Source organism: Maniola jurtina, chromosome 20, assembly GCF_905333055.1.
Source record: "Maniola jurtina chromosome 20, ilManJurt1.1, whole genome shotgun sequence".
Classification (NCBI taxonomy): Eukaryota; Metazoa; Arthropoda; class Insecta; order Lepidoptera; family Nymphalidae; genus Maniola; species Maniola jurtina.
In genome coordinates, this window is record NC_060048.1 from 1,771,288 (window position 1) to 1,825,894 (window position 54,607).

Sequence of the window (54,607 nt, forward strand, 5' to 3'; positions counted from 1 at the left end):
TCGTTGTAACTTGCAACTTCGAGTTTTATTTGTTCTTATTAACACAAAATTATGCGAAAGTATGAAAAATAGCCAAATTCTGCCTATAATCATGCAATATGATATGATATAACAACTTGGTTTGGCCATAGTCTACCACGCTGGCCAAGTGTGGATTGGCAGATTTCACACGCCTTTCAGATTTAGGAGAACTCACAGGCTTACAGATTTCTTCACGATATTTTTGACGTGACAACGTCTTATAATTCGATAGAGCCGGCTGCACGCACAAAAAAACATGACTCATGCGGCGTTACCTCGCTCTGAGGCGTTCCATGTAAGGTTTGAAGTGCAAGCGAGAGCGCGGAACGAGCGACAAAGAAGCACAATCAGCCTTTGTTGTCACGTTCAACTATCGTCAGTAAACCTTTAAACTTTACAGACAATCAATTTTTTTTCACTGTTGTGTGTAGTGATGTTTAATTGATTAAAACGAACATAACTCCAAAACGTTAGGTGTGCGTGCGCGGAATCGAACCGGGACCTCCCGACTGGAAGGTAACCACTAACCACTAGGTTATATCACCGCTTTTTATAAATACAACTTCAATAATTGTGATTAAATCCGATGTATTACAATCTAGGTTAGTGGTTACTAGCATTGACCTGAATTACATGAGGGTGAAACTGCGGGTTAAACTTCTTGACCAACCCATCGCCGGCTCACTACTGAACACGGTTCTTTTCTCAAAATGAGAAGAAGTTAGGCCATAGTCTACCACGCTGGTTAAGTGCAATTTGATAACGAAATACGGGGTATTTTTTTATTCAGATACAAGATTCCCTTGACTACAATTTTACCTGGTGGTAAGTGATGGTGCAGTCTAAGATGGAAGCGGGGTAACCTGGAATAGCTAAAGCCATACCTACCCCGTAAGTATGGCAGTTTTTATTAACCCCATACCCCTTTGGTTTCTACACGGAATCGTACCGTAACGCAAATCGCTCGGCGGTAAGGCTTTGCCGGTAAGTGGTAACTATTATACAGCTAGTCACGGCCGAAGCTTGTCACCAGACCAGAGATTTAGAAATTATAAAATTCCAAATTCCTGCCGGGAATCGAACCCGGGACCTCCCACTAATAAGACAGCGCTAACCACTGCGCCAGGTAGGCTCGATCGTAGTTTTAGTACAGTACTGCTATCATTACCTGGCTACATCATTATTTGAAAAAATATCGACCAAGTGTGAGTCAGACTCGCGCACTGAGGGTTCCGTACTCGGGTATTTTTCCAACATTTTGCACGATAAATCAAAAACTATTATTATACATACAAATAAATAAAAATCTGTTTCAGAATGTACAGGCAAAGCCCTTTCTTATGATACCCCACTTGCTATAGTTATCTTACTTTGAAAATTGAAACACACTTTAATTATTTTTCCGTGATGTAACCACAAATTCACGGGTCTCGGATTTATTCCTTTACTTGTGCTATAAGACCTACCTACCTGCCAGATTTCACAATTCTAGGTCAACGGGAAGTACCCTATAGGTTTCTTGACAGACACGACGGACGGACGGACGGACGGACAGACAGACAGACAAAGTGATCCTATAAGGGTTCCGTATCCTTTTGAGGTACGGAACTCTAAAAAAATTGAAAATTGGCGTTCGTCCCTTTGCTAATCGCCGATACAGATTCTAAGGAAGAGTATAACCTTACTATCATCGAGATGCACTACATCGCAACGTGTGGCCGTGATACCTTTTTCAGCACGGCGTTCTAAGGCAAGATGTTCGGTATAAAACCATCAGATCATCTTTACCGAGCACAGTCCAACGCTACTTGCCAGACGCATCAGTTTGGAAAACTATTATTTATTTTTTAATATAATTATTTAATACAAATATGAAACTGGTGAGTGGAATTTGTGGTTTCATATCTATAAATTAGATCACCCGTAATATATTTGGATTTTAAAACAAATCAATCTTTATCGTGAATCCATAGTACATTTTCATCCCTTATGGATAACGGATAAAAATCTGGAATTTTAGCTTATAAGTTCACATTTCAAATAATCAATCCAAACCTATTCAATTTTTTTTATCCTTTAATACAAATATGAAACTGGTGAGTGGAATTTGTGGTTTCATATCTATAAATTAGATCACCCGTAATATATTTGGATTTTACAACAAATCAATCTTTATCGTGAATCCATGGTACATTTTCATCCCTTATGGATAACGGATAAAAATCTGGAATTTTAGCTTATAAGTTCACATTTCAAACAATCAATCCAAACCTATTAAAATTTATTACCATTTAAATATGAAACTTGTAAGTGGAATTTTTGGTTTCATATCTCTTAAGTAGATCACCCGTAAAAATAATAATTAATCAATCTTTATTATCAATCGTATTTAAGTGAATCTATGACACATTTTCATCCCTTAAGGATAACGGATAGAAATCTCGGATAAGTTTAGCATGGGTATAAGTTAGTTCACATTTCGAACGCCAGATCTATCTAAATTCTAAACCTATTACAAATTTATTATCCTTATACAAATACGAAACTTGTGAACGGAGTTTGTGGTTTCATATCTCTAAAGTAGATCGCCCTCAAAATATTTATTGGCTCTTTTATTGTTTATCAATTGAATCGGTGAATCTGACATATTTTCATCCTTTATGGATACTGGATAAAACATCTAGGATAAGTTTAGCATATAAATTATTTTAAATTTTCAATATCTTCTTATCTATATTCTAAATTAAATGAAGCGCGTGATTTCGTCTGCGTGGATTTAGTTTTTTAAATATCCCGTGGGAACTCTTCGGTTTTATGTGATAAAAAGTAGCCTATGTCCGTCTCCGGGTATCAAGCTATTTTTGTACCAGATCAAAATCTACTAAATGGATGGACTGTCAGTCTTCTGACAGACGGGACAGACACACGGACGACAGACAGACAGACGGGATGTAATATAAGTCCTTTTGATGTATCATCTCCTATTATTTTTAGACCTTAAATTTAAATTCGTATTAACCAAGAGGTTCTTAACTAATTACATGTTTACTAAAATAATATTCTATCAGATTTGTAACCCTATTAGATACTAGAACAAAATTCAAAATCGATCTAGATTGATAGATTTATCTAATATTAATCAATGCAAAAAGCTTTGCTTTCTTAAATTTATTACATCAAAATAGATTTATATAACGTTTTAACACCAGTCTGTTATCCATATAACAAATATTAAAAGAACTGATGGTTAAACGCTAAAAAAGTTTATTGAAAAAGTTGGTTCCATAACCAACCGCAATTCTGTCATTCACAATGTAACATTTCAAAAGCACTTGTAAAAGTCCACTTGAATAAATAAAAGACTATTTCTATTCTAGTCTAAGCCTCAATAAATGCCAATTTACACGCAGAAATACGTAATGTATTACTAAATAGAAGTAAAGGTGATCTATAATAACAGTATAATGTAATAGATGTTTTTACCTCCGAGCAATTTTACGAAAGCAATAACAGTTCTGTTCTAATAGCGCTTAGGATTCACTTACTTATTGGCCTTTATGAAGAGCCATGAACTTTGGAAAATGGATTAAGTAGTTTAAATTGTTTCAGAAATATAGAGTGCTACAGTCAGTTAAAGTAAATAGTCTATTGTTCTATTAATTACTTTTTGCATGCTTTACATTATAGACGCAGTAAAAATGAACATTAAAGCTATCTATACTAATAAATAAAATCATAAATAAATATTCCGAACAAAGTTACTTAGTTAAAATCAAGATTATTTATTCAATTGAGGTCTTAATAAGATCGGCTAAAAATATTAGTTTTCTAAGTAAAGTTAATAAAGCAAACAGACGGTATAGGTAGGTATGCAAAAATGCTAAAATTCTGTCGGTGTTAGTTAATAGTCAGCTCCTTTTTTATAGCAAAAGTTAAAATGTAAATCTTAATTATTATAAACATAGCTGTCAAAAGCCCTCAATCAATATTTAACTTTGAGAAGCGAAAACAAAAAATATATCCAGCCAAGTTATTAAAAAGAAGACACGTAAAATTCACACACCCCTTCCGCGTCCATCTTTGACTGCCACATCACTTACCACCAGGTGGGCTAGCACATCACTCACCACTAGTCAAGGGTTAATTTGTAATGGAAAAAATGTACCAAAGCCGGCGAACTATAGCTTTATATCGTTTAAAAAGGCAGCCGGCTAAAGAATGACTCCCTTACTCATTCTATGATTAATGTAAAAGATTATCTATCCTAAAATCTCCTATCTATCTTTCCAGTTCATAGTCGTCGCGGTCATCGGAGTCTGCTCAGCAGCCCGCCTGGATAACGCCTATCTTCCCCCAAGAGGAAGTTCTGGTGCAGGTTACAGCGGCGGTGCTGGTGTGGGTGGCTTTAGCGGCCCTAACTTCGGTAGAGGAGGAGCGGGTGGAGCTGGATTTGGGGGTGGAAGTGCTGGATTCGGGGGTGGTAGTGCTGGATTTGGCGGTGCTGGAGCTGCTGGGGGTGCTGGATATGGCGGTGCTGGGGGTGCTGGGTTTGGAGGCGCTGGAGCGGGAGCAGGTGGCTTCGTAGGCAGAAGCAACCCAGCCGACGTCAACGCTCAAATCCTCCGATACAACAACGAAGTTACCGCTGAAGGGTTCGCTTACGACTTCGAAACCTCAAACGGCATCCGAGCTGATGCATCCGGAGTAGCAACCAATGGAGTTCAGTCTCAAGGAAGCTTTTCGTACAAGGGTGACGATGGACAGGACTACAGCATAACCTATACCGCTGATGAGAACGGTTACCAGCCAAGGGGAGCCCATTTGCCCACACCTCCCCCTATCCCTGAGGAGATCCTGAAGTCTTTGGAGCAGAACGCCCGTGATGAAGCCGCTGGCATCATTGATGATGGTAAGTCATTTCTGTTGAATTAATATCGATGTAAAACTTTTGTTAGCGGTTTTTTATCATGCCTTCTAGTCAATATACCACGAAAAGCTCTCAATTTGCTGACTGATCATTAATATGCTAATCACAGAACTAGATTCTTACATTGTTGATACGACATAGTAGGTAATGATACTTAGTAGATTCAAAAACCTCTATTTAATCTAAATAATATCTCTATTTAAAAATCTGTTAAGAAACTTAGGACATACTTTAGTTTAACTGTGTTTTTTAAGTGATACTAGGTCCAGGTCTTTCTAAAATATCTGTTCGATATTATCTAAACCAACTTTGTCTTTAATTTCACAAAATATTTTCAGTGGAACCTATTTGAAAACAAAAAACATAAAATTATTAAGATAACTACTATAAAAAATACGCATAATTGAAAGCTCGTTTAGTTATACCTAGTAGGCACGGACATACGGACATAAAATTGGACACTAATATTATTATAATAAAATTATGATTATGATTACATAGTAAATGGTAGGTAAACTCGTTTCATAAATCGAACTTTTTGTAAAAGCACCAATAATAATACACCTGCGTAACTTTTTTGTAACTTGCCTACTCGTTAAGTCATTTGATAGGTCAACGCTTCTAAATAGAAAAAAAAACTATAAAGCTTTTTCACTGTACAAACTCGCCAGTTTCTCTGACGATACAAAAAGTTTTATTAGGACAATCATGTTTGTAAACCTTGATGGATTAGAAACATCCAACTTGCATCATTTTTTCAGTTTTTCATGATTGCTGAAATATCTGGTAGCTTTAATAACATCATATTCTGTGAACCTAGTAAGATTTTAAAGGGCCAGTAGACACTTGCCCTTTAGAATTAAAATTCAAAGTCAAAATCGAAACCCAAGTCAAAATCAAAATATAATTTAAATGCTTTCATGAAAACTCAAGCTGATGGTTTAGCATGTCTCTACCACTGCTACGAAAAACCAATTCTACTGAGTAGAGCCAGGAATAAACTCAGAAACTGTAGTTTAATAAGCATATTATTAAAAAAAATCTCAAAGAAATAATAGAAAGAAAAAGTTTTTTTTTCGAAAGCTGTGCCACACGTTACCAGTTACACTTTCAGGTTAAGTTATCCCGGCGCCTCTAATACTTCAGCATTAAAGTCAAAAGACCTCAAGCAGAACGATCGCCGGAATATACTGTGTCATGTAATAGCACATATTATTATTATTATTATTATTTAATACAGACACATTTTATTGAATAAATCATTTATTCACACTTGTACACAGCATTAACTTTGTTAAGGCTAACAAAAAACAGAAGAGTAGAAACAGTAGTTAATATGACAGAAGTAGAAGTTAATTTTGTTTCGCTATGTGAACTAAGATGGTGGCATCGTAGTTAACAAATTTGGACATATCTAAACGATCAAACTGTACATCACAGCTAATGAGTATGAATTCGCAACCCGTGTTTGTAAAGCCTACTTAACCGCTAAGTGTTGCCGACTTAGATCGGGGCAATTTCTAGTAGGTACGGCACATAACCGCGTCTTAACCTTGCTTTGGGCTATTAGGTACCGTTCGTTCATCAGTTGTAGGGTGACCATAAAATTTCTTTATATAGGGACCCATAAATAAACTGAGTCACTTTTTGCACTTCTTTATAATTTCACTATGAGATACAAACATACTTAAACGGCACAAATAATTTTGTAGTAATTCACAAAATTGTAATATTTTTAAAGTGAAGAATATTAACTTTTATTTCATTGTTAAAATGCAGATTAATTTAAGAATCAAAATTTATTTATTTCTACATGAAGTAAATAAATTAACTAGTTTCCTACCGACTACCGCCGCTTCGGAATATAGATTTGAAAAGCATTTTAAAAGATACAAGTATAAAAACTAAATTAATTGATTTAAAAGAGTGAAGCCGCTGCGGAATATAGATATGAAAAGCATTTAAAAAAATACAAGTATGTCAAACTAAATGAATTGATTTAAACGAGTGCAAATTAAAATTAATCACGTCTGAGATGGGTATAGAAAATATAAGAACTTTTTCTAGGCTTAGAATTTAAAACGAAATTGCATAAGGGAGTAAATCTTGAATTTCGAATAAAAAAATCATAAATGCTTAGATTTTAGTTTATTTGTTTTGCTAGCTTAAAATTTGTTTTATACATTTGCCATAAAGTAGTAAGTAGTAGTTGTTCTTAATTATTATGCGCACATGACTGTATTTTTTTTTCTATGACTTTTACTGTTCACTTTAGGGACAAGAAAATTTTTTTTTTCTCTCTCGTCTGGCTTTACAAAGATTAGCCAATGTCAAGTTTGTAGTTATTTGTAACAAGTTAGGGAAACCATATAAGTATGGACTTCGTCTGTGCCGGCGCCCGTCGACACACGCACGGCACCCCTTTACAGCCCTTTCCAGTCAGTTTTAACAAAAAAAAACCCACTCCAAAAAGGCAGAGCACGCGCGCCAGCTAACACCAACACAGACGAAGTCCCGACAAGTATCTTTTGCCATGATCTTTTTCAAGAAAGATTCGTAACAAAAATGTCCTGTAATTATCTTGAATGTGGTCACCCTACCGCCATTACGCTTATGAGTTGTAAGTTTCAGTTGCATCAGATAGTATATAAACCGGGGCACGCAGGGCAAGGGTCAGCGATTTAATTGTTTAGTTATTGCTGCAATTTTCATCACTTTTGATTGGTTTATTTTTTATTAGCGTAGACGATCTCTTTCTCTATCATGCAATAACGTACATGCAGACAGACAGGCGCTACTACAAATATAATAAGCTTATTAACACAGTTTAAGAGTGTTTTACTGAATAGTTTCGAGTCTGGCCCTTTTTTTTTCTCTCTCGTCTGGCTTTACAAAGATTAGCCAATGTCAAGTTTGTAGTTATTTACAAGTTAAGGAAACTATATAAGTATGGACTACGTCTGTGCCAGTGCTTGCTGACACACGCGCGGCATCCAAGTCAGTTCCACCACCAAAAACACCAGTAACAAACAAAACCCGGCCACTTATAACAAAAAAAAAACACTCCAAAAAGACAGAGCACGCGCGCCAGCAAACACCAACACAGACGAAGTCAGTCTGACCCTTTCAATTAGTGGATTAGGGGGTTAAAGGTTAATGTACCTGTCCACGAATACTCAAAGAAGTGTAATGTTTTCAGGGTTCATGACTGTCTTATGTATGTGAGTTTGTTTAGTCCACTATAACTTCTAAATGCCTGAACATATTTGGCTGTTTTAGCCACATATGTTAGAATCCTTACATCATCCCGAGTGACACAGACTATAATTTGAAAAAAATTAATCAATATGCCTGCTGTATGACGCTATTTTCAAATGACGCTATTTTCAATTTCAAACACTATGTGTTTCAAGGTTTTTGACAAAGTAGTCAGGGCTTTATTTTCAAACGTTTTTATTAACTCGCTTTCTTGTCGATCTGTTTGTTTGTCTATCATGCACAAATTTTGTAATCGATTATAAAACTAACTTGCCGATGAGCTAGAGGCTTGAAACTTTAAAGATAGGTTGGAACTGGATGACAATTGAACATTGTCTTGCTTTCTTGTCTTTTGAATCGTCACAAGCCTACCACTGGTTCGGAATGCCTTTCCTACCGAGAAGAACCAGCAAGAAACTCGGCGGTTGCTCTTTTCAAAGATTTGTAATATTATGCCGTGTATAAAAGTAATTGAAGTCCCACGCATTACTGGAGCGCGCTGCAGGACAAATCCACGCTCTTTAATCATTTACATACATCTTCGATTGTAAAATGAGCTAGTAAAATATAAGTCTTTGATGTGCTTTGACAGTGGTAAACTATTTTGACGATGCAAAAGCCCTTGTAAAAGTCTACTAGAATAAAAATCTATTCTATTCTATTCTATGAATCAGATCGATGGAACGTCAATGGTCTTGAGAACCTCGTCTAGGATATAACCTTTTTAAAGGATGTGTTTGGTGCAGTAACGAAATCGTTAGCCACGCCTCGCGCATTGCGAGTGCTCACGACCGACGCCGATATTCCTGCAATCTGTGACCTCATTCACTGACGTAACTTCAATAACCTCTCTCCTATACCATAGGATGCATTTACACACCACTAGTTTATGCCCACGACTTCATCCGCCTAGGCTACATAAATTTAAACCCCAATTTAACCCCATTAAGGGTTCAATTTTCAAACATCCCTTCTGTTTTATTTTTTTTATGTATAGACTAGCGCTTGGCTGCAATCAGACCTGTTAGCAAGTGATGATGCAGCCTAAGATGGAGCGCGCTTGGCTAGAAAAAGCTTCTCAGGGGATAATAGCGTCATAATAACTATTTGCATGCCTCAGCCTGATCCGTCCAGTAGTTTGAGCTATGTCACCTTTCCTTTTCATGTATTTAGACTATCTGATGCCCCCGACTTTGACCGGGTGGATTTAGGTTTTAATAACACCGTGGGAACCCTTGGATATTCCGGGATACAAGTAGCCTATGTCTGTCTACAGGATGCAAGCTATCTCTGTACCTAGTAGATTATGCCTGCGATATCGTACACATGGATTTAGGTTTCTTAAAGGTCCCGTGGAAACTTTTTTTTTCCGGGATAAATGTAGCCTGTGTTCTTCCCCGGGATGCAAGCTAGGTATCTCTACCGAATTTTATAAAAATCGGTTCAATGGATGGGCTGTGAAAAGCGAGCAGACAGCCAGACAGACACACTTTCGCATTTATAATATTAGTATGGCGTATCGTAATTATTATTATACGTAAGTAATTTAAATATTTTTTTGTTTAGAATTAGTCCAGTATGGAATTAATGTACTTAGTGTTTACTAGATGGCACTACGGGTAGTTAACTTTACGCTGCAACTTACGTCAGTTTGGACGGTAAATAGAACTCGAACAGACCGTGCAGGTTGCGAAGTCGGGGTGGTAACAAGTAACTTATAATAAAACTGTAACTGACTGATTTATCAATCAGAATTTTTGGATTAGGTATTCATATTTAATACCTATAGCTATAGAGCATAGTAAATCTAGATTCTAGTATGATATACATAACCATAGCCATTCTCTTAATAAACATTCAGCTTCAGGCCCAAAATGTTGAATTATTATATATTCATTTAACCCAAAAAAAAATCTACCTATGCCAGTCATAGACTTTTGAATTTGAAACCATCCAACTAACTGATGTGCCCCAAACCGGTTTTATTAAAAAGGTAATAATGAGAAGATGGTTTTAGAGTGACGTTTAAAAAAAACTGTGTGTGTGGACACAGTAGCACACGCCGCTCGGGTTATTTAAACGGAGCCGCTAGTTATCTTTACTACTAATAATAAAAAGAGGTGGTAAGTCTGTTTGTAGGAAGTAACCCATGAAACTACTAAACCGATTTCTTTCCCCAGTAAAAAGCTACATTATTCTTGAGTGACATAGGCTAGGTATATTTTATTTTCAAAAAATTAGAGATACCTACGATCTCGATTAAAGCATCTACCACTGGTTTGGAAGGCCTTTCCTACTGAGAAGAACCAGCAAGAAACTCGGCGGCTGGTCTTTTCCAAGATTTAAGGCCGCCAGGTTTAGTCTGCTACGTCTCACATGAACGACGAACTTTACGAATTTGGCTTCACTTTCTGGAATACCTACGAATGTAAGCTTTGCCCATCTGGAGTTTTATTTTTGCCTAAAAAGCACTAAAAATTCCAGGTAATAATCTAAAGTAGGTACCAGGCCACCAGAAGAGGCTAGAAGATAGCCTTTTGCGAAACGCAATGAGTCTCATTTCGCAACATTGCATTTACATGCCTGTGGAGAGTATCTTTAAATGGAAAAATGGATTCCTAACGACCTCGCGTGATGATGCGCTTTGCCATATCAAATTACTGTCTTGTAAATGTAATGCTATTAGATTATACGTGTATTATTAGAGTCTGGTAACACATACTTGTAAATTATTACAAATTACATACGTTTGTAATATTTCCTAACTAGGTAGGATTATGTCCCAGTTTCAATTTCCCATTTTACCACTTCCGTACCTACCTACCTAAATGTTATTCGTTCATTAACCCCCGACCCAAAAAGAGGGGTGTTATAAGTTTGACGTGTGTATCTGTGTATCTGTCTGTGGCATCGTAGCTCCTAAACGAATAAAGCGATTTTAATTTAGTTTTTTTGTTTAAAAGGTGGTTTGATCGAGAGTGTTCTTAGCTATAATCGAAGAAAATCGGTTCAGCCGTTTGAAAGTTATCAGCTCTTTTCTAGTTTTCTTATAGAGGTTTCTGTGTCGGGGGTTTTTAAATTTTGAGTTATTTTCTTTCACTATCCATACAAATGTTATAAATCCAAAAATATGATTTCTGTCTATTACCTTATCACTGTCCAAATCCGAGCCTGAGAATTTCTCAACTTTTCCCCGAACCGGGAGTCGAATCCAAGACCTCGTCATCCGCAATTGAGCATATTAACCACTAGCTTGTGCCCGCGACTTCGTCTGCGTGGACTACACTAACCCCTTTTTTAGAGGTTACCACCTAAGGGGTTGAATGTTCAAAAATCCCTTCTTGGCAGATATCTACCTGATAATACTTACCTATAGCTATTTGCATGTCAAATTTCAGCCCTATCCGTCCAGTAGTTTAAGCTGTAAATTTTTAGAAAAGTTGACATACACTTGCTATTCAAATCCACGACCCTCTGACATTGTTAACGGCCGCTTTATTTCAGTGAATCGTTTTAAGTTTTAACACGTTGTTAAAATTAGCTATACCTCTGCATACAGTATCTACTTATCGTTAAAATATTGTTCTGTTGGATTTCCTAAGTTCACCCGCTACAATGAAGTGCTAATTGGCAGGAACGTTAATTTTAACGTATAGACACAGCATCAGTGTATAGTTTTACTTGTTTAACGGTCTTTAGAGTGTTATGTGATATAATATCTATTACTTTCTTAATACACTCGTTAAAATTATTATCGTAAAAAATATTTAGACAAGACAGGTAATTATTTTTAATTGAAAACTCAATAGCTAACTAAGTAACTGGGTTTTTGTAGTTATGTGACCAGAATTACATCAGAGCATTGTGCAACCGAGTTTTTGGTGGATAAATCTTTTTCTCAAGGAAAAGATAAATCAATAATTCACTAATTTTATTTAAAACACTTAAGTTTTAATCAATCCGTAATAATCCGCCCGCCTTAAAACTAAACTGAACACCCAAGCCCGCTCATAAACAGCTGTGAATATATAAAAAAACACAAGCCAAGTGCGAGTCAGACGTGAAAATAATTAAATTAAATACAAACCTATTTTTAACCCCCGACCCAAAAAGAGGGGTGTTATAAGTTTGACGTGTGTATCCGTGTATCTGTGACGGTTACAGTAACTAGAAAAGAGCTGATTACTTCCAAACGGCTGAACCGATTTTCTTGAATTATAGCTAAGAATAGCCACCTTTCAAACAAAAAAAAAACTAAATTAAAATCGGTTCATTAGTTTAGGAGCTACGATGCCACAGATAGATAGATAGACGCGTTTCACAGATACACACGTCAAACTTATAACACTCCTCTTTTTGGGTCGGGGGTTAAAAATAAATAAACACAAAACGTCAAAATATCACAGTTTACACACACAAAACACCTTTACTCAATAATAAACGATTACTTAGTCAAACAAAGAGATATAATTATTTCGACACGTCCGTTTAGCTCGACACTCGATCGAAATCGCGTGACTCAGATGTTTCCCATAAGTGGGAAAGGTGTGGGAACGCCTAACAATGACAGGTTATCTTGCATGTTGGTTAAATCTTCCATTTAGCACGATTCTCACACTTACCTGGTTTGTCAAATAAGTTATTTGGAAAGATTTCCTGTTTCGTGAACTAATGGACAATTAAGTAGGCAACATTTATTTATTAATTATATTATGTAGCAATTAACATTGCAAAAATATTGAATCTATTAGATATTTTAATTTTTTTCATAAATTGCTTACAAATACAAGGTCCCAGCTTCAATTCCTGGCAGAGTTAAATTGGGAACTTATCTAAATATGATAAGTATAAATTAGAAAATAACACCCCCGACAAGTGAAGGTTACAGTAACTAGAAAAGAGCTGATAACTTTCAAACGGCTGAACCGATTTTTTTGGATTATAGCTAAGAACACTCTCGATCAAGCCACGTTTCAAACAAAAAAACTAAATTAAAATCGGTTCATTAGTTTAGGAGCTATAATGCCACACAGACAGATAGACAGATACACACGTCAAACTTATAACACCCCTCTTTTTAGGTCGGGGGTTAATAATATTATTTGAAAAGAAGAACCATTTCTTGCTGGTTGTTCACAGTAAGTAAATCATAGATATGTAGTAAGTGCATTTCGAACCAGGACAAGCCCCCAGCATATAAACTCACATGGTTTAAGCTGGAGCTAACGATTGTAACTTGTATTTTTTTTAATATAATTTAAGATAATAAAAAAAAACCAGCACCCCTCAGCGAAATTGATTAGGGCTGTGTGTATAGTACCTACGTATAACTAACTGCCCAAGTGAGGTAGTAAAAATTAAACAAAAAAGTTTTAAGGAAACATCAAACAAACAGACACATTGCCAGGTTGTTTTATACTATTTACAGTTTTAATTAACTTTTCGAATCAGGTCCAAGTTCTAGTAATCATCTCAAATGAACATCTCCGATTTGAATTAAAGCATCGCGAGAATTTCTTACGCATTTTCCTAAGTCGGTCAAGTCCTTTTATGTAATCTCTTCTGCGATATTTCAACCTTCCGTTAGTACATAATTAAGATTGTATAAATGCTTCATTGAAATTGTTTTATGATCTTTATGGTACCTACAGTGGATTGGTGCGTCTTGGTTGGTCTTGGGTTCGATTCTCGGTAGATTATTATATTTTTTTTTATAATAGTGAGCACCGAGTTGACATTTGAAAATTATTGAGACACCCCCAGCCCCAGTAACCCCTAGTTACTGGGGCTGGGGGTTGCGTTGCTGTTTTATTGATTAAATATTAATCAATAAAACTGTATAATATTTTCCAAGTTATAAAAGCTCAAAAATTTATATGTACTTACAAACCAAAGAAAGTTGCAAACTAGGGAACCGTAACACACGTCTATGATGTAGCGCAACAAACCTTATAATATATTATGATTATATCTAATATTCCCTGATTTCCATCCAACTCATCATTTTCTAAGTTGACCCAACGGGGAATCGAATGCCGGACCTGCAAGTAAGGAAAGACTATTCACATTACTACGTTAAGAGATCTTAGTGATATTGTTATTCTGTTATGACTTTAAGACATATAGGTACTTATTATAATTTGAACTGATATCATAATTTTATGGACCCTAAAAATAATAGGCTCGCCAAAGTCTCGAAATCCCACTTCGCACAGTAAATTCGGTGTTACAAAACCCCTCCCTTCACTTGACTGACATAAACAAATACGGTACATTTACTTTGTGAAGAAACGAGGAAGATTTTCGCAAAGATGGTATGCTTTTCATTATTTAAATTAGTCTTAATCATTGTGAAAGCGTCGACTCAAGCGATAACTAAAGCAAAGGTGATTTCAAGACATCCAAAAACTTTTTGTACTAGGTTAATAACCATCATCAACCCATCGGCACAGGCTCACTACTGAGCACAGGTCTTCTGTCAGAATGAGAAAGATTTGCCCATAATGTACCATGCTCGCCAAGTGTGATTGAACCGTAATAATTCCTAAATATATAAAAATGAAATCAACTCAAAAAAAAAGATCATTTGGTACTAAAATTAAGCTTTTCTCATAAAAATAAATATTTTAATATACATAGGACCTATTTCAATGTTTAAGGGGTCTTATATCCAAAATTTTACCGGATAAAGCAAATACATTCTTTATCATTAAGATTATACTAACTTTTTTAATCCATACTAATATTATAAATGCGAAAGTGTGTATGCCTGTCTGTCTGCTACCTTTTCACGGTCCAACAGTTTAACTGATTCTGACGAAATTTGGTACAGGGTTAGCTTATATCCCGGGGACGGACATAGGCTACTTTTTATCCCGGAAAATCAAAGACTTCCCACGGGATTCCTAAAAACCCATCCGCCTAACCGCTTTGTATGGGTACCGAGGTACGAATAGCTTGCGTCCCTGTAATTAACATAGGCATTTTGTCCCGGAAAATCAAACAGTTCCAACGGGATCTTTAAAACCTAAATCCACGCGGACGAAGTCGCGGGCATCCTCTAGTAATCGAAATATTTTCATCGTTCGATCTTCTTCGATTCTTGGTAAGGGCAATAAACGTAAAAGGCGCAAACCCGTAAAAGGTCACCTGTTACTATAACGTGTGGTTTAGATTCGTTTCCGATCGTGGCCTTGGGAGCTTTCGGAAGAGACGGTTACGTTGCGGCCACTAAAACAGCGACTTTGTAAATCTATAGGCTAAAATTTTAATGAGGTTCCTTCCTTCGACGATGTTCCCGCTAGATTCCAACATAGGGTTATTTAAAGAACGCATCAAGTTATTCCTGAAAGGTCGGCAACGCATTGGTGGTACCTCTGATGCTGCAAAAAATAGGGGGCGGTAATCACTTAACATTAGGTGACCCCGCTGCTCGTTCGCTCGCTATTTTTATTTTAAAAAAAAATAGCTTGAATTGATACATAGAGAGTCTTTATTGCACACAAAACGGGAAAAATACAAATAAGGTAAAAACTAACATAATAATTATGCATAGAAACCGTGATTTGTGGTACCATCACAAAAAAAATTGAAAGTTTTGTGTTTCCAAAATAATTAACTAAATCACATCAAGATGGCGCTGCCCGTTATTCACTTGCGATTTACTATACTGGTTTGAGATTTCTTGTTAGATGATGCGGAACCCTTCGTGTAGGACTCACACTTGACCGATTTTTTCCTTCCACATGCATATTTACATTGGGTACCCATTTTGAATTTTCTGCTTTGGGTTTGACCCGTAAGTTTAGTAGCCTAATATCATTATAGGTGGGTAAACTGAGCAATTGAGACAGTAGGTATTATGTGCGTGCACTGCATGTCTGTCGTAATTCGTAATTGAAAATGGTGCACGATTGCCGCCCCGCTCGTACCTATTGTGATTATTATTGTTTGCGAAAGGTCAAACGTTTTGAGATGCTACTGCAATTTTACTGTAATACTAGTAGGTACTACACAATTAATAGTCCGCTTTTGGAATATTTGGGTCACTAAAATGTTTTACCAGAAAAAGAATACCCAGTTGGGTTTTTCTGGATACATAAGGGCTGGCGCATTTTGTGCGCAAGGATCAGCCTGGCTGTCCAACGGGGATATGCAGCCAATATTCTTGGCACCTTTCTACGCGGGCATCATTTGTACTTAACTAGATAAAACTAATTTTAAGTTTCATTGCAATATTTTTAATTAGATTTTTTACCAGAAATATTAAGTACTAGATGTTGAGCCGTGAAAAAGTAGCAGACAGACAGACAGACAGATTCACTTTTGCATTTATTATATTAGTATGGATAGTTATATATCTGCATTTCAAAGTCCAAAGTCGGCTATCCATTTACTTACCGACTTTTGTCAACGTTGCTTAAAAATCGCAATCGATTGATATGCGTTGTTATATACGTAACTAGGTCATTTGGCCCTTAACACTTTTATTAGCATAAAATAAATTTGTGTCTCTATCTTTCCAGGCCAATATCGCGGTGAGGGAGCCAACGGCGCTGGTGCTGGCGTTGGCGGTGGCAGCTACTCCGGCCAAGGCCAATACGGCGCTCCATCCCGCGGCTTTGGTGGCTCAACCGGTTCAGCCTTCGGAGGATCAGCTGGTTCAGGCTTCGGTGGTTCAAGTGGTTCAGCTTTCGGTGGCTCAAGAGGATCAGCAGGTTTTGGATCGTCCTCATCGTTCGGTAACGCCGCGTCAAGGCAATACTTGGCACCTAATGCTGGATCAGGACCCCGTGGATCAGGGTCTGGCAACTTTAACTCACAAACTGGTTACCAATACTAAATGATGGATCCATTGATTGTACGGTGTTAGCTACTTTTTTGTTGGTTTGAGTACTTACTATCTATGAAAGAGGTCTTGGATAGGTGATGATTTTGAAACCACCGACCTTGGTGTCGATTTGTAACCAAACTCAAATTTTTTAGTCTGTTTCTTCCTCCTTAAGTAATCTATTTATTTTTCAAATCAATACACGTTTCATGCAACAGTGATGATTGCACATTATACCGAAGCTGAACCGCACACAAAGAATGAATCTGCTAAAAAATGTTAATATCAACTCATACTCATTGCTGTAAATTCAAAATCCGGTTCCTTTGGATCGTCTTGTAATGTGTTATCGGTTTAGTAACTACACAACTTCCTAATTTACCTACATTTTCCTTTTTACTTTATTGCATCTTAATTATTATATTTTTTGTCAAGTTCAAATTGACTCCAATATATTATCTCCTGTTGCTAAAGATAAGTTAAAGTTGCTCCAAACTTTTTTTTCGCTCTGATAAAGTGCAATTTCAGTATAGGTTTAGGCACTGTATAGTTTCGAAAATTTAAAGACTTATCTCATCTTCAGAGCGCACTAAAAATTTGACACAACATTGTAGGATGAAAAATGTAGCTAATATCAATCAATACGTTCTTTGTTATTTTATTGGTAGCGAAAACGACTTAAGCTGTGAAACGTTTATGTGATGCTTTGTATAAAATGCTAGGCAGTCAAAGAACTTAGCTCTCCACTGCCATGCGCTGACTTTAATACTCATTCTGTCTGTTTATAAGTCCCCTCTTGCCTCTCATTTTCATTAATGATCTCATTAACACATTGCTGGTTTGACATTTGCCAGCATTGTACGTACTGCATACGCCACATTCACCAAAATTTTGTTTAAATTATATCAAATTGATCTATTGAGAACATACCATATGCGCTGTATTTTTAGTGTGTAGTTAAAAAAGTGGATAACAGCATGAAAAAGGTTTGCTATAAAAATTCAGGAGCGTACGGTGCATGCTAATAGATCTGTAAACAGCTGTAGAATTCGACTATCTAAAATACTTTATGTGTGATATATAAATGTGGCAATTGACCAGTATCATTTGAACATAATGTAACTTGTTACAATGTGAACATTTGTACAGTATTTGTCCAGAGTGTTTGCGAATGTTACATTATGATACAAATCCAGTTCAAATGCCACCTTTTGCAAACCGCACTCATTAGGTACGAGGCGTGCGGTGCGTACTAATGTGCGACCAGCTTTTCCCCACTAAAGTTCTCTTCTTGTTAAATACTTGTTAGTATATAAGTTTAGTTATTACACGGCTATGTAAATGGACAGTACTAGAGCGTAAGACGAAAATGTATGAAAAAAAATATGCGAGCATATTATACCTAGTTATAATAATTATAACGATTGTAAATATATGGTGTAACGTATAAATAAATATTATATTTAAAGCAATTTTTTCTTTTATTTTGTATCACTCTTACAATAAATAGGTACCTTTATAAAAGTTTTTACTAAACAGTACAGTTAAAACTTTCTAAACCTAAGGTATATTAAGACTGCACTTAAGTCGAAAGTACTCTAACACATTATTTTTTAATTCATCATCATCGTCATCTCAACCTATCAATCAATCAATCAATCAATCATTTTGTTTGCTCTAAATGTAGGTTAACAATGGTATTACAATAATTATTCATGTAGTATCAAATAGTATCGCCGCGGTCAAAGCTTAATCGGTCTCTCCTTAGAACGAGAACGATTTTAGGCCATAGTCTACCACGCTGGTCAAGTGTGTATTGGGAGACTTTCCACACCTTTGAAAACATTTTCATGGAATTGTGTCTTATGGAATCTTATTTATGGGGTAAAGCGACAGATAATGGGAGAATTTTTGTATTACAAATAAGGGCAATACGCGCAATTTATAATTTAAAACCACGCGATTCCCTTCGAGAGAATTTTAAGGAAATAATTGCATCCTCAGGAAAGTCCAACAGACATTTGTTTGAATGAGTATAATTTTTAATAGCAAAATTCCACAAATGCTTTTGTTCAAAAAATCTATTAAAAATATGCTCCAGAAAAAAGCATACAGTAATTGAAGATTATGTAAATGATAAAAGAGCGTGGATTTGTCCTGCAGCTTGCTCCAGCAATGCGCGGGACTTCAATTACTTTTATATATGGCATAATTATTACCTATTGCATATAAAATCTTTGAAAAGAGCAACCGCCGAGTTTCTTGCCTGTTCATCTTGGTAGGAAGGGAATTCGAACCAGAGCGTGGTAGATACATTTGACGATTCAAAAGTACTTGTAAAAGTCTAATTGAATACACAGGTATGGAGAATTCTCAGGCATGCAGGTTTCTTCACGATGCTTTTTCTTTATTCTTTATTTATTTGAATTCATGTTTTACATCATAATAGAAAAAAAATATTATAATATTACAACATGAAGCCCCGTCAGGGCGTTGCAAAGTAATTAACTATAAATAAAATGTCACGTATATAAAATAAAAAAATAAAAAAAATATTATGGAAATTCCTAACTAATTATTCCTTAAATTCCTTATTCCTTAAATTAAAAGAAGGTTTTAGATAATTAAGGTTTGCTTAAAACACACATATTCGTAATTCCAAGAAGTTATAGGTGTAAACCCGGATCAAACTTCGAATCCCTTGAATAGGAGGCCGAAGTCTTAGCCAATACTTAGTCTTAGAATAGTTCTATTACTCATTAGTTTAACTAAGAAAATCTAATTACCACTTGAATTAGGAGAGCTCCTCAGGATCCTAATTAAGCTATAACTTAAATGTTTCATGCCTTTCCATCTCTCATTGCTAAATCCTAATTAGGATTCCTAAATTCCGGGTAGATCTAATTGCAGTGGTAGCTTTTGGCTAAGGCTAACAACTCTTTTCCTTCGAATTAGATATTAGTGATAGTACCGGGACTGACTGGTACCAAAGCCTTCTTCAAACCTCCCACCCATCCATTTACCGACTTGGGTCGACGTTGCCAATATCTCAATATTTTCAGAAATTTCATCCAAGCAAACCCAGGACTGTTCATCTAATAATTTATTATATAAATTACTAGCTTATGCCTGTAACTTCGTCTGCCTGGATTTTTACTTTTTTAGGAGTTGAATTTTCAAAAATTCTTTCTTAGCGGATGTCTACTTAAGTCATAAAATAGCTATCTGGATGCCAAAAAGCCCGATCCGTCCAGTAGTTTGAGCTAAGCGTTGATAAATCTGTCAGTCAGTCAAGTCAGCTTTATCTTTTAAATATATTAGATTAAGGTTATTTCGTTACTTGCTTGCCTAATTCAAAACATATTATTTTTGATGAAAATATTATTCTAACTTATAAGGTTCGTGAGATGTACGAACTTAATTAGAGTAATTTAGTTGAAAATGAGCATTGCAACTAATTTGTCTGAATCTAGACCATAATGCAAATGTTACTAAACCTCATCAGTCATCACAACCCATAGCTGGCCCACTACTAAGTATGAGACTCCTCTGAAAATTAAAAGGGCTCAGGTTTTACGACACCACGCTGGTAAAGTGCGGATTGGCAGACTTTACACACTTTTGAGAACATTATGGACAACTCAGATCTATAGAGTGCACTTTGACTTTGCTCAGACTTAAGACACTGTTAAAACGAGACAGCGTTATACCGCTGGCATAAATCTGTCTCGTTTTAACTGAAACTTAAGTCTAAGCAAAGTCAAAGTGCGGTCTATAGATTTCAACCTTAGGCACGTAGATTTCCTGAAGATGCTTTGTTTCACTGTTTAATCGAGTAACATTTAACTACTTATAGAAATACGACTTCTAAATGACTCTTAGCTTTTTATAAATCTCGTGGGTGTTCTTTGATTTTGCGAGATAAAAAGCACTTAATCTATGCCCATCTCTAGAATGCAAGCTATCTCTGCACCAAGTACCTACCTACTTAGTTGATGCTCGCATCTTTGTCTACGCCTTTTTTTTAAATCCCGTGGGAACTCTTTGAATTTCTGGGATAAGTATAGTAGCCTTTATCCATCTCAAGAATTTAAACTACCTCTGTACCTATCATTAAAATCGGTGAAGCAAACAAGCTAGCAGACAGACAGATACACTTTTGCGTCACATCACACTATAATATTATAAAGGAGAAAGTTTGTATGTGTGTGTATGTTTGTTACTCCTTCACGCAAAAACTACTAGACGGATTGGGCTGAAATTTAGAATGGAGATAGATTATACCCTGGATTAGCACATAGGGTACTTTTATCCCGGAAAATCAGAGAGTTCCCACGGGAATTTTAAAAAACCTACATCCACGCGAATGAAGTCGCGGGCATCAGCTAGTTTATGATAATTATTATTATTATAAAGGATTTATACAAACAGTAGGTTTTTTTATTTCATTAAAGTAAGCCCTTGACTGCGATCTTAAATGATGGTAAGTGTTGATACAGTCTAAGATAGAAGAGGCCTAACTTGGAAGGGGTATGAGTTATGACAGTCTTATTAAAAATTAAAAACCCATACCCCTGAGCTTTCTAGTTTCTACACGGCATCGAAAGTCAGAACGCTAAATCGCCTGGTGGATGGCTTCGCCAATAGGGTGGTAACTAGCCACGGCCGAAGCCTTCCACGAGACCAAGTTCCATCTAAGGGCCTGAAAGGAGATGGCGATGCGGAACTAAATGTTTTAGTAATTACAACGCAGAGTGCTTTAATAATGCTTAGGTATAAATAATTATCATAAATCATGTGAAGGAATATGTTAATGAAAATAATTATTCCTAGTTACCATACTCGTATTAAATCATAATATTATTTACTAGCCTACGCCCGCGACTTCGTCCGCTGGATCACACAAATTTTAAACCCCTGTTTTACCCCTTTAGGTATTGAATTTTCAAAAATTATTATTAATTAGTGGATGTCTACATTATTATTACTATCTGCATGTCTTTCAGCCCGATTCATCCAGTAGTTTGAGCTGTGTGTTTATAGATCAGTTGACAGTCAGTTCCCCGACCCAAAAAGCTATTAAAGGTGTTATAAGTTTGACGTGTGTATCTGTGTATCTATCCGTGGCATCGTAGCTCCTAAACTAATTCTAGTTTTCTTTGTTTGAAAGGTGGCTTGGCTTGATCGAGAGTGTTCTTAGCTACTCGTATAATTCAAGAAAATCGGTTGTCGTTTGAAAGTTATCAGCTCTTTTCTAGTCACTGTAACCTTCACTTGTCGGGGGTGTTATAGGTACTCGTATATATTTTTAACCCCCGACCCAAAAAGAGGGGTGTTGTAAGTTTGACGTGTGTATCTGTGTATCTGTCTGTGGCATCGTAGCTCCTAAACTAATGAACCGATTTTAATGTAGTTTTTTTTTGTTTGAAAGGTGGCTTAATCGAGAGTGTTCTTAGCTATAATTCAAGAAAATCGGTCGTCGTTTGAAAGTTATCAGCTCTTTTCTAGTCACTGTCACCTTCACTTGTCGGGGGTATTATACATTTTTAATTTACACTTGTCACTGATGTATATAGAATAACCAAACAAGTTCTTTAGTTAAATATTGAACACGCTGAATGTATTTGTAACTCAGAACACTCAAGTAGCTAACATTACATAAGAGAATTATCTATGTAGTTCAAATGAAGATCTGAAGAAAGACCAATCTGACCTCATGCATAGTCATTAAGCTCATCTTGGCCGTATATGGTCGGACTGTGCGGCGGTATGCGTCGATATCCAAGTTTGGCGTCCAAATGGCTTGAAATGGCGTGCCTTGCGAGTGGTTGTATGACGCGCTGGGGGCAACACACACGTAGTCGCATTCAAACGCGCCTTGAATAGAATTTATTTATTTTTTGAACGTTTTTAATGTTAAGTGTACAGAATTCTTAATCTATTATGAATTCTAATCAATAACCTGATTGATTAAACGTAGGTACACAGCGTCTGAAGGTACGGGTATGGCGTAAGTAAGCGTAGAGTTGGTAGACCCCCAATAAGAGGTGGTAGGTGGATAAATGACATCAAACCAGCCGCAGGCAGGCGTAAGACTATGGCAGATGAAGATTCCTACTAGAGATCTGCGTCTATCTAATTCACACCTATGTTCAACAGTGGATGTCTATCGGTTGATGACAGTGACGAAAATTGAATCCCATTGTAAAACAAGGAATCCTTATATATTTCATGGCCATATGGTCAGACTAACGGGGTAGATCTATCCGTCTGTTTGTTTATCATAGCCATTTTACTTAAGAAATTAAGAAAAATATCTTAAAATAAAGGACGTTACTTCGTCAAGTTTATCCCTTATCAATTTTATTAGTAAGTATGTTTTTTTAAATATTTTTATAATTCCTTAAAAGATATTTGGTAAAACCTAAGATCATAAAATTAGCATCAGAAAATTTGTTGTAATTAATTAGTTACCATTCAAGGAATTGAAGATTGAATTCAAAAAATATCATCATAGCTAAAGTTGATGTAAAGTTTCAGAACAGTCTTGTCTGTTTGGAAAATTAAGAAAAATCGCATTAGTGTTTTTTTTTTCACCTTTTTAATATTTTAATATTAATATAAGACTGGTAAATAATTTCTTTATAAGCTGGTTTATATTATGACTTTAGTACTATTTAAAAACTTTTTTGTAAAGTGATGAAAAAGGTGTACATATATTGTGTATGTACACATATATAATCATCACACTTTCACACTTAATATTATAAAAGCGAAAGTTTGTATGTGTGTGTGTGTGTGTGTGTGTGTGTGTGTGTGTGTGTGTGTGTGTGTGTATGTTTGTTACTCCTTCACGCAAAAACTACTTGACGGATTTGGCTGAAATTTGGAATGGAGATAGATAATATCCTGGATTAGCACATAGGCTACTTTTTATCCTGGAAAATCAAAGAGTTCCCACGGGATTTCGAAAAACCTAAATCCACGCGGGCGAAGTCGCGGGCATCGGCTAGTAAAAGATAGTCTACATAAGATAAATAATTTGTTTTTTTTTTTAATTTCTTTGAGATAACGAACTACGTTATTGAAGTTACTAACGGTATGTTACAGGTATCGGCAAATAAATAACACTTAATAGTGAGCTCCTTTGAAGGGTTTTTTTTTTTTTAAATCTTACCATAGCGAACAATTTCGGATAAGTGTGAACACTCCCTTTAATGAAGTTAGTCGGTAAATCGGATTTGCGCGCATTATGCCAAGTATGAAATCCAAAGAGACCAAGAGAATCAACTGTCGGCGTTTAATTGTAAATACATTATTAATGAAGGGGAATCTTCTAATAGATATTTACTATATTTTTTGTCCGTTTCTAAATTTATCGTTTAAGGATCTGCCGCTCCTTAGTTTATGGTCTATTTAGAAATTCTTATTTGGTGTTTTATTTCTTATGCGATTTCATTGAGCAATGGAGTGGATATCTCTATTGCTATTTACTTTTAAAGGAAACATTTTGTATTAGATTAGTCTTACTTATTAAATTATTCATTACATTTCATTATAAAATTAGGTAGGGTATCTTTAATTTATTAGTAGATACGTGAGTAATAGACAGCATGACAATTACTACGAAAAATCTTGTACCGTAAACAGCTGAAAACCAGCGTTGTGCTACTCTCATGATGTGCCTACCTTCCTACCTACCTACCTCCCTACCTACCTACCTACCTACCTATAGTTAGTGAATTAAGTAGGTAGGCACATCTTCAAAGTAGCCTTTTACGACACTTTTATCAGCAGATTTGAACTGACCTAGGATTAAAATGCCTTGCCATAAATGATACGCAATCACGATCTAGGCATTCTAGACCTGTTGCTAGAATCTTCACAAAATCAAAACTTTATATGCATATTTTGTTTTGTGTTTTGTCCTTGTCTTAACTTTTGGTCATTGTATGAATATTATATGGTGTTATTATGGAAACGCCAAGTGAGACAAATCAAATCATTTTTATTCAAGTAAACTTTTACAAGTGCTTTCGAATCGTCAAAATAATCTACCACTGGTTCGGAATGCTGTTCCTACCGAGAAGAACCAGCAAGAAACTCGAGAAGACAGAATTTAAAACTACTTAAATTCGAGATAAAAAGGAACCATTTCGGTATTTTTTTAGAAAACTGGATGAAGCTCGCGTATTCGTGCGCGTGGGTTTAGGTTTTTGATAATCCCGTGGAAACTTGCTTTTCCGGGATAAAAGTTGTCAATGCAATTTCCGGGACGCAAACTACTTCGGTACCTTTCATACCAATCGGTTAAGCAGATGGGTCTTTAGGAATCCCGTGGCAACTCTTTGATTTTCCGGGATAAAAGTAGCCTATGCCCGTCCCCGGGATATAAGCTGCCTCTGTAGGTAGGTACCCTTCGTCAGAATCGGTTAAACTTTTAGGCCGTGAAAAGATAGCAGACAGACAGACAGACAGAACACACATTAGAATTTATAATATTATTAAGGAGGGTTATGGATTATGGATATGGGTAAAATTTAAATTCAAAGATTTTCAAAATTGGGCAGGAACCTACACCGTACTTTTTCTCAATACAAAGTGTTAGTGGAGGTAAACTGTATTTTTTTTTTAATATTTTTTCATAATCACGATTCTGACCAATCTGAAGTAAACATCCTGTATAATATAAATAGTTTGAACCTTTTTACAACTTAACTGGTATTAATTGCAAAGGCTCATTAAAGTGCGGATAAAAACTTTTATTAGCGAGATCTTTTAGCCGTTTTCGTAAATATTTTCCATGGTATGATAACTGGCCAAGTTCCGTATACTTATCGCAAAACTGTTGGAAAGGTCAAATTAAAATGCTTTATGTATAAGGCTGCTTACATACTTTTTGAGAAAAGAGTAACTAATTTTTAGGAATTTTTTAGCTTAGACCTTGCGATGTATGATTGAGGTAAATGAGGATTGTAAAATAAAATAAATGAAATAAAATAAAAATGTTTTTTATTCCAATAAACCTTTACAAATACTGTTGAATCGTCAAACGCATCTACGACTGGTTTGAAACGCCTTTCCTACCTGGAAGAACTAGCAAGAAACTCGACGGTTGCTCTTTTCAAAGATTTGATATACAATATTATGCCATGTATAAAAGTAATTGAAGTCCCGCGCATTGCTGGAGCGAGCTGCAGGTCAAATCCACGCTCTTTTATCATTTACATAACCTTCAATTGTAAAATATTCTTTTTTCAGAAGCATATTTTTTATAGATTTTTAAACTTGTGTAACTTGTGTTTGTTTAGCATAAAATTGATTATGGTTTTTTTTTATAAAAGATTAATACCCATTAAAGTCAATTAATCCTCATGAAAATTGACAACCAAAACACTGCTGGATATACTTAGGGCTCACGGTCCTGCGTCTCGTTTGATGTCGTCCGTCCACCTATTGGGGGTCTTCCAACGCTGAGCTTTCCGGTGCGAGGTCGCCATTCGAGCATCTTGGAACCCCAACGTCTATCGCTTACTACAGTGATAAGGGGTCCCGAGATGCTCGAATATATGGATGCTTTTGTATTGTATAGATTTTCTGATTCTCCGACTTTCTTTTCCGGTATGTGCCTAATAAGTTAACTTATTTTAACTACGGTAAAATAAAGCTCAGTTTAAAAGTGTTTGTAAGCAGCTTAAATTAAGCTTCATCGTTTAATTGATTAGTAGCGGCACCATTTTATACTTTAACAAGAAACAAAATACGAGACATGATATGATTAGTATTATTGCTTATACTTAATGTATTTTTTGTTATTAAATTGATCATAATGTGTGGTGTGACAAGAATAGATTAGAGAAGGTATGAATATATAAGGGGAAGTTTGAAAGTAGCGCAAGTGGTAGAAAAGATGAGGGATAATAGATTATGTGGATTTAGTTTTTTAATCCCGTGGAAACTGTTTGATTTTCCCGGGTAAAAAGTGGCCTATGCCCGTCCCCAGGATGCAAGTTATCTCTGAACCAAGTAGACGATGTACCTATGTGCAAAGGTAGCAGACAGACAGACAGACACACTTTCGCATTCGTAATATTAGTATGGACTGGAATATAGGACATCGCCTCTAGTGCACTACACTCATGCCATGACATCACTTCAAATTCAACTGAAAACCAAATAGATTGCTGCACTTATTTAGTATGCAAATAATACACTTACACAAACTTTGAATTACTTGTTACAAGTTACCATGACGTCACAAATGATCCCATTCTACAATATGGTGCCTATTATGAAACTATAAATAAAAGTCTATACATAAAAAAAAGACCGACTATCTATCAACATACAGCCTAAACTTGAAACTTGAAACTTTGAAAGCAGGATTTTTTTATAATTTAATTTAAGTATTTGAAGATATTTAGGAATTCCACCCCTAAGTGGGGTTAAATAGGGGATGAAAGTTTGTATGAAAATCCGTTATTTTATTTTAATTTGTTCTATTTCGGTACACCAACAGCAAGTAGGTAAACAAAACGCTTAAATTATATTATTATAATACATAGGCTTTTTCTGACACGCCACTTATATAGGTATACACAACTATTGTAAATACCTACCTAATAAGAATCCAAGTTTTCCAAGTTATATTCATTACAAATCGGTGTACTAACTTGGAAACTAAGTAGGTACTTACCTATCTACATTTTTTTTTTTGGAAATCTGAAATACCATCGACGTAATTCCTAGAGCGTTTCTGCAAAATTTCACGGGCAAAATATTCATAATTTTACTAAATCATCTTTCTCGCATGTAGTAAAAAAAATACCTGGATAATAATTTACAAAACTTCTTATGGTACAATACTATTATTATTTGTTTTAACACATCTTACTGCAGATAAAGTATTACAATAAAACTTAAAGCTAGCCTTATATCTATACAAATCATGCCCACGTGGAATGGTGCCAAGAATACTGGCTGCATTTCCGCGCTGGACAGCCAGGCTGATCCGTTGCGCAAAAAACGAGCCAATGGTACAATGCTTCGATTAATATTACCTTAATAGTATACAACTAAAACCATACCTTGAGTGACAAAACTTAATATTTCAAATATTCTCCACGATTTAGGTTTGCACGCTATTTTTCAAGGACACAGTTGTTTCTACGTGACCGGCCATCTTCCACTTCCTCACGTAACTCCACGATTTGCCAAAACTGACTACAAAGCCTTACTTGTATTCAAAAAAAGTTTATTGCGAAATCTTAACAAACGAGTTAATTCATAATTTCGACTATTTGTAAAGCCAGTTACTCATTGTAGGACTTGTAACTATTTAAGTGTTTTAGTTACGGTTAAGAAATCAATCTCTTCTCTTTCTCTGTTCCATTTACATGGAAAAGAAAGTGGAAATACCAGAATTCTGTTTAGTGTTATAAAAAATTGACAAAAAGTAAAACTAGCAAATCTTAAATATTAATAGCAATAATTAATTTAATTTGTTTGAATGAATTGTTTTTTTTTTTTTTTTAAGAAATATAGAACAAGGATAAAGAACCTTCTCCGTTCCAAAAATATATATTTGACTCTACATGACTGTACTAATCGCTTCAATTTGTATATCATGTGTAGTGCAGAAAACCAACAGAACAAAAATTTGTAAAGCCAAGAGTCCCTGGCGTAACCTGACGAGAAGGAAGGGAACGAAAATCCACTTAGCTTTTCTTTGGTAACTATAACTTTCAAGTCTTATTGTATGGGATACTCAGCTTAACAAAGCTCTGATAGGATATTTCTGATAAAATGGCTTTCATAACTACTTAAATCGATTTATTTATACTTCTATCGCACATAACTTTAGGGTTACCTATGACAGTCATCGAGACGGGGTCATCATCATCGTCATTAGCATTGTCAACCAATAGACGTCCACTGCTGGAGGATATTAATTGTGAGTTCTTTCCACACTGCGCTTTCCCGTGCAAAGTCGGCGACTTAGTACCTTGGAATTTCGGATTTTAGTATTAGGTTTTTCAAACTATGTACCCTTTTCATTTCCACTTCAGCTTCGCAACCCGCTCAAACATTTGTGGCGTTTGTCCAGAAAAAACCTTGATAACCAAAAGTTACTACGTACTTAAAGTACATTGGTATAGTGCGTTTCATCGAATAGTACCTATGGCGTTATGTTGGCTCCCCTGTCTGTTGGATGGTCATTGGCACCATATTAGCATGAGAAGACGCAGATTTTGTTTATTTTCATTTCATTCATTCAGGAAAATCAAATGAAAATAAACAAAATCTGCGTCTTCTCATGCAAATATGGTGGCAATGACTTGGACAGACAGAGGAGCCAACATAGCGCCATAGGTGCTATTCGAAGAACCGCACTATAGTTACAGCTCGTACATAGTGTGTACTCACCTTAATGTTTTCCTAATCACGAATATCACGATGTTGATAATCTGATCTGCAGAACAAAGGTTTGATAGGACCTAGACGGCTTTCGTAATTAAATCGATTCTCGAATTATTGTGTTTGGCTTAATTAATGGTCTACCCTTGAAAGTAATACCTCCTATGACAAGCGAGGTCGGGAGTACACTTTGTCTGCTGATAACTTCCCCATACAATATAATGCCTAAACCCATAAAACTGTGGTGGTCATAATTTCTTTAGTTTTTTTTTCAACACCTGCCTAAAACAACATAAAAAAAATTGTTAAAACAACATAAAGTTGAAATAAAAACTAAAACCCGACTGCGATCGTCTTAATAAACGCTGAAATATTACAGTAAAATTGTTTTTTTTTCGCTTGGTATATTTTAATGTTGTAGCACGTTTATATTTATGAACTCAGAATTTTTTTCTCTTTCATTTGACACCCCACTCGATACAATAGCAAAAAAAATTTTTGGAGACCCCTAATTTTTTCATGTAACATCCGTTAGGTCAATTCTTTTTGTATAAAATGTAGCCTATGTTACCCGGACTTTTACGATGAATCGATTGACACCTTATTCATCAAAATCGGCCCAGTAGTTTAGGCACTACGGTGGAACACACAGAATTTGGATACAAACATACACACATACATATATACATACATACATACATAGACTGCTAAAATCATAACCCTTCCTTTTGGCTTTGCCGCAGTCGGTTAATAAAACCGACTTCAAAAACGACAAACACTAAAAAGTAAAAAATAACTTTTGTTTAGCTACACGTGTAATGTACCTAGGTATGAAGTCGAGCGAGCATATTAAAACAAAATTAGAAATCCAAGAGTGAAGCTCGCCCGACTTCATACCTAGGTACATTACACGTGTAGCTAAACAAAAGTTATTTTTTACTTTTTAGTGTTTGTCGTTTTTGAAGTCGGTTTTATTTTTCTTTTGAAAATTTTTTATTTCACAATTTTTAGTGGCCCCACTGTACTATAATATGCTGTGCCCAGTTAAAACCCTACTGTTTACTAAGCTATTACACTGATCGCGAGCAATTTGCTCCTATCCATTGAGGAGTTCTGTTCTCCATCTCCGAAGATATTCATCAGATCTTCACCAAATTTATATGGGACCACCTGCACAGTATACCCTTTCAAACAAAAAAAAAAATTTCCAAATCGGTCCAGGGGTTTTTGAGTAATCGGGGAACATACATAAAAAATATAAAAAAAAAAAAGATTCCGACGAATTGAGAACCTCCTCCTTTTTTGGAAGTCGGTTAAAAAAGTTATTGCCCGCGCCTTCGACCACGCGGATTTCACTTTTTAGGGTTCCGTACCTCAAAAAGAAAAAAGGAATCCTTGTAGGATCGTTCGCTTCATTGTCTGTCTGTCTGTCGTGTTTGTCGTTTCTTGACAGGGACTATAGGGACCAAGAATCACCAAGTTCGGCAGGTAGGTATTTGGTAGATCTTATAGCACACTTATGGGGAAAATCCGAAACCATGAATGTATACATATTATTTATTTTTATTATTTATTATTCATACCAACTATACTGATGAAGTCTTCACTTCAAAAATTTGGGTAGGTATTCCTCCCAAAGCTTCATATAACTATAGTGTTTTCTGAAAAAGGCTATCGTAGTTAAGGCTACATGAACGAAGTCACAAATAGAGACTAGTCAAGGATACGTTCTGTGATCTTCAGCACAAACCATTACGTCAGGCCACGTGCGAGGCGCTCAGGATTAGGATCTGATGATCTGGTATATAATAGGTCAATTGTGTTTCGGAACACACAGTTTTGTGCGAGCATCACATTTGGTTGTACCTACACCGACCTAAAAATGAAATTGGTAGGTAAACCTTTTAATTTTATACATTAATTTAAAAGCTCGTTTAATAAGCTTCCTTTATCACACTTATATTGTAAAGGCGTAAGTTTGTGTGTATGTGGACTAATTACTGGACGGATTTGGCGATGACACAGACAGATACACAGATACGTCAAACTTATGACACCCCTCTTTTTGGGTCGGGGGTTAAAAAGAAGAAGAATAAAATTAATCTAATAACCAGTGCAGATTTATGATCTTACGAATTAATACATATTCCATACTAATCCATGCTAATATTATAAACTAGAATATGCCCGCGACTTTACGAATTTCAACCCCCTTTTTTATGCCATTATTGGTTGAATTTTCAAAAATCCTTTCTTAGCTGATTCTACGTCATAGTAGCCATCTGCATGCCAAACAGCTCGATTCGTCCAGTAGTTTGAGCTGTGTGTTGATAGTCAGTCAGTTGACAGCCAGTCAGTCAATCGGTCAAATTTTCCTTTTATAATATACTAGCTGACGCCCGCGACTTCGTCCGCGTGGATTTAGGTTTTTCGAAATCCCGTGGGAACTCTTTTGTTTTCCGGGATAAAAAGTAGCCTATGTGCTAATCCAGGATATTATCTATCTCCATTCCGAATTTCAGCCAAATCCGTCCAGTAGTTTTTGTGTGAAGGAGTAACAAACATACACACACACACACACACACATACAAACTTTCGCCTTTATAATATTAGTGTGATTAGATGCAAAAGTAAATAAATGCATTTATGATAAAACTTTGGTACAGAGATTTAAAGCATGCATCCTGGAAATAGACGACTTTTATCCCAAAAAATTACAGAGTTTCTAAGAGGAGTTTAAAACTTAAATCCACACGGATGAAATTGCTATATTTAAAGGTTGTCATTTTTTACAAGAATACGATTTTATTTTTATGTTTTTTATTATGTCTATTTTTATAATAAATAATAATATTTATTTATTTAAGAAAAAATTTACACAGTATTTAAAAAAAAAACAGGTGTATTTATAAACTCGTCACTTGAGTTTTACCACACACCTGTAGGTATCGCTGACAATAGGTATTACACGTACCTAACACATTAATCTAGTTATACTTAATACTTAAAATCTAGGTATAACAAATTAGGTACTATAAAAAAAAAAAAAACAAATAATAGATATTCTGTATTAAAAATATAAACCCAATACAACCTAATAAATTGAATGATATTATGATTCTTGTATTCCAGTTTTACTTTTTGTATAATAAATAATAATCTTCACGTCTTGCCAGCATCCTACCTACTTTGTCATGACTAAAAACTTGTTTTGTATTTTTTTTTTTGCAGATAATCGTAGCTGCCCTAATCGCTGTCACTTCAGCTGCCCGCTTAGAACACCTTGAACGTGGCTACCTTCCTCCAGACAATAACTTTGGCACCAATGGATTTGGCTCCAACACTGGCAGCTTTGGCAATGGTTTTAACTCTGGGAGCAATGGCTTGGGCAATGGCATCAACCCTGGCAATAGTTTGAACAATGGCTTTGGTTCTAATGGACAAGGCACCAACGGTATTAGACCAAATGGACAAAGCTCCTCTTTCACCAATGGTTTTGGTACAAATGGAAATGGCCAAAGCTCAACCATTTTTGGCTCCCAAGGCAATGGAAATGGTGGCTCCAAAGGTACTAATGGTTTTAGTCCTATTGGGGGTACAAATGGTTTTACTGACGCTACCTCCACCCAGTATCTTCCTCCTGGCCAAAGCTCTTCAGGATCTGGACCTAGTTTTAATTTTGGAGGATCTTCGATCAAGCGTGAGTTCAATTTTTATTACCTTTGATAAAGTTTCAGAGAGTTTTAAAAGTCTCAAGATTTCTTTATAAACTGTGAAACTTTTTTATAGATTCTGCTTCTAAAATAATGAATATCCTAACCTACACTTAGATACATTGGATTTCTAAGATGGATCAAGTATTTTTGGATTTGTAATTTCGTGATCATACAATGCAATTGGGAGTAATAAAAGTCGAATAATCTAACTATCAAACTATTTAATGCAAATTTATCTATTTTCCAATGAATTACCTACATTTCCATTTTTTATACAAAAAATACAACTTCAACCCACTAATTTAAATCCTTTTTTTACAGCTGCATGCTCTACCTGCGGTCAATCCCGTTTCTCTCAACAATACAACCAAGTTTCCTCAACAATACCCGGTACCAGCTACGGAGTACCGCAATTTGATTCTTCCTTTGGCTCCAATGGTGGATCAAACGTTGGTACAAACTTTGGATCAACATCCGGATCACCTGGTTCTACGTTCGGAAGTTCTGAACCTTCTGATTCCAACGCTGGATCTTCTTTTGGTTCTTCCAATGGTAATTTTGGATCTAGTTCCTTCGGATCTAACTCCTTTGGATCTCAAGGATTTTTAGGATCTCAGGGATCTTTGGGATCTCAGGGTACAGCCAATCGTCAGTACTTGCCACCTAGACCGTCTTCCCAGAATCCACCTCAACAGCCTTTCGATGAAAAATACGGCTATTTCTATTAGAAAGTAAATAATAATAATATTATGTTGTTTTATAAAATGTGTTCAATCATGTAATTTAATTAAATAAATGATTTTTATTTTCTTTTTCACAACGATTTGTTTTATTTGTTGTTTGTTGTAAGAAATGCATTTCGAACTTGTGATAGATTCGCCATAAGATTCAAAAATAACAAATCTTTTTATCTGTTTATGAGCAATAGTAATAAAAGATAAGTAATAAAAGAAGCTTTATTTTTACTTACCACTAGGTGAGGCCCGTGATTTCATCCGCTTGGATATCTACCTATATTTTTAATATAGATAGCCATATTACACTATTTCACCTGATAATACAGTCAGAGCAATTATATACATATATACTCAATAGTTGGAATAAACACTTCTTAGGTGCAACGCACACATTCAGAGTGGAGAAGCCGAAGCTTAGCATCTTTTTTGTCATATTGTTTTTTGGATTTGTCACTCTTAACAAACTTAAATCGCTAGAATTCGCCAAAACAGACAAATATGTTAGTACCTGCAGCATGTCATAAAAACGATTGACCTTCCCACTACTAAACATGCAGGAAAAACAAGCAATACACAACACCACACAGATCTTGTAAAACATACTCAACGTACGCCTTACTCCATCGCAACTCCTTCTTCAGGAGATATTTTTAAATTTTAACCTTTAGGAAATGTAGGCTTTCTTATTCTTGGAGACTTTATTTGCAATTGCACAGTGTGTTACTGCCAAGCTTTTACATAACCGAAATTCGAGAACCTGTTACATTAAACACTAAAAGTTAGACCATAAAATTATTAGGATAATACAATTTTTAATAGACTGATACCAAGATTTGCGTCATATTCTCATGAGGATTAATTGCGGTTATTAATATTTAGCTGCGCTTCATTGTCTGATAAATAAATAATTGGTGCAATTTGTTTGAGGAAGATCCAACACCTCTTCTAAATATTTTGGTGCCTAATATAACAGCATTTTATAAAACAGCAACCTCTTCTTAATATTTTTGGTAGTTACAAACTGCAGTTTTTAAAATATTATTGTATATAACACTAAAACTAAATCATTTATTAAGCAATTTAGCGACCAGGCAGCAAGAAATTAAATATCATTAATTTAACGGTAAAGAACATCGTGAGGAAACCCGCATGAATAAGAGTTCTCCATAATGTTCTCAAAGGTTTGTGAAGCCTGCAATCGATTGAACTTGTAACCTCATGTATATGTAAAAAATGTAAATAAAAGCAAATAAATAATTGAAATGAAAATAAATGAAATGAAATAAACTGAGACGAGCCGACATGAAGGTCAGCAGTTAGGTACTCTCTCCGAACCGAAACAAAAAGTTACAATAGTAAAATGCAAAAACTCAAAATCATTTATACAAAGTAGGTACTATTATTGTACACCTTTTGCCAGTCCGAATTGTTAGATTTGTAACATGACATTAATTTACGTAAACTTAAAACTAAAGCTACGAGAGTTCCAAACGCGCCCAGGTCTGAGAAGCGCCCACAACAACTATAAAAGCGCTGATAACTGTTAAACGGTTGAACCGATTTTCTTGGATTATAGCTAAGAACACTCTCGATCAAGCCACCTTTCAAACAAAAAAACTAAACTAAAATCGGTTCATCAGTTTAGGAGCTACGATGCCACAGACAGATACACACGTCAAACTTATAACACCCCTCTTTTTGGGTTGGGGGTTAAAAACAAACCGGTATCATCTGATCATATCATAACATGAACTGCCTGTAAAAAGTAGGTCGCACCAAGTATTTCCAAGGTCAGAGTATTAATGAGCTTTTGGTAACGAGAAACTGTATCAAGATCAATTATGTCAAAACGTGTGTGCTCTTAGGCCTTGGGATTTTATGTGACCTTGTTTACTTCGCAAGCTTGTACTGTAACATCGCTGTGTTGACTCGTGGTTAAGACATTGGATGCCTATTCAAGAGGTCCAAGTTTCGATCCTGGTCGCGCGCCTCTATCGCAACTATACCTTTATTTCATTTCATTTATTTATTTGCTTTTTACTGAGACGGTTTTTACCAATTTATCATTGAGTTAAAATTAGATAAAGTTTACTCGATTTTCAACATTGACACTTTCAACGTATTTCTTAAAATTGAGGAGATTCTAATAACTAATTGCTGGTAGCCTTTGTTCTACAGCTATGATCCCTTGCCAATGTCTTTCAAGTGACAAAAGTTCCTTGTCGCACTGTGTAGGACTGTCGTAAAACAAGTGTAAATTAAAAATTTATAACACCCCCGACAAGTGAAGGTTACAGTAACTAGAAAAGAGCTGATAACTTTCAAACGGCTGAACCGATTTTCTTGATTTATAGCTAAGAACACTCTCGATCAAGCCACATATCAAACAAAAAAAACTATATTAAAATCGGTTCATTAGTTTAGGAGCTACGATGCCACAGACAGATACACAGATACACAGATACACCGATACACAGATACACACGTCAAACTTATAACACCCCTCTTTTTGGGTCGGGGGTTAAAAAAGGGCGGGAAACTGCGTACATATCTTTCCCTAACTTGTAAATAACTAAACAAACCTGACATTGGCTAATCTATGTAAAACCAGATGAGAGAAAAAAAAGGACTCTTGTAAGGACTTCCACACGCCACGTTCTTGTACGACTTGACTAAGAAAAATCTTCTATACGACAGGCCTGATTTAAATCCAATATATTAAGTTAGCCCTTGACTGCAATTTCACCTGGTGGCAAGTGATGATGCAGTCTAAGATGGAAGTGGGCTAACCTGGAAGGGGTATGGCAGTTTTCGTTAAACCCATACTCATTTGGCTTCGACCACAATTCTACTACAATTCTTGCTAATTGAAGCTCGTTTTTTTTCAAGTTTTTTGTTTCAATCAACATCAACCTATTATATATACTTATAGCTTTTTCAGGAGCACGCTACTACAAAATTCTTATGGTTCTTTGCTTTCCTCCACGTATTTTGTTTAACGGATGTTTTTTTTATGATAAACAGTGCTTGTTTTTTCCTCAGGTTAGGTACATTAAAATAAAAAACGGAATATTATGCATATGATAATAATTGCAGCTTATACTTAATTATTTTAAATATCTTTCTGCTTATTATAACATAAAATTGGTTATCAACTAGAAAGTATAAGGAGGACACCGTTTAACATCCAAGGTTTGCAGAAGCTGCGACAAAAACGATCACTTAATTGTTAATTTAATATTTTTTGGTAAATATATAAGGGCATCGGAATTTCAAGAAGTCACAGTTTAATTCCACTATTTGGATTAACAAGTGAACTTGAAATTGGTAAAAAAAATACAAATTATTAAAATGTATAAGCTGGTAAGTTAGATTGTAGTCTTAGCCCTTATTTCTAGAAAACATACAACTTTATTGAAACTAAAGTTAACTTTAAGCCTCAATTTTCCATAGAAAACGCGAGAAAAATGATTTATTTAGGTATAATTTAACACATGAAAAAAGAAAAAAACTACAAGAAAATATACCTACCTACAAAAATCTAATCATCCCAATTGCTAAAGTCCTTAATAATGATTACACTGATAGGTACTATACTCACTTATAAATTACTAAATACTTATAACTAATTCACTAAATTAAATATCACTTGCTTTGATGATGAAGGAAAACATTGCGAGGAAATCTGTGTGCTTCAGAATTTTCATATTTTCAAAGTGTATGAAGTCTCCTAATCCGCCCTTGGGCAGGGTTGTTATCAATGAAACAATCAATGTGCGTTTGCCTCCACTATTGGACATAGGCCTTCCCAAGAGTGCGCCACCACACACGATCCTTCGCCTTCCTCATCCACCCACTTCCCGCGATCTTCTTAAGGTCGTCAGTCCAGTGGGTTGGAGATCGTCCCACACTGCGCTTGCTAATACGCGGTCTCCACTCCAGAACACGTCTGCCCCAGCGGCCATCACTTCTGCGGCAGACGTGGCCTGCCCACTGCCACTTCAGCTGGCTTATTTGTTAAGCTATGTCGGTCACTCTCCTACGGGTTTCCTTGTTATGGATTTTGTCCCTCAGAGTAATGCCTAACAGGGATGTTAATAATTATGACCTAAATTCTTCGCATTCTGAGAGACCTGTGCATAGTTATACTACGGGATGATGATGATGATGGTTTATTCCAGATTATCGCCACCACAATCGTAGCAATGACCGCTGCAGCCCAGCTACCATCTGCAACTTATCTTCCGAGTTCAGGATCTGGACATCATTCTGGAGGACCTGGTTCTGCTGGTTCTATAAATGGAAACCAGTTTGAAGGCAATGGTAATACTCGTCCTCAACAAGCGGTTGAGAGGAATGCTGCTGTATTGAAAATAGTTAATGAAGCTGGAGAGAATGGTATGTATGATCTTTTAGTTTTTATTATTTTAATAGATTACAGTATAGAGATGAAATTGTTAGAGATTGAGCATTGGTGGTCTGAATAAATTATGTCGTATGCAATCGACATAAAAGACAAAATGTTCACAAAATGTTCCACTTAAACTGAGGATAGTTAAATTTTTTGTAGCAAAAGCCCTCTTTTAAAGAATGTGCTGTGTGCGCCTATTAAAAACTTACAGCAATAATTCTTCAGACCAAATAATAATGTATTTTCAAAAAAGATCTACAGTACAGTAGTATCCATAGTTACAGTTCATATTTGTACCTAATCTAAATATTAGAGGAACAACTGACTGACTGATATATCAACGTACAGCTTAAACAACTGGATTAATCAGGCTGAAATTTGGCATGCTGATAGCTGACGTAGACATCCGCTAAGAAAGGCTCTTTGAAAATTCAAACTCTAAAGAGGTAAAAATGAGGTTTGAAATTTGTGTCCACACGGACGAAGCCCCGAGTATAACTAGTTTCACACTAATATTACGTGTGTATGTATGTGTGTGTGTGTGTGTGTATGTTTGTCACTACTTCACGAAAAAACTACAGAACGGATTTGGCTGGGAGTGGAGATAGACTATACCCTGGATTAGCACATCTACTACTTTTTAGTCTGGAAAATTAAAGAGTTCCTTCGAGATTTTTTAAAAAACCTCTGTCCACGCGAACAAAGTCGCGGGCGTCAGCTAGTATTTTATAAATCCTTAATTTGTTGATTTAACATTGTAGTACATAATTTAAAGAAAATGTACTTCAACGAATTGCAGGGTTCCAATACGCTTACGAAACATCGAACGGCATCCGAGCAGAAGAATCTGGCAACGCAGCTCAAACTCAGGGAGGATTTGCCTACAAAGGGGACGATGGCCAAGTCTACTCCGTCAGGTTCACAGCTGGAGAAGGTGGATTCAGGCCTGAGGGGGCTCATCTTCCTGTACCGCCTCCAACTCCTGTGGAGATTCTGCTGGCTTTGAAACAGAATGAGCAAGATGAGGCTGCTGGGATCTTTGATGATGGTAATTATGGCTTAGACATTATTGCATTATTTTATTTGATACAAGATATTGCAACATATAAGAGTTCTTTTGAAAGCTAAGATCTTATAGTATTGTACCAACCAGCTTTTTCTTGTACTATAAGTACGCATGGCTTTAGATATAATGAAGATCCCGTTAAAATTTCTCAAATTCATTTCTTAATGGATGTCTACTATTTATAGGCAAGTAAGTATAAGAGGAAACTTACATGTTTTCAAGTTTAAGTCGATATGACAGTCATGTCAGACACAGATTTTTGGATTTTTTTCTTGAGAAGTGCATAATAATTTTATTGGTAACTTAAATCTATAATAGTCGTGCTTTATCCAACTTTGCTTTTTATCACCTCATTTTATGTACTTAGAGTATTTTTTTATCTAGGCCGTGATTTTTTGAAGCATTCTCTGTGATTTTTACCAAAAAACTATTACTTAGTTTAATGCAAATAGAGACGCGTTAAAATATTAAAGAATTTCTTTTTTGCAGGTTTATATCATCCAGAAAAAGAAGGCAAACCTGGTCAAAGTGCAACAGTTCAAAGACCTGGTTCTGGCAATCACCAAGGAAGTTTCAATTCTAACACTGGTTACACCTACTGAAAAGTTCTTAACTGAAGGTTTTAGAATAGATTAGTCATTCTACATTATATTCCTATTTATTTTGTCTTTATTAATCATTTGTTCTTATATCTAGAGCAATATTTTCTCTATTTAAATAAATTATTTTATTAAAATCTGTATTATTTTATTTATTATGCTAAATTAAGTTAATTTATGCTAAATTATGATTGTTCTTCAGTAATAAAATAATTGAAACAATAATAATTTTTTTAGATCTTTTTGTCTCTTAAATTTTTCTATATTTTACTAAATATTTTTTTTTAATATCAGTTTTTTTTAAGATCATTTTTTTAATACCAGAATTTCATTAAAGTGGCCTTAATTATATAGTAAAATAAGTTGTGAATTGGTTGTGAAGAATTAACCATATTCGTCCAAGTGTAACTTGTATTTGAGAAAATTAGGGCGTAGGTAAATATATACACAGATGCTTTGAAAATTCATTTTTTATTCATAGAATAAATAGTCTATTATTTATTTATCCATAAATTGGATGGGTATAACTACAAAAATATGGGATTTAGTTTATTATCACATTCACATTTCATACTGAACATACGCTAATTTGTAAACATAAAGCCCGTTTTACATTAAGATAGTAGGGGAGTGAAACGTCGGGTTTCAATATTCAATTTATCTGTATAAATGTGTCGATAGCGTACTTAGCATCGTTGTTATTTATCAAAAAAGATCATACAAATTAAAAAAAAATAACAGCATTGCTAAGTAACTTAACAAAATAAAGATAGATTGAATATTGGAACTCGACGTAAGAAAGTTAGGTCAATAGAGAAAAAAGACAAAGTGTAGCCTCATTAAAGAAATACTCCGTCATTAATTGCCAATGTACTTATTAAATTTTTATCTTCCTAACAAACGTAAAGAAAATAACAAGTATAAAGTATAAAAGCAAATACAAAACTACTAGAAACACGTATAAACGAAATGAGTATAATTAGTACAATTAATAAACAAGAGAATGTTAATTGGAAACATTTCGTCAATACTTGTTTCTTATCAAAATAGGAAATAATTTCCCGGTTATTGTAAGAAAAGACCATGCAGCGTCCAGTTTATAAGATTCTACTTCAATTAATCGAGAGATATGTTAGAAATAAGAACCTATGCGAGATAAAGAACAGAATTAACGATATAAAAAACATTTTTGAGTTGATATTCTAAAATGCCATTTTTTATTAGCTTTTAACTTTACCAATTTTGAGTTATATTTCAACAATCAACACTGGTAAATTGAAATCAAAATAAATTAGCATAAACTCAACACAGAGACTACTAACTATCAATAAAGACGCCTTTGCATGTTTTCAAATAGCAACTAATCTCTATATTTAGCTTATTTCTGGTATGTGTAGAAAAAATCTCAAAAATGTTTTTGTTTACCAAGTAGTAAGCTTTGATAGCCGTAGATCTAAATGTAAAGTAGGCTTAACTTGTAAACTAAATTATGTCTTAGAATTTGTAGGGCTGACGGAATCCTGCGGACGCTTGCGCACGCGCATAGTTCTGAACGGGAGCGAAGCCTGTGGCCGCACCACCGCCGTATTTGCCGGGGTTGTATGAACCTGGAAAAAAAAATTAGCATTAAAAACTCATCCATACTAATATTAAATGCGAAAGTGTGTCTGTCTGTCTGTCTGCTACCTTTTCACGGCCCAACAGTTTAACCGATTTTGACGAAATTTGTTAGAGTTAGCTTAGACTTAGAGGGGACGGACATAGGCTACTTTTTATCCCGAAAAATCAAAGAGTTCCCACGGGATTCCCAAAAATCCATCCGCTTAACCGATTTGTATGAAATTTGGTACCTAGGTAGCTTGCGTCCCTGCAATTGACATAGGCAAATTTTTATTCCAGAAAATCAAATAGTTCCCATGGGTACTTTAAAAACCGAAATCCACGCGGACGAAGTCGCGGGCATCCTCTAGTTCAGTATAAAAACAGCTAACACCAGGGGCTCGATTACGGTAAAATGACAGCTAGAATATCACGATCGCGATCACCTCTGATTGGTTGATGTTCGTTCACTATTGGCTACAATGCATTGTTGCAACAAGAATACCATAAATTCTGCCAATCACGACTATTGAGATTGTAATAATGATGGATACAATTTTTCCCCAATCGAACAGCAGGAGCATGCCTTTCTTGATTTCTGAGGCCTAACTCAAAGTAAATGCTTTTTTGTGACTTCAACCAATTAATTATTATGGACGTGGAATTAGTTTTTTTTAACCCGGAAGAATGAATGATTTTTGTCCTTCCCCGGGATGTAAGCTACATATCTCTCAATATCAATTAAACAGATGGGCCTTGAAAAGCTTGCAGACAGGCAGGCAAACAAACAGAGAGCGACAGACGGACACACTTTCGCATTAACAATAGAATTGAATGAAATATATTTTTATTCAAATTTACTTTTACAAGTGCTTTTGAATCGTCAAAATAATTTACCACTGGTTCAGAATGCCGTTCCTACCGAGTTTGTTGTGAGCTTTTAATTATTAATTTATTTTTTTAATTAAGTAATTTACTTTTAATTAATTTAACTATTAATTTTAATATTATAGGGTATTTAATTAGTATGGATCATCGATGTATAGGATGTTTCGCCATATTTGCTAAGCGACACCAATTCTTCTGTCGATAAATTAAGAAAGAAGTTACATTTCGACACATTCACATGATGAAGTATTGTTCAATAAAACAGTAGCTGTCGGTTTCACAGACTATGATAGATCTTTATCTTTCGCAAAAATATTTCAACAATTTAACAACACAATCAGAACTCTATTTCCATTACTATAAGAGTTCATTTTAAGGTTGAGAATTTAGCAATAGCAAATCTTCTCAAGAGTTTGCAAGATAGGACAGTCGATAAAAAATCGACTTTATTTTGTTGAACACACAATGCAATTTGGATTGAACTATGCTGAACTTAAATATTTGTAATGATATGCAGATTAGCGATTTTACAATGCAAGAAAGGTCATACGTATTAGAATTAAAGCTTTTGTAAACTGCACATTAGCTTTCGATAACCTTTTGACCATTTTAGATCTCCAATGTAATGATATTTACACACAAAAGTTTTTAGTCATCATTTGTTATTATAAAGACATCGTATTTGATAATATAGCGATTTGATTAGCGAGAAACGAGTAGAACTAGAAACTAGAAACGAGTTGGCGATGAGAATTTATATTATTTCTAAATTGGCGGCGATAGCTTGATCATTTTGATGAACCTAAGATTGTATCTATACCTATATCTATACTAATAAATAAAATTAAAGTGACTGTCTGTTTGAACAGGCTAATCTTCGGAATGACTGAACCGATTTTGACGGGACTTTCACAAACTAGTAGAGGATTAACATAAGCTACTTTTTTAATAGACTTTAAAAATGGAGGAGTTGTGTTTTTCTACCTATGCTCTGATATCTCCGAGATTTCTGAACCGATTTGCGTAATTTTTTTAATCGATAGAGGAACTTTGCGACATAAAAAATTTAGATTCAAACTCCTCAATCCTGATGCTGCAGGGGATCTGACCAATCCACGCGGGCGAAGCTGCGGGCATCAAGTACTGAATAATCTTTCAGTATCAAAAAATTTAGCTTACCGTCATCAATAATTCCAGCTGCTTCATCGCGGGCGTTCTGTTCCAGAGCCTTCAGGATAGCTTCAGGAATCGGTGGGGCAGTGGGTATGTGAGCTCCTTGGGGCAGAAAGCCATCTTGACCACCAGTGTAGGTGATGGAATAGAGTTGACCATCATCGCCAGTGTATTTGTAGCCTCCCTGCGCTTCAATACCATCGACCTGGAATTGAAATGGAAAGAAATGAGTTTATTTATAAGGACAACATGTGCCACTTATATAATATGTCACTTATAATATAGTTGAAACTTATATCATAGACCTAGATTTAGATAGGATGTCAAAATAATAGAATTTGAACTAAAAATTCCGCTTGAAATCCTGAAACTCCATGATACTGAACTAAATAACAAAAGAAGTACAAATCAAAACTGAAATCATGATATTATAGTAAACTTAATTAATTTAATTAATTAGCGTTTAATTTAGTTACTTAATTAACTAATTAAGTTTAATAATGTATATTTAATTAATGAGCCTCAATAGCTCTACCGGTAAAGGAGTGGACTGAAAACCGAAAGGTCGACGGTTCAAACCCCGCTCGTTGCACTATTGTCGTACCTACTCCTAGTACAAGCCTGACGCTTAGTTGGAGAGGAAAGGGGAATATTAGTCATTTAACATGGCTAATATTCTTTTTTTAAGAAAAAAAAATTTTGTTGATTAATTTAGACGCGATTTACGTCTAGTGACAATACTGAGAACTCTTTCTGCATCACATTATAATTGATGATTGTCTTTATGCTAGACGATTGGCTCTTGACGATTCAAAAGTACTTGTAAAAGGCTAATTGAATAAAAAAAATTGAATGAAATTAAATGAATTTGAATTTAATTATAGGTTTCTCATTTTATAGTAAAGTAATAACTTAATGTACCCAGTTGGTCAATAGTCAGTTTATCTATAGAATCTTCTGCATCCTTCGATGGATACATGAAACCTAATTCACTTTTCTTTTTTTCTCACTTTTCTTTAGACTTTTATTAAGTTAGAGGAAAATTTTATTTAAATATTTAAGCAATAGCATTATCATTGTATTTTAATTCATAAATAAATCAATTTGCATTTAAATTGTTGATGAGGTTGAGTCCCTTAAATATATTCTGTTATTTCATTATTAGTATCTTCTATATAATAATATATGGTGAAATTCTCATAAAAACATCATTTCCATATGGAAACCTTGAAATTTTTATCATTGATTTGTTGTAATTTGAATTATTTAAAAAATTACGAAATGCAGATGAACACAGTTTCAAAATACAGTGTCAAAATTACAGATTTAAATCTTTTGAGGTCGAACATAAGATAACTTATCTTATTTTTTGAATAAATAAGTTTAACCAATCCGGAAATATCTAAATATATTATAATTCATAATAATATTAATCCTGGTACAAAAATGTAAAGTGGCCAACACATTGCTGATAGACATAATATTATATGGTAGGTACAAAAATTCGTGCGCGGTGATAAGTAAGACAGAAAACACAAAACACACGAGAGGAGAAGAGAGAGAGCTCTACAGACGTGACCCAAATGTTGCAGTCTTTACTTTAGATATGCAATGTATCGTATCTATTTCTTTCGTACGTAATTTATGATACATAATTGCGTTGCTGAAAATTTTAGGGACAAGTAAAAATAAAAATTTATAACACCCCCGACTAGTGAAGGTTACAGTAACTAGAAAAGAGCTGATAACTTTCAAACGGCTGAACCGATTTTCTTGGATTATAGTTAAGAACACTCTCGATCAAGCCCCCTCTCAAACAAAAAAAAAACTAAATTAAAATCGGTTTATTAGTTTAGGAGCTACGATGCCACAGACAGATACACAGATACACATGTCAAACTTATAACACCCATCTTTTTGGGTCGGGGGTTAAAAATAGAGGTATGACAAAATAATAAATGTTTCTGCTCACAGCCATGTTTTCATATAGACAACACCATAATATTTTATTACCGTTCACCACCGCACCGTTCGTATTTCATTTCATATTTCACCATATATTATTGTGAAATAATAGTTAACAGGGCTCTCTCCATCACTTACTCCATACAATCGTAGTCCCAATGTCTTTTAAATATTTAGCCATCAAAGTCCATGAAATTTTGCAGACATATTCTAGAAACTAATATCTGTGCCTGTGGTGTTTTAGATTTTTCTAAAAAATATGTAGTTTTTAAATTACAGTGGCTCAAAGATTTGTATGTGAATTTTTAAAACTGCGTAACTTTGAAACGGAAATCTGGAAAACCACAGGCATATTAGTTCCCGGAACGTTTCTACAAAATTCCAATTATCATCATTCAAATCAAAATTATGATTGGTTATATTTGTATTCAATGAGAGACGAACTACGTTTGTATGGAGCGAGTGACGGAGAGACCCCTCTTATGCCAATAAAAATTTAAGTTCATCCATGTAAGTCATTAAGAGTAATTTAAAACGAATTTCCTCAGACAAGTTTGCCATATAGAACTTAGCAGATTGATCCATGAAGATGTTACAGTAAATCTAAAAATGTTAAGGCAACGCTGACCTTTGAGCAATCCTGGCCAATGCCCTTTCAAAGATTGTATCTAGTGTGAGACTTGGGTTGGGCTACGTTCCAGATAATATATGGAGGTTATAGGAGTCAGAGTGCAAATATCTAGTACCTATTACATCTAGATTCTAGGTACCTATATTATGGGCACAGAAATGTCAGGTGTAGTCATCCAATTTATTTTTACCTTGAGGCTACAGCAATTTTCCTCGATAGTGATCAATCTTTTAATTGCTTATTCTTCAATCATTTTTTTAATTCTTCCCTTGATAAAAATTTATGACCTAATTTATTAAATACAAATGACAATACTGGAGAAACCAGTTTTGTCTTCATTCTTTTGAAATACATCGATCAGAATTTTTTTAACGATAATTTTTTGGGAGCTAACAAAGTATCTTTAGAGTCTAAAGCAGCTCATAATATTTATGAGAGACACTTTTTATTTGTACTTTAACATAACATATATATCTTTGTAGTAGTGTTTGTAGTGTTAGTAGATAATAACTGTCAATAATTTAACCTAAGAGTCGTAATCTCGTTCTCTTAGAGATTGTATGCGGAAGGATCTGGGAACTAACCGTATTAACAGGGCTCTCTCCGTCACTCGTTTCCACTCGTTTCATACAATCGTAGTTCCAATTTCATTTGAATGTTAAGCAACCAAAGTCCATGAAATTTTGCAGACATATTCTAGAAACTAATATCTGTGTCTGTGGTGTTTTAGATTTTTCTAAAAATATGTAATTTTAAAATTACAGGGGCTCAAAGATTTGTATGAAAATTTTAAGACCGCGTAACTTTGAAACAGAATATTTTAACAGAAATCTGGAAAACCACAGACATAGATATTAGTTTCTAGAATATATGTGCAAAATTTCATGGACTTTGGTTGCTTAATATTCAAATGAAATTGGAACTACGATTGTATGAAACGAGTGGAAACGAGTGACGGAGGAGCCCTCTTAATATCCCAAGAGAACTCCTACCATTATAGGATTAATGGAAAGGGGTCATGATCCTCAGTAATGAGGAATAACGACTATAGAGATAATAAAACTACATACCTCACGTCCTTGCTCTTCAGCCTTGATGCCATTTTCGGTTTCATAGTTGTATCTGTAGGAGTCCTCTTTGACGTCAGAGTCGTAGGCGAGGATCCGCGCGGTCCTTTCAAAGGAGGCCTGAGGTCTGTTGGATTGTTCGGTGTAAGGTGTGTACGCTGCCGCGGCGAGGCCGACGAGGGCGGTGGCTACGATGAACTGGAAATTAAGGCAACAAGTGTAAATTAAAAATTTATAACACCCCCGACAAGTGAAGGTTACAGTAACTAGAAAAGAGCTGATAACTTTCAAACGGCTGAACCGATTTTCTTGGATTAGAGCTAAGAACACTCTCGATCAAGCCACCTTTCAAACAAAAAAAACTAAATTAAAATCGGTTCATTAGTTTAGGAGCTACGATGCCACAGACATATACACAGATACACACGTCAAACTTATAACACCCCTATTTTTGGGTCGGGGGTTAAAAATAAATTAGGACTTGTCATTATAACTGAGTTAAAAATCCATACCAGAATTGTAAATGCGAAAGGATATCTGTCTGTCTGCTAGGTTTTCATGACCCACCTGATTAACCAATTTTGATAAAAGGTACCGAGATAGCTTGCGTCCCGAGGACAGGCATAGGCTACTTTTGTCCCGGAGAGTCAAAGAGTTCCCACAAGATTTAAAAAACCTATATCCACGTATAAAATTTATAGCTTGCATCCTGGACATGGATACGGGCACTTTTTATCCCGAAAAATCAGATATCCCACGGGATTTTAAAAACGTAAACCCACGTTGACGAAATCGCGGGCAACAAGTTACTAAATAAACAGCTTCCTAGGAGTTCAATACAGAATACACAATAAATAAGAAGAACTAGGAGATCGTGGGGTTGTCGCTGTACAATCTGCAGTGTGCGTTATTGTAGAGTTATAAATAATTCCATTACATGAAATGCTAGGAATCGGTAGCTACTACGCCATTTAGAGTTTTTTGAAGATAAATGATATCAAAAAAATATTTTATTAAAAAGTATTTTGCTAAAAAATAACAGCAAGCAATAGCAATCATAATAATGATCTAAATATTGGAAAGACAGATTTAGTTTGCAATTAATTTAGATTTTATGTTTTGGGAGAGATTATAAAAAAATTGGATTATTTTTATTGAACTTAAATGACATTAATCATCAATAAAAGAGAGAGATGAATCGAAAGGAAAAAAGTAATAAAATGTAAATAAAACAAATAATATAAACATGCAAAAAAAGAACAACTAAGTAGCTACACATGAAAAGTGTTCCAGCCTTGAACTTAAATAACCCAAAAACCTTCAAAATGTTTCGATTCAATAAATCTAAGTTAAAAGATGATATTTAATAACTGTTTTTTTTAAACTTCGTTTCTGATTAATGATTTGTAATAAAATTTCAACAAAAATAAACACAGAAATATCACGATTTCTGCTAATGTTCCCACAATTAATCATCCTTCAAGTAAATTTTGAATCTAAAAACAACGCAACACAGTCATTGTCTTAACATTACCATCACTTACGACCGTGAACAAAGAATATCACATAAATCACATTTGAACACACTCGATATTAACTCTTTTGCGTAAAGAAAAAAGGCATATAGTCATATGAATAAATTTGAATATTATGGTAATAGGAAATGCACAGATTTCAAGTTCGACGCAGGTTAAGCAATGAAGAGATGGGCGTATTCAAAATCTCATCAAAGTTTTATGGTGTTTATGTGTTTGTTGCTTAACCGTGATAGTCAAGTATAAAGGTTATGTTAATGCCCATTTAGATAGCTGTATCATGTTTAAATCACTTTAAATAAATAATTTCTAAAACAAGAAAAGAGCTGATAACTTTCAAACGGCTGAACCGATTTTCTTGGATTATAGCTAAGAACACTCTCGATCAAGCCAGCTTTCAAACAAAAAAAAAATTAAAATCGGTTCATTAGTTTAGGAGCTATGATGCTACAGAGACATACACAGATACACACGTCAAACTTATAACACCCCTCTTTTTGGGTCAGGGGTTAAAAAGATAAGAGAAGAGAGGTAAAGTAGTAGCAAAAAAAATTGTAGTAGAGAAAATAAAGTAGAACACGTGCTAGATTTGCCATTGTACAATATCGATTTCTAGACAAACATATAAATAGTCTTAAGTTACCGCAAAATGTTAAGTAATGGTTAAGTAATATTATATTTCATTAAAAAAACTAACATTAGCATTGACAACGTGAATAAGCCACAGACTTTTTTAATTTAATCAATAAATCACATAAAAATCTAACTTTAGATAAAAAATTATAGATTGATATAGAATCTATATACCTACTACTTTTTTTTTAATAAATAAAATTGAAGTGTCTGTCTGTAATTTCGAAATAGCTAAGTCATATTAGGCTCATGTGGTTATTTGAACCGTACCATAACTGAGTCACACATTTTTAAAATTTTTGTCTGTCTGTCTGTTTGAACGGGCTAATCTTCGGAACGGCGGAACTGATTTTGACGGGACTTTCACAGACAAGTAGAGGATTAACCATGGAGTAACATAGGCTACTTTTAACCGAAAACGGAGGAATTGTGTTTTTCTACGTATGTTAACCGATATATCTGAGATTTCTGAACCGATTTGCGTAATTCTTTATTTAATCAATAGAAGAACTTTGTGACATTGTTTCATTAAAAAAATCCAAAAATTGGATTCCAACTCCTCAATCCTGATGATCCTGACCTTGATCCATGCGGGCATCATCTTGTCACACTAATATTATAAAGGAGAAAGTTTGTATGTGTGGTGTGTGTGTGTATGTTTGTTACTCCTTCACGCAAAAACTACTGAACGGATTGGGCTGAAAGGAATGGAGTTAGATTATACCCTGGATTAGCACATAGGCTACTTTTTATCCCAGAAAATCAAAGAGTTCCCACGGGCATTTTAAAAACCTATATCCACGCGAACGATAATATAAATAATTTTAGATAATATAAATAATAGAGTTAGTCAGTACAATAGGTTTATCTAGATGATGCCTGCGTGATTGTCTGCATGGATTTAACTTTTTTTTGATTCCCACAAGAGTTTTGAATTTTCGGGACAAAAGTAGCCTACGTCGGTCTCTGGGATACAGACATCTCTGTACTAAACGTCGAACATGAGCATTTTAAAATCCCATGGCAATTTTCTGATTTTCCGGAATAAAAGTAGTAAGTACGTCATCTCAGGGATACAAGCTATCGCTGTACCCAATCTTGTCAAAATCGGTTAAACGGATGGGGCTTCAAAAATCCCGTGAGATATCGGTGAGTTTTCGGGACAAAAAATAGCCTATGTCCTTCTCCGGGATGCAAGTTATTCTATCGTCGTATCTAATTTTTTAAAAATTGGTTAGGCCGTTAAAAGCTGACAGACAAACCGACACACTTTTGCATTTTTAATATTATAATGGATTAACAAATTAAGAAATTAATAATATCAGATATCAGAATTCAAAAGATCTTCATTAAAACCACTTCACTGCCACAACACTTGATGTGATGACTTATTCTTGATTCTAACACCGATAGTGCCGCGCCGTATGACATTTTAATCGATTACCCATTTTGATCGATTATCCATTTTGATCGATGTATCGTCAATATACTGCGATATACCTCACAAGAAGCATATTAACATGAACATTTTTTTAATTAACTTATTAAGAAAAGTAAATTAGTAAAAAATTGACTAATGACTAATCCATACTTCCATACTAGAATATTATAGATGCCAAATTATGTTTGTCTGTATGTCTATCTCTTACCTTTTTACAGCACAACCACTTAGCCGATTTTGATGAAATTTGTTTATCCTGGAGACGGGCGGTAGCTACTTTTGATCCAGGAAAATCAAAGAGCTCTCACCATATTTTTACGAAATTTAAATCCATGCGGACGAATGCATCATAATATTATAGTTAGTAATAAATAAAACAGAAGTTAAATTTTATTGTTTGACTAAAATAAAATCGAAATTTCAAGTTCGATATTCAAAAAATACTAGATTCAATGAAAACACTTCACATTCACAAAACGTTTGATAACTTAATCCGATCGCAAAAGGCCGCGGCGTATGACATTTCAATCGATTAATTTGATCGATGTATCGTTATTATAATCGATGTATAACTCACCAGCTGCATTTTGCAATGTGTTAGATCAGGTCGGAGGTGAGCTCACAAGTGATGCTACGACATCGGTACTCACATTTATATATACGCATCGTGTAGGTTACAAAATTCATTCCACATTATAATGAAACCACTTTTCCCAATAAATAACTGAACTTTAGAAACTTTTTTTGCGTAAGTTTTTTTTTTAGTGTGTGGGATAAGGATAGGCAAAGGTCTATTTGAAAAATTCTAGTGGCAGCTGTAATGAAAAAAAGCTTCGACGACTTTTCTGAAGCAGATGTGTGCATTCACAGACCTTGTTGTCAAGGTCCTGAAATGCATTTCTGGTTGAAAAAATTTAGAAAATTATCTACAAAGTTTGTTAGTTTTGGGAATTTCACTTCTAAACTTTTTTTACCTTTTTACATATAGAGACCCAGAAAATTGCTTAAAAAAGTTCTTAATTCGGTTTCAGGAATTTGGGAAATCAGCTTTTGCAGTAAGTGTGTAAGTATATCATAATTCAGATACTTAATGTAAAAAACTTTTCTTCTGAAGTCAAACGAATTTTCCGGCGTTAAAAATGATCTGTTCATTATAGTAAACCCATATTATTATACTTAATGTTACTCAGCGTGCTATGTAAAAGACTAGGAAGTACCTCTGAAGGATAAGAATTAGGACGCGAAATAAAGAGAACCGTATGAGCACCAAGGTCATTGACCCCAAACCATCAGTTCAAGTGGCATGGTATGCCATGCTTGTAGGAACTATGGTCGCTAGAGGGGAGACCGTGAACTAGTAAGCGTAGCTTTTTTTCTTTTTCAGATACAAGTTAGGCATTGACTGCAATCTTACCTGGTGGTAAGTGACGATGCCATCTGAAATGGAAGCAAGCTAAAGTGGAAGGGGTATGGCAGTTTTATTAAACCCATACCCCTTTGTTTTGACCGACGATATAAAGAGGCTGGCGGGAAGTGGCTGGATGAGGAAGTCTGAGGACTGGGAAGTCTATATTTAGCACTGAACGTCTGAAATGATGTTGAAGGTAATATAGTTTTGACAGAAAATTTGAAAACTATTTTCAAAAATTTTAAGATCACCAAGTATTTTCACTATCTAAGTTTATCTACATGCTTTCTTTATAATATGTTTATAACATGAATAATTTATTTATCACTATCTTATGCCCGCGACTTCGTCCGCGTGAACTAGGTAGGTACACCTACAGCTTGCATGGTAAATAGCCCGATCTGTCCAGTAGTTTGTTGTGCGTTTATAGATTAGTCAGTCAGTCAGTCAACTTTTCCTTTTATATACTTACTTAGACTCTAGATGCTCACGACTTCCTCCGCGTATATTTTCATTTTTTCGAACGCTTGATTTTCCGGGATAAAAGTTGCCTCCTATCAATTATCCATTTTCTGGATGCAAGCTATCTCTGTACCATATTATATGATGCGAATTCGTTCAAGTGAATTTAGTTTTTTCAAAAATCATGTGGGCACTCTTCGATTTTCCGGAAAAAAAGAAAAAAAAAATCTTATGTCCTTCCCCGTACCTACCATTGTTCCATCACGTTCAATTACAATTTTGTCAAAATCGGTTTAGCAGATAGGCTGTGGAAAGCTAGCAGACAGACATATAGACACACTTTAGCATTTATAATATTAGGTAAGTATAAGATTTTGAGAAATATATTTTAAAAGCTCATAATACCTTTATCTAATATTTCGTCGGAAAATATAGAAAAATATTTTCTGTCAGTTCAAGGTCACGCGCAGTATAGGAGTCAGAATGTCAAGGCCGTGTCGATTCTGGTCTGAGAACAATGGCGCTCTTACATCACACTCATGCTATCTCGTGAGCTATGGGTTAACAGATTCACATATCAACATATCAACGCATTTTTATCAATGTTTGCAGGTTTTCACTTTAGTACTATTTAGAATGTGGACTGTGGTCCTAAGTAAGACATAGGCACAGCAAGGTATTATTTATAACTAGGTGATGCCCGCGACTTCGCCCGCGTGGATTTAGGTTTTTCGAAATCCCGTGGGAACTCTTTGATTTTCTAGGATAAAAAGTAGCCTATGTGCTAATCCAGGATATTATCTATCTCCATTCTGAATTTCAGCCAAATCCGGCTAGTAGTTTTTTCGTGAAGGAGTAACAAACATACATACACACACACACACACACACACACATACAAACTTTCGCCTTTATAATATTAGTGTGATAATAATTTTTAATTTTTGTTGTTTCTGTTACTTATATTTTTGTAAATATTTTTTTAATATGGTAATAATGAGATAGTAAAATATGAATGAGAGATAATAATATAATAATAGGTTAATTATTAATTAATTATAATAATTAATAGGTTACGACCCTCAGGGATGATAAAATACGTATTGTAGGCACTTGTAGGTATCTATTACGCTTTTAAATTACTAAAAATATGTATCTGAATTTGTTCAATCCATACTTAATATTATAAATGCGAAAGTGTGACTGTCTGTCTGTCTGTCTGTCTGCTACCTTTTCACGGCCCAACTGTTTAACCGATTCTGACGAAATTTGGTACAGGTTTAGCTTATAACCCAGGGACGAACATAGGCTACTTTTTATCCCGGAAAATCAAAGAGTTCCCACGGGAATCCTAAAGACCCATCCGCTCAACCGATTTGTATGAAATTTGGTACCGAGGTAGCTTGCATCCATGTAATATTGACATAGACAACTTATTATCCCAGAAAACCAAACAGTTCCCATGGGATCTTTAAAAACCTACATCCACGCGGGCGAAGCCGCGGGCATCCTCTAGTACTAGATAAGTTTTAAAAGATAAATTAGCCTACCTATTATTATTATTGTTTGTACCTAGTTCTACATCTAATGAGAATGTTGAAATTCAGACGCTGGGAAACTTTCCGCACATTTTAAAATTAGTTTCGAACGTTTACAAAGCCGCTTTTAAAGTTTTACTCAATTTATCTATACATATAATAAAATTGTAGAAAAGTGGTGTCTGTACAATGGAAATATATAAAAAAAGTAGCAGGGGTTGTTATTATATCGATGCCGAACCCGAAATTGTAATTAATTTTTTTTTGTCTGTTTGTCTGTTTGTCT

At 35.0% G+C, this 54,607-nt stretch overlaps 4 protein-coding genes across 4 annotated transcripts; 3 read left to right on the forward strand and 1 right to left on the reverse strand.

The window, feature by feature from the left end:
* The first annotated feature begins 1,784 nt into the window (after window positions 1-1,784).
* On the forward strand, window positions 1,785-18,508 carry LOC123875492 (pupal cuticle protein 36-like). Its single transcript, XM_045921340.1, has 3 exons — window positions 1,785-1,901; window positions 4,312-4,930; window positions 16,732-18,508. Exons 1-3 carry the CDS (start codon window positions 1,893-1,895, stop codon window positions 17,046-17,048), a joined length of 945 nt encoding a protein of 314 aa, XP_045777296.1. The 5' UTR covers window positions 1,785-1,892; the 3' UTR covers window positions 17,049-18,508.
* A 12,795-nt stretch (window positions 18,509-31,303) lies between these two features.
* On the forward strand, window positions 31,304-33,914 carry LOC123875495 (hyphally regulated cell wall protein 3-like). Its single transcript, XM_045921341.1, has 3 exons — window positions 31,304-31,344; window positions 32,685-33,153; window positions 33,491-33,914. The coding sequence occupies exons 1-3, from the start codon at window positions 31,336-31,338 to the stop codon at window positions 33,895-33,897; spliced, it is 885 nt and encodes a 294-aa protein (XP_045777297.1). The 5' UTR covers window positions 31,304-31,335; the 3' UTR covers window positions 33,898-33,914.
* A 3,564-nt stretch (window positions 33,915-37,478) lies between these two features.
* On the forward strand, window positions 37,479-39,985 carry LOC123875826 (pupal cuticle protein 27-like). The gene is made up of 4 exons (XM_045921873.1): window positions 37,479-37,494; window positions 38,038-38,304; window positions 39,117-39,365; window positions 39,873-39,985. The coding sequence occupies exons 1-4, from the start codon at window positions 37,479-37,481 to the stop codon at window positions 39,983-39,985; spliced, it is 645 nt and encodes a 214-aa protein (XP_045777829.1).
* A 451-nt stretch (window positions 39,986-40,436) lies between these two features.
* On the reverse strand, window positions 40,437-51,580 carry LOC123875669 (cuticle protein 3-like). The gene is given in 5 exon segments (XM_045921634.1): window positions 40,437-41,589; window positions 43,649-43,847; window positions 47,309-47,503; window positions 51,492-51,518; window positions 51,521-51,580. Coding segments are annotated over 5 exon segments (594 nt in total). The 3' UTR covers window positions 40,437-41,476.
* Window positions 51,581-54,607: the final 3,027 nt, after the last annotated feature.

Coding starts and splice junctions, on each gene's coding strand:
- LOC123875495 (XM_045921341.1), top strand. Junction 33,154..33,490: donor TGGAGGATCTTCGATCAAGC/GTGAGTTCAATT, acceptor CTTTTTTTACAG/CTGCATGCTCTACCTGCGGT.
- LOC123875492 (XM_045921340.1), top strand. Junction 4,931..16,731: donor CGCTGGCATCATTGATGATG/GTAAGTCATTTC, acceptor CTATCTTTCCAG/GCCAATATCGCGGTGAGGGA.
- LOC123875826 (XM_045921873.1), top strand. Junction 38,305..39,116: donor TAATGAAGCTGGAGAGAATG/GTATGTATGATC, acceptor AACGAATTGCAG/GGTTCCAATACGCTTACGAA. Junction 39,366..39,872: donor TGCTGGGATCTTTGATGATG/GTAATTATGGCT, acceptor TCTTTTTTGCAG/GTTTATATCATCCAGAAAAA.